Source organism: Silene latifolia, chromosome Y, assembly GCF_048544455.1.
Source record: "Silene latifolia isolate original U9 population chromosome Y, ASM4854445v1, whole genome shotgun sequence".
NCBI classification, from domain to species: domain Eukaryota; kingdom Viridiplantae; phylum Streptophyta; class Magnoliopsida; order Caryophyllales; family Caryophyllaceae; genus Silene; species Silene latifolia.
Window position 1 is genome coordinate 275,146,429 of NC_133538.1, and position 72,089 is coordinate 275,218,517.

At 38.3% G+C, this 72,089-nt stretch overlaps 2 protein-coding genes across 2 annotated transcripts; both read right to left on the reverse strand.

The window, feature by feature from the left end:
• Positions 1-38,360: 38,360 nt before the first annotated feature.
• On the reverse strand, positions 38,361-43,504 carry LOC141630713 (uncharacterized). Its single transcript, XM_074443481.1, has 4 exons — positions 43,395-43,504; positions 40,850-42,808; positions 40,592-40,778; positions 38,361-38,771 (listed from the first exon to the last, which is right to left on the reverse strand). Exons 2-4 carry the CDS (start codon positions 41,830-41,832, stop codon positions 38,361-38,363), a joined length of 1,581 nt encoding a protein of 526 aa, XP_074299582.1. The 5' UTR covers positions 41,833-42,808; positions 43,395-43,504.
• On the reverse strand, positions 41,847-42,806 carry LOC141630714 (uncharacterized). The gene has a single exon (XM_074443482.1). The coding sequence runs from the start codon at positions 42,804-42,806 to the stop codon at positions 41,847-41,849; it is 960 nt and encodes a 319-aa protein (XP_074299583.1).
• Positions 43,505-72,089: the final 28,585 nt, after the last annotated feature.

Sequence of the window (72,089 nt, forward strand, 5' to 3'; positions counted from 1 at the left end):
GGTATTTTGCGTATCCACCGCCACCGCTGCCCTACCAACGCCACAACACTAGCCTCCCTGGACAACTCAAATCCACCGCCACCACCACAACAACCACTACTACCACTACATAGAAACACCAATGCCGCCAACACCACCGCTGCAAATTCATAGATCTGCCATTTGAAAAACATTTCATTATAAATTTGCCCCAATAGGCAACTGAACCTACTGCCACCACTACCACCACCACCGCCTCATCCCCAACAGCAACACACATGCACCAACAGTCGCCACCCACCACCACACCTTCACCTCGACGGACACCATATCACGTCCTGCACATCACCACCACGCCCTATCACCACCGCAACCACCAGCACCCCAAGCTATCGCCGGCAATAATCCGACCGGAATTGATCTATATGACCAACACTTTAATGCCCAAGACAACCGGTAATTTCAAAAATCCAACTGAGCTAGCGACTTCATCGGGGATCTAAATGTTTTTTCCTCTCAGAGTTCGATCTAAATGTTAGATCTTCCTCTCTAACCCGTAATTCACATGATTAGCCAATAACCCGCCATGAACAAACACATTCTCCCCAACAACCACAACAGTCGCATTTTCCGCTAAAAATCGAGTACTAATCAACCCCACCATTAAGAACACCAGACCCACCACCGACCACGAACGACGCATTGATTAAGAAAAAAGTCGGAATTAATTAAGGCTTGGTTTTTTTCGTTTCAGAATTCGATCTAAATGTTAGATCTACCAAAAAGGAAGTAAAATTTCAAAAATATGAGAAAGATTTAGTATGTGTTGACTATGGTAGTTGTCGGAGCTCCGTTGCCGACATTAGTTCGTTGATGGTTGGAATCTGAGAAAGATAAATTAATAATATAAGGGAGGGGAGTTGCTGGGTGGAGTACGAAGTAGTTTAGTTGTCGGCGTCGGAGTTACAACGAAGTGGCCGACGTCAGAGGGTGGTGGTTGGGGATGGTGGAGGGAGGGTAGTGGGTGAAAAGGAATGAAAGAAAAGAAGGGGTTGTTACTGAATGTTAGATTGTTTTAGACGTCTGAGGTTTTATTTGTGTCTTTAATGTCGGCAGTTGATTATGTTAATCAAATGGTCTGTGTTTAGTTCGTAAGTTCGCACCGAACTATAGGTTAATGACAGATCCTATTTCTATTTCTATATATATATATATATATATATATATATATATATATATATATATATATATATATATATATATTAATAATAATTAATTAATCATAATTATAATCATCGTGTAATTCGCCCCTGATTGAGTTAAATATCGGAAGTTCAACATGGGGATTATTAGGAGGCACTTTCTCTGCCTCCCATGAACTAGACACGGTGTTAATATTGTACCGATATGTTCTTAATATATTAATGTCACGATCGATCGCAATCCATAGATATTGTGCTTGTAACCCATCATCTGTATAATAATTATGTTTTCCAGCATCATGATCCTCGTATCTTGCCTAGAGTTTTCTCGCTTGACGAAAAGAGTCCAGCTTCTTCCCAAAACCTTCAAATCGATCATTGCGTAACCAAAAAAACCACGAGCTTTAGCCCAAGCAGGGTGGACCTTTTTAACGTTCGTATAACCATCTTGACGAAGCATATCTCTCATCCACGTTAAACTTTTCATAGAACCCTTACCATATTCTTCAACTTTGATTGGAAGGTGGTGTATAATACACGTAATAGGATGGACATAGCGAGTGTTTGATTGTGATTCAGCGGTTGTAGAAGATGATGACATGATGATCAAGGTATAAAATTTTAAAATAAATTATATGTGATAATTAATTACTCGATGAATTGGTGCTTGTGGTTAATTAAACTATGAATTGATACATATTTATAGGAAAATATGTGTGCATGTGAATGGATAGTACTCAATAATGGTCAAACAAATTAAAACAATAATAATACATCGGAATTTAACATAATTTAATTATATAAAATGACAACGGTTTTACAAAAACAGTGATCAATTTATCCCATAACTACGGTTGTTCCATAACTGTTGTCAATTTTGAACCATTGAAACTATTCATATATTTAATTAAGCCGTTTCCAATACATGCATGACCTCTAAACCCCTATATATATATATTAGAACCCTTTAATTAAACTTTTAATATTCAAAACAAAATATAAACTCTTTTTTTAATATATCAATTTATATATTCAAAAGAGTATTCATTAATATGTCGTCTTTTAATTCATCGTCCGATGAAGGATCGTACGAATCTGATGTCGAATCATTTGACGATTTCGAAGATTTTGAACGCCTAACTAGAATTTTGTATGTTAAACCTTTGATGTGTATCATTGACAATCTCCCATACACAGACGACGTGAATGAGAAGAAAATATTGTCCTATGATCTTAACAGGTTAATAGGGGTGAGCCGGGCTGCCGGATTAGATTTGGTTCAGGCTATCCACCCGGCTCTTTCGCATGATGAGTCGTTCAAGGGTCACGCACTCATCGAGTTTGGTGGGGGTAAGGAACGGGAATGGTTCCGTCAAGCTCGCAAACTGGAGCGAGCTTTTTATAACAATGATTGTTCAAGGTTTTGGTTTGATACCGATAGATGAAGAACGGGAAGGACCATATTTATGGGTCGCGAATGGAAATGACCGTGGACGAGTGGCGTATTTGTACGTACACGGTCGCAATTTTGAGTTAGGGAGAGTGCCGTTGGAATGGGAAAACGACTCGATGGATTGGGTTCAAGGTGAAAGAGATGTTTTTAATGATATTGTCGATGGATTGCGTACCCTGTTCCCCTGATTATTAATTAGCTTGTTTTTTTTCTTTTTGTTTGATACAATTTTTAAGATCAAATTACCTCGTATGTTTTTTTTTAATTCTGTCTTGCTTCGTTCCTTTGTTTAATTTTTGAATACGCAAACAAATACTTAACAATTAAAAAACATAAATAATTAAGCTTCAATTCATTAGGAAAAGAACAACAACAAATTATACAATCAACTTAATTTCATTGCTAGAAATTATAATAAAAACATAATTATTAATCATTGAATCTGATGACAAAGGATAATCTTCATGAAGTTCGGTCCACATCAATTCGTAGAGCGGCCCTTCATTGTCTTCGGCCACCACATGTGGAATTACCTCTGTCTCCCATGACAGAGGCACGGTGACAAGATCGTGATGCATCCTGTAATGACTCAGCAGAAGATGATCAACATAGGTCGCAACCAATAGATAAGGGCCCTTTTGTCTAGCATCCGAATAGAAGTTCAGTTTTCCCGCATCTTCCCCCGCAAATCTAGCCTCTAATTTCCTTGCCTGACGAAAACTTTCATGGTGGTTGCTTCGTCATACTCGATAAAAGCGAATCCTTGAAAACCCTGCCTGTTAGTCGATACAGGGTGGAGTCTTTTAACCGCAGTGAAATCACAGTCATGAAGCATTAACCTCATCCCCCAAAATCCTTATTTACACTCTTTCCATTTTCATAACGAACAGGGAGATTATGAACAATGCAAGTAATAGGATAGACGTAACGACAATGTGATTGTGGTTCCGGTAAACCAGCCATATTATTAGGTACGGAGTATATTTTTTTTTTCTTTGAGGGAAAGTACGGAGTATATTTTGGAGAGAGATTGAAAGAGTAATGTTTGATATTCAACTATAAGATTATGACGACATATTTATAGTCCAAATTGAATAGTATAACGCATGCATAAAATTCTGAATAAAGTTACACCTTTTTCGCATACATTGGTTCAACTTAACTGATTTGAAAAATTGACTGTTGTCCAAATATACAACAACGAACATATAAAAACCGTTCTTTTTTTATATTTTATAACGGTTTTATGTAAACCGTTGACAAAAATATGATAACGGGTTTTACAGGACCGTTTACAAGATATATTTTATAACGGTTTTATGTAAACTGTTGACAAAATATAATAACGGTTTTGCAAAACCGTTTACAAGAAAATATTTTATAACGGTTTTGATTCTAACCATTGATAATTTAGAACACGGTCGTCGACAGAACCGTTGTTGAACTTTATTTAATAACGGTTTCACTGTAAACCGTTTCTCCGAATTACGCGCTTCAATATTTGGGAAACGGTGAACTATGTTCCGTTATTATATTTGGTAAACCGTTGTTATAAGGTCTTTGTTAAAGCGCATAATTGGCGTAGTGGGACCCCAAAATATATGAAAGGAAATTTCCTTTCCCTTATACCCACAGTTGCAAGGATAAGTGATTTAACACTAGTTGCCACTCCCCCCAAGTAAGCTTCAGTTTTGTCAAGGTTTGCCCTAAGGCCTAACCATTTGGAGAAAATGTCCAGAATGCCAACAACTTTCTTAAAAAAAGGCAAGTCACCCCTAGTGAAAATCATTAGGTCATCTACAAAGACCAGGTGAGTGAGGCCAAGTCTTGTGCATTTTGGATGATAAGAAACATCAGGCTCTTGGCACATGCGTCTTAGACTTCTAGAGAGCACCTCCATACTCAAAACAAACAAAAAAAACAGATAGAGGATCCCCCGCCTCACTCCACTTCTCCCCTTGAAAAACCCATGATATGATCCATTGATTTTAAGAGTAAACCAGGACCCAGTGATACACCTCATAATCCATTTGATGAACATTGGAGGAAATTTCAGACCAAGGAGCATGTTATGAATGAAGTTCCATTGTAAGATGTCAAAGGCCTTACTAATATCTATATTGAGCATGCATCTTGGAGAGATATTTTTCCTATTATACCCCTTAACTAAACTCTGAGTGAGCATTACATTCTCAAAGAAGCTTCTCCCACTCACAAAAGCTACTTGTTCTCCTCCAACTAAATGAGGCATAATGCTCTTAAGTCTATTAGTGAGGATCTTGCTAACAGTTTTATATATAGTGAAGCAGCAAGAGATAGGCCTAAAATCTTTGACAGATTGAGAGTTCTGTTTTTTTGGTATAATGGTGACAAGAGTAACATTTGCTTGTTTAGGCATGAAGCCTGTCTTAAAGAAATATTCTATTACAGTACAGAAATCATTCTCCACAATGCCCCAAGCTACTTTAAAGAACCCAGATGAGAAGCCATCTAAACCTGGACTCTTATTTGACTCAATATCAAACAGGGCTTGCTTTATTTCTATTCTGCTAATAGGCCTTATGAGAGCAGGATAGGTATCTTCCTCAACACAATTTCCATTTGAGATTATATCAGGTGGAATTAATATCAGTAGCCCCACCAAGCAATTATTGATAGTATTCCACAAAAGCCTCTCCCACATCATGGAGACCCTTATGGTTAGTGCCATCAAGCCCTTATATATATATATATATATATATATATATATCCCCTATCATTTGACTCTACTGCCTTTCTTTTATTTTAGCAAAAAAATATCTTGAACAAGTGTCATTATATTTATTATTTTGCGCCTTAGCTCTTTGAGAAAGGATTTTTAGTTCAATCTCTTTTAGCTTCCAGAATTGGGCAAATTGGGGGTAGGGGCCTCAGTTTGTACAGAATTAGGAACAAGAATTGCAGAGTTAGGTACTTGATTTGCAAATTTAGGGTTCTTTTGAGTCGATGAATTGACAACGTCAAAAATCATATCGTTAAGAAGAGTAGGTTGACGAATCGAAGATACTTGGGTTTCTTCAATCAGAGCAATGACTGGCGTAGTTTGGACAAGAATAGTACCAGGAGAATCAGAGGGAGATGGAAAATCCAGTGGTGGTCTCCCCTTGGGAGGGCGACCTCTACCTCGCGCCATGGAAGTTAGGGGAAGGTCCATATCAATGGAGATTACAGTGCTTTTAACCTAGAGAGAGAATCTTCTCTCTAAACGCGATTTTAAGCCTGAGTTAAAAATTATTATTATTATTATTATTATTATTATTATTATTGTTATTATTATTGTTATTATTATTATTGTTATTATTATTATTATTATTATTATTATTATTATTATTATTATTTTTTTTTTTTTTTTTTTAATTCATAATCTTTTTATTATCATTATTATTATAAAGGGATGCGCGCAGCTTTCATTAAAATAAGAATAAAGGTTTACATGAAATTGGTGGGGAGCCGAGAGACAATCTGGGCTCCCACACCCTTAGCAATAGTAATTCATAATCTTTTTATTATTATTATTATTATTATTATTATTAAAATAATCCGTAATTTAATAATAATTTATGAGAATAATTTATGTAAATTAAATAATTAATTAATGGCATTTCTAATAATAGTTGCAAATAAAAGGTTAATTATATAATAATAAAGTAAGTAAGCAAGTCGGGAATTGGGCTTAACTAGTAATAAGGCATTGGGCCATGCGATATATTAAGTGGGCCGATTATATTAGGCCTAGTATGAGTATTGGTCGGGATTTGAAGCGGGATTTAATAATAATAATAATAATAATAATAATAATAATAATAATAATAATAATAATAATAATAGTAATAATAGTAGTAATAATAATAATAATAAAAATAATAATTAATAATAATAATAATAATAATAATAATAATAATAATAATAATAATAATAATAATAATAATAGTAATAATCATAATAATAATCATAATAATAATCATAATAATAATAATAATAATGATAATAATAATAATGATAATAATAATAATGATAATAATAATAATGATAATAATAATAATAATAATAATAATAATAATAATAATAATTATAATTATAATAATAATTATAATAATTAATGGTAATTCCTATAATAATTAGAATAAGGTAATAGTTTCCTAATTGACATCATATACTCTCTAAACCTAGAATATATATACTAAGATATCTAAAAAATAATTCACAAAGAAAGAAGAAGGAGATTTAAGAGACAGAAAGAGCAATTAGCGATAAAAGGTAAAGATCGTCGTAATTTATGTTTATATCGTCTTAATGATTTAAGTTATCGCTTATACACCGTATTGACCACCGTGAACAGTGCTGTTAACCTTAAAAGTTGCCTTTGACCGTAGTGTTTCTAGTGGGACCAACCGTGACCGTCGTCGACCACCGTGGGTGGCAGAATTGGTGTCTAAAGGGGCGGTTGTCGAGGGATTTAAGACGGAACTTGTAGCTTGCGTGGTTGTCATATGGACATGGAACTTGGGTGATTTGTATTGTCGGCAGGGGGCGGTCCTAGTGGTGGTGTCTAGATGGTTGCAGGTGGTGGTTGGTGCGGTTGTGGTGGTTGTTGCGTGTGGTGTTGTTTATATGGGTTGTGTGACGTTTCTGGCTGGTCGTGGTGTGTCGTGAGAGGTCGTGGCTGGTAGTGGGACCACCATGAGTCAAGGGAGACCACGGTGGTGGCCACTGGTGGTCGTAGGGTGGTGTAAGGAGATGAGTGTGTGTTGTTTGGTTGTGTCGAGTTTTAAGGGGGTTGTTTAGGGCATTGGGTTGTGGGATGTTAGTGGCAGTGTGGCCGGTGGTTAGGGTGTACTTGGGGACGTCGGGTTACAGGCAGGAGGTAGCTGGGTTGGGTGGTGGCCGTGGTGGCTTGTGGTGATGGGATGAAGGGAGATTATAGGGGTGTTGGGCACGGTTTTGAAACCGTGTATATGGGGGGTGTTATTAAGTATTTTTGTGACGGGTTTTAAATTGAGTTGTTCGGGTTTATAATAATCAGGTTTTTGATACCGTAATCCTTTCTTAATAATAATAATAATAATAATAATAATAATAATAATAATAATAATAATTAATTTAAATAATAAATAATAATTAGAATGTAATAGATAAATAATTGAATTATAATATTTTGTTAGCTGACGATTTGTGAAGGAATTATAATCGGGTTCGGTTGCTTTAATTATTCGGATCGCTTGAGCTGCTTATTCGGAATTGCTTGTGTAACACCCCAACTATCCGGCCAAGATAATTGGAGCGTTACCATCTCGGTTTCTCGAGGTAGGGTTTCAAAACTCCAATCAAAGAACATTTTATTAATGTAATGTCTAATGAATTACATAAACGTAAACAAATGGATAAATAAAATACAACCCGTGAAATTTGTACTCTTCTAGCCAACTAGATTTGTCTCGTGTTATCATCAAGCTCGTCCTATCTCCCGCGTACTATCCAAACAACCTGATTATAACATGCTCCCCATATGACCAAAGGATATCATATGGATCGACGCAGGACATCCCAAAAGAGATAGGTGACAAGACACAAACAAACAAACGTCAGTTTCAACTGATAAATAAAGTGCGACAGGACTCGAGTGCGTGAGCATACAATACGACCATGATATGCATGAACCACCATCAATAACCACCACCACGGTACCGGGACACGCCCAAACATACCGACAATCACACTAGTACCGCGACACACCCAGACATACCGATAACCACAAACAGGTACCGGGACACGCCCAGACGTACGGGATCCGGAAGCCAACCAGATCCCCTGCCAGACGTCGTGTCTCAACTACATGCGTCTCTCCAAACTCAAGTCATTAGTGTGCACATCCCTCTTGGAATGGGAAAGCTCCAAGAGGTGACCCAAGCGGAAGATGGTCTCCCAACCGCCTTCCGTCTCCTTAACAACTACATCACCATCACAAACCACCATTATACAAGATAACCAAAAACAAATGCAATACCACACTAGTGTACCAAATATCGACTCCTCTTGACCAACATTGTCTTATAATACATCATAACCACCACAATCACCTCTTAATGACATAATTAGTGTCTAAACATGTTATAATGCACGTAATCTAATTACATGAGACTAATTACCACAGCCACCATAAAACATGTGACAACCACAATATTGAAACCGAGTAGGATTAACCTACCTTTTAGCATTCTTCACAAGAAAATCCGAAACCACCAAGCATCCATATCATAAGACTGTCTCATCCTACATAATACCATAACAACTATCACAAAATATCCTACAACAACTAATACTACTAATTAACCCTTCATTATTACCCACTAATTACTCCTAATACTAATTAAAACACTAATTAACAACACCCATTAACAACCCCCAAATTCTAGGGTTTAGTCTTAAAACAAGTTATCCAAATTAAAGGGAAAAAGGTAGTATAAGTGTGGACAAGGCCCTCGGGAACTGCGTCCGCGGGATCCACACTAGGCATAATCGACTCGAGGTTCTTTCGAATCGAATTAAGACAAACTAGAGTCGCCACCAAGTTTTATGGGAACTTGGAACCGTTCAAGTCAACTTTACACCTTTCATCGAAAAGCATAAAGCCAATCGACTACGAGTGATTAAAGATAAAGACTTGTACCCTATATCACTCGATTTGAATGACTCTCGTAATCCAATGGTATTTAGACGGATCCACAAACCATAGATCTTGAGTAAGGGGTGAGGGTACGTGTTAGGAAGCCCATAAGGACACCTAACCCCGCCCGTCGATAACGGCCTCTACTAAGTCAAGTGTCGGATTTCAAACAAGGTCATAGCTACTACGATATATGATATGCAAACATCGTTTTAAAACCCTAACATGTGAAGTTTCTATGTTGATTTAGATGCAACTAAACTAACTTTGTCAAAGTTGTAATTTAGCATGTGGGTTGATTGATCTAACAACATACAAAACAAAGCAAACAAGGCTTAGGGGGAATGGGGGAGCCGTTGGGATCTACCCTATTACAACCCAGGCATTTCATGCCGACACAACGAGAAATTAAAGATACAACTCGATCTAAATACAATTGCTATATACGACACCATACACGACACATGGCCATTCGGCCTAGGAAAACGTGCACAAAGGGGTGGCCCACGGTCTACATGACTCACGGCCTTGGGTCACTCCTCGTAATGTGTGCTTTCGCTTAATCTTATCGAATTAGACATTGGGTCACACACCAAAGCATGCATTAGCATAAATCGGGCCATGTCGCTTTAAACAACATGCGATTTACTACGCTCTTACACGAATTGGAGCACAACCATCTAACCAAATAAGACTAAGGTTTTTGAAGAAGCTTTTGACTCGATAAAAGTAAAACAAACTTGAAAGTTACAACTCGATGGACAAATTATAAATTACAAGCAACGAAACAACAAAGAACAATTGGTACAAAAAAACGAAGCAAGAAGGACAAAGAAATCGGCCAACCTCACGGCCAAACCATGGCCATCCTAGTTCCTAGGTCAAGTTCATTAGTTAGATCAAATAATTGCGAAACGAGATCGAAAACGGGCTAGAAAACAAGTTAGAAACGACGTTGATCGATTGAGAAGATGTCACGCGAATGTGTATTCTACACGGCCTAAAGGGGGTTGAATTAGGTCACGAAGTTACGATATTAACGCTACTCATAGAGTTTTAATAGGAAGGTGCTAATCACGCACTCCGATGCTAGCGAGAAATCAAGTGAAAAGGGAGATGCGTTCATTAAGTTATAGAATTGTTAGTTGATTTTTAAAGCTATGTCGATGCCACCTAATATGTCTAATTAGGTTATTAAATTGATCTAATGTCGTCTAAATAAGTCATATGTTAAAAATCAGAGGTCGAACTAACATGCGAAGGGTCCTAGGGTAGGTCGAATTGGTCGAAACAAACGAGGGATCATAAGCGAGGAACGAAGTTAGAAATTGTTTTATTAATGCCCTACCTTGAACACGAGGATATGTAAATGAGACAGGGTGTACGACCGACCGATGTGGCGGATTTCTTTCCCATCTCAAGTCAACGTGGGTGTTCGTGGTGGTACTTTAACTCATACTCGGACTAAACTAGTTTCATAGTTAATGATATCAAACGATAAAAAACGATAAACAAAATAAAACGAAACAATAAAAAACAAACATAAAAGAACGAAATAAAAGAGAGAAGAGGAGGATTTGATGCACCCTCAACCTACATGTATCGTTGACACCGTCTTGGGTCGTAATCGATCGTAGATTTTATCTCGAGAGGCCGTCGTCGACGAAGGAACAAAGCAACAACACGTTTTTTTGCAAATCTGGACAGCAACATTCAAACTGCAATTTCTTACTCGTTTCACGGTGAAAATTAGATTTAAAAGATGTTTTGAAAACTAGAAAGAGAGGATAACAGAGATCTTAAAACAATCCCTGCTCGTTTTGAATTATTGGGCATGAATAACGAGCACAAACAGAACTGGACAGACAGGAAAAGTCGCGAAAACAGAGTGTATGTCACTCTGTTTTTCGAGGGGATTCGTGTACTCTCAAGGGCAATTTGGCTCATGAATCTTTGTCTAAGATGTAGGTGGATGTTGTGTGGTTAATTAGGAACAAGAAACTCGAATTTTAATGGAGGTTTGAGGGTTGAACGAAGGGTTCCAAAGAGGACACACAAACTGATTCTCAGTTTTGTATGTCGGTTTTGTCGAGGGTTTTTGAGAGGCAATTAGGGTTTGTTTCTGGAGTTTAAAGCTTGTAAGTGACGGTAGTATGTATGGAGAACTTAGAGGAATGAAAGTATGGCAGAGGGGAGGTATTTATAGGGAGTTAAAGTAGGGTAAAAGAGAGCAACAAGCAGTCGGGCTGCTCTGTTTTGCTGCTGCTGTCCAGCAGCTATTGTGAGCTCGTGTAGGGTTTTGGAGGGCTGTTTCTTGGTGGTTAAGCTAGGGTAATATGGGTAGGATACTAGGGTATGGATGAGGGTTAATGGGCACGGGTTTAAGTGGTGTTTGGAGCGGGTTTGGGGCTGTTTAGTGGACTCGGGTTGAAGGGTGACGGACTGGTTTGTGCTGCTGTTTGGGGCTCGAAAATAAGGAGGTATGGACGTGGGTTTGCATGGTATTAGGTCCTGGTTATGAGGGTGAGTGATGGGTTGGGTTATGGGTCAGAAATTGGTTCGAGTTTGCTTCGAAAATCGTGCCCAAATCAAGTTGAAAACGAGCTCAAAATCGCGTATAAAATCGTCGTAAAAAACGAGTTCTTCAAATACGATTTATAAAACGATTTAAATTGATTTTTCAAATCAATTAACTAAAGAATGATTTTTCAAATCAAATATCTATTTTATTTTCAATAAAATAAATTTAATAAAATAAATTCAAGTTAAAACAATAAAATGAATTCACTTTAAAAAAAACATTTAATTTAAATATCATTTAAATTAATAAAATACTTCATCGACAACGCTCATTCTACATCGTAAAACGAGCCCACATAATGACAATGACAACTAAAGAATACATGTGTCCTATCATCATCGGATGTTTGTCGGGTTCTCTATAAATTCCAATATCGACGGATACGGGTATCTACAGAGCCCCCACTTTGACTGAGGCTTGGACGAGGCGAAAGTCAAAGTATACCCCAGGTCCCTCTCGACCTGAGGATTCTACGGGTCGTTTATAGTCCATTAGACTTGCCTATATAAGCTCGCCAGCCATAAGAAGAGATCATACCTGAAACTTCGTCGGGGATTAACTCTTGCTTCTGTTGCGTCGAATTATCATCGTTGGTCATCGACCCATAAATTGCATATATGGTGGGTTGAGCCTTATCCTCGGGCGCCTACGTATCCGTTTCTAACGGAATCAAACCCGCGTCGTAGTTTGGCAACTGCTGACACTTGCCCAAAGTTTATCATCTGCTGGCGTTTGTCCGAAATTCATCATCTGCTGACCTTTGCCCAAAATTTATCATCTGCTGGCGCTTGTCCGAAATTCATCATCTGTCGACACTTGCCTAAAGCTTATCATCCACTGGCAGGTGCCTAAATGGGACGAGACTTTCCGAGGAGGTTGCCGCCGCTTTCATCATTTGCTTTCAGCTACGGAATTCTTCCATTTCTTACTCTTGTAATTGAATTGAATTCTTGGTGGATATCATCCTTTACATCTTGATAATGGTCTCTGAAGCCAACGGCTTCAGAGCCCTCAGTTTGTGATGGCTCTAAAGTCGAAGACTTTAGAGCCCCCAGTTAAAGCATATCCTGCTATATTTGTAACATAGAAAATGTACTAGCAATAATCATCACATAAGCACATTTGGATCATCGATCCTAAAATTAGATCATTTAAAAGATTGGGTCATCGACCCGAAAATTGAATTTGAAAATTTTGAATGATTGGGTCATCGACCCGAATTTTGAATCACTTAGAATATTGGGCCATCGACCTGAGGTTTGAAGTTGAAGTGCTGGAATGTTGGATCGTCGACCTAAAAAAAAATTTGAAATGAATCATTTGGATGTTGGGTCGTCGACCCAAAATTTGATTTTGAACTCTGAGGTTTGAACCTTGACTTGGATCATCTATCGATAATTCGCAAAAAGTTTTTGAAATTTCGGAATTCTGAAATTTTTTGAAATCGAACCTTGATGGATGAGCATGAAATACGACTCAGACACTCTGTATGACTCGTAAACAACGTGGGTGTAGCCCGCTACCGTAAAACAAAAAAGAAAATAAAACCGTAAGTGTGCACGGGTTTTAATTCAATTATTGACTCGCTGGGGGTAGAAATGTAAATTGGCCATTCTGGCGCCAAAAGATGGCAAATGGGAATCACAAGGCCATCGGACTTGAGATGGAGATACCGTATGGCATGGGCGTGCTCCCAAGGGCACATGGGAATCAAGATCACTTGGCATTGACAAGGTGGATTAAACTCACGGAGCAACGACGTTAGCTTCACCTAGACACTAAACACGGACTGATTTTATTAGAACAGTTTGACATCACACATCACTCTTGTTGGGAACATTCTGCCACTCTTCTCCTCGCCTCCTTTCTTTTCAGCGAGTATTCATCATTTCTTGCCACCGCCTTCTTTCTTTTCAGCGGGCGTTTACTATTTTTCTTCCACGCCTTCTTTCTTTTCAGCGGGTTTTTCATATTTTCTGTTCCCAACACAAACCCACATCTATGTGACTCAGCATTATTGCCAAAACCATTAGATAAAGCTCATTCTGAGACTCGGTACTATTCATCCGAACCTATATCCTCATCCTAGCCTACATCGAGTGCTAAGACCGACTCAAACAAAGGTGGCTTCATTTGGACTTGGTTAAGACCCGTAAGAAACTGACAAGATGACAACTTGGTTGATGAGTGGATTGAATCCCTTGTTCAGAAGGACTGCCTACGTATTCGCGTGGAGCGAAATCAAATCCGACGTAGTTCGATCAAGGTGCATAAACATGGCATTTTGATTGTGTGTATACACTCAAAGGTTTCACCTAAGGTATCATGTCATATCCCATTCTAGCCTGTAAGGTACCGTTGTATCCCGTGTCTAGGGTTGGTACAAAAGGTTGTGATTCTTTGGGATGTGGAGCTTGGTAAAATAGGTTCGCAAGGTAAACCATCATTCTGAAGGTTCGTTTTGTGGTGCTAAGGCTAAGGGCTATGGCTTCTGATGTGGTTGGAAATGGTGTCTCAGGTTTGATGAACCTGGGTTCAAATGGGTCGGGAAACAATGTGGGTTCAAATTTCCATGTCTGGACCCTAAAGGCTAGGTATAACAACACAAGCGGAATGATTCTCAAAATTCCCGACAATCCCCTGGTAACTGTCTCAGGGAGGACTTAGGGGTAAAGAGGTTACTACTTAAGCTTTTGGGTTTCGCCCATTGAACTTCAACTATGGGTACTTGACTGGAGTTCTGGCTCCCGTAACTTCGACATTCAACCAAAAGCGTTCTGCAACAACTTCAACATCTTTTTTCCTTTTTCCTTTTTCTTTCATCACTTTTCTTTTTTTCATTTTTTCATTTTTTCATTTTTCCAATTTTTTTTCTTTTTCTCATTTTTCATTCTTTTTCATCTCTTTTTCTTCTTCTCTTCTTGAAAATGGTCTTCTATTCATTCCCTTAGTCACAAATGGACACACCTTAAAAACTGGGCTTCGCCAACTAATTTGGGTCAGAATTAACAAATCCTTGTTACAATGGGTTGGTCTCTTCTCTCTTCGAGAGGGGATGATTTTATGGGGAAAAGGCTCGCCTTCCATCATCGATAGGGGAAACAAGGAGCTAGTCCGGGTTCGTCATAGAATCATCTAAAAGCCTGTCATAAACCTTGGTTCTGATGGAGGTTTTCTACCCCCAGACATGGAATAGGTAAAGGAATCAAACACGGGATCCTATTGTACCTTACATTTTGAAACGGGACATATTTCTACCCCAGGGATGCCTTTGAGTGTGTTGTGCATTTTGTCATGCTTTCGGAATGATTGAGGATTGAAAACAAGACATATCTGGAAATGAACTGCAACTTTTTATTGGAAAGGCAATTGCTTAACAGACTTAAAGGAACGATTCCTAGGACACACCCTAGGTCATCGCAGAACAAACGACTCAACTTCAGGAAAAGAAAGTCCTAGACTCGACTCGACTAAAATAAGAAAATAGATCCCGACTCATAATTTTCAAATCTGGTCTTGAGCTTTCTCTTGTTCAGCTGTCAGCTTAGATGCTCGGCTCTGGTCCTTGATCCCTTTGATGGTCTGCCTCCATCCTGAGGTAGTCCTCTGAGGATCTACGCCAGTGATGAAGATTGGTGAATCGAATTGTCCTTTATTAACTTCGTTAACGAGAGTAGTACATTCTGGAGCAAGACTCCCGACTTGAATTTCATTCTTCGGGTTTGGAAAGAATTCACAGCAATCCACAAATATTTTCCCGATAAACACCCCTTTCAAGTGACATGGGCGGATAAGATGGGAATAATCGACATTGTGTTCGACAGAAACAAAGTTGGCGTGATCGCCAAATGGATTGGTGATGTTATTGGATTTTATGGCTGGGATTGGGAGCGTTCCGTTCTCAATCATGTCTTAAATTTCGTGCTTCAGTCTATAACATCTCTCAGTATCATGGCCTTTCCCTTGATGAAAGGCACAATAGGCATTTGGTTTATACCATTTACCTTGTTGCTCAGCGGGTGGGTCCGGAGTTGGACCAATAGGCTTCAGCTTTTCTTGGGCTATGAGCCTTTGGAGAGCGTATGTATAAGTGCATCCGATATCGGTGAATGCCCTAGGTGTTTGGCGCTGCGACTTCTTCGATTGCCCTTCTAAGAGATTGATGCCTTCATCTAAATGGGTCGTTGCTGAAGCTTTGGTCCTAGACGATGAGGCCCCTTGGTACCCTTTCGGCTTTTCAGCCTCAGCCTTTATGACATCATCTTCTACCTTTATCCCGATTCTTATCAATTCTTTGAAAGAACCAAAATTCTGGTATTTCAGAGCATTGCGGTAAATAGGTCGTAGATTCTTTACGAACTTATCTACCATTTCAACTTCATCAGGCTTCTTGGCTAATTTCACGCTTTCAGCGCGCCATCTTGCAAGGAACTCAGTAAAGCCTTCTTTTTCTTTCTGTGTCATAACCTCTAGCGTTCTTATATTGGTTCGTATCTCGACATTGTCAGCATAGTGCTTACAAAACTCTACCGTGATATCTTCGAAAGTAGGGAAGTTCTTAAGGTCCAGATTGTAGAACCACGCCTTCGGGTGTTCATCCAGGGATTGAGCGAAAATTTCAGAGAGCATGTCGCAGCACTCCCTTGATGCTAAGTACCCCTTATAGGCCTTAACATGGTGGACTGGATCTTCTGTGCCCTTAAACTTTGGGATATAAGTGAGTACCATGTTTGTGGGCAACTTATCCTGAACTGGGGCATAAGCCCTAGAATTTTCATAGTGGATGTTCTTCCCCTGGGAGAGCTTCAGACGGTCTTCAATGAATTTGAACCGTTTCTCCAGATCAGTCAGAGGTGGGGTGGATGAAGAGGAATCTTCACCCAGCTTAGATTCGATCGCATCAATTCTAGTCATCATGAGGTTCACGGCCTCAGTGAGTTTGTTAACAACATCTTCCATTGCTTGACGTCGGGTTTTTGGCGGCCTTTCTACAAGAAAACCCCGAACTGAGTCAATATTCAAATGCAAGAGCGCCTGCACACTTAAGGACACGACACCAACTTGACTCAAGCAAAGACTCGAGTTAAGACTGACTAACCAAAAGGTTCGACTCACGGTTGGATTCAGACCTCGATTCATTTTAGACTCGATAAAACGACATGACTCAAGCTGTCATAGCTCGATTCTAGATTGGACTCGGTGTGACTAAACCCGTGATTGGACTAACATAGCCCATAGGTTTAAGTGAAACGCCCTAAATGGCCTAGCTTGGACGTTTCTGTGGACTATCCTAGTCCAATTGGTCGACCCACATGACTCGAATCCCAAGAGGTGAGCTTGGGTGACCCAACAGGGTCGTGTTCTAGATTCTTGGGACAAAACACGCCTAGCCCAACACGGCCAGGACCCGGACATGACTTGACGCATTTCATGCTTGGTTAAGGTTCGAGAAATATTTTGGATTGAATTTGAAAAAAAATGAATAATCGATTTGAAAATGAGATTTAAAATGGGCAGCATGCCGGCTATAAAAGCTTATTTTGGGCCGAAAAATCTAGTCCTACTTGGGCAGCATTCCGCGTTTTTAAAACCATGCCATTTTGAAAGTAAGTTGTTCAAAATTTCGGTTTTGAAATCGATACGAAAAATTTGAAAAGACTCGGGTAATTCATTTCGCACATTGTCATTCTCATGTTAGAAGGATGTATGCTCCTAGACATCTCTAAGTCTCGGCAAGTCTTCTACAAGAAGGTCTATGCCCTCCATCCTTTTTGGGTCTTATAGAGCAAGGGCCTTTAGGTAGAGTACCTAGAAGAGCATCCCCACCATCAAGAACCACGACGAGGCGGAGTGGAAGCAAGCAATGTGCGAGTTCCTGGCATAGTGGGACGTCGCCCCCCACGCATCACAAAGAAACGCTGGGACGGCCCGGGAAAGTCCTTAAGGGTTTATGTATGAATCGTAGCACTATGAGTAATGTTTTACTTTCCAATACTTTCTTTTCAAGTTTCACCTCGGAGGAAAAGACCCTAGAAACAAAGTGTAACTAGTCCTCTTTTCCCCAGCGGAGTCGCCAAACTGTGGATAAGGCCCTCGGGAACTGCGTCCGCGGGATCCACACTAGGCATAATCGACTCGAGGTTCTTTCGAATCGAATTAAGACAAATTAGAGTCGCCACCAAGTTTTATGGGAACTTGGAACCGTTCAAGTCAACTTTACACCTTTCATCGAAAAGCATAAAGCCAATCGACTACGAGTGATTAAAGATAAAGACTTGTACCCTATATCACTCCATTTGAATGACTCTCGTAATCCAATGGTATTTAGACGGATCCACAAACCATAGATCTTCAGTAAGGGGTGAGGGTACGTGTTAGGAAGCCCATAAGGACACCTAACCCCGCCCGTTGATAACAGCCTCTACTAAGTCAAGTGTCGGATTTCAAACAAGGTCATAGCTACTACGATATATGATCTGAAAACATCGTTTTAAAACCCTAACATGTGAAGTTTCTATGTTGATTTAGATGCACTAAACTAACTTTGTCAAAGTTGTAATTTAGCATGTGGGTTGATTGATCTAACAACATACAAAACAAAGCAAACAAGGCTTAGGGGGAATGGGGGAGCCGTTGGGATCTACCCTATTACAATCCAGGCATTTCATGCCGACACAACGAGAAATTAAAGATACAACTCGATCTAAATACAATTGCTATATACGACACCATACACGACACATGGCCATTCGGCCTAGGAAAACGTGCACAAAGGGGTGGCCCACGGTCTACATGACTCACGGCCTTGGGTCACTCCTCGTAATGTGTGCTTTCGCTTAATCTTATCGAATTAGACATTGGGTCACACAGCAAAGCATGCATTAGCATAAATCGGGCCATGTCGCTTTAAACAACATGCGATTTACTACGCTCTTACACGAATTGGAGCACAACCATCTAACCAAATAAGACTAAGGTTTTTGAAGAAGCTTTTGACTCGATAAAAGTAAAACAAACTTGAAAGTTACAACTCGATGGACAAATTATAAATTACAAGCAACGAAACAACAAAGAAAAATTGGTACAAAAAACGAAGCAAGAAGGACAAAGAAATCGGCCAACCTCACGGCCTAACCATGGCCATCCTAGTTCCTAGGTCAAGTTCATTAGTTAGATCAAATAATTGCGAAACGAGTTCGAAAATGGGCTAGAAAACAAGTTAGAAACGACGTTGATCGATTGAGAAGATGTCACGTGAATGTGTATTCTACACGGCCTAAAGGGAGTTGAATTAGGTCACGAAGTTACGATATTAACGCTACTCATAGAGTGTTAATAGGAAGGTGCTAATCACGCACTCCGATGCTAGCGAGAAATCAAGTGAAAAGGGAGATGCGTTCATTAAGTTATAGAATTGTTAGTTGATTTTTAAAGCTATGTCGATGCCACCTAATATGTCAAATTAGGTTATTAAATTGATCTAATGTCGTCTAAATAAGTCATATGTTAACAATCAGAGGTCGAACTAACATGCGAAGGGTCCTAGGGTAGGTCGAATTGGTCGAAACAAACGAGGGATCATAAGCGAGGAACGAAGTTAGAAATTGTTTTATTAATGCCCTACCTTGAACACGAGGATATGTAAATGAGACGGGGTGTACGACCGACCGATGTGGCGGATTTCTTTCCCATCTCAAGTCAACGCGGGTGTTCGTGGTGGTACTTTAACTCATACTCGGACTAAACTAGTTTCATAGTTAATGATATCAAACGATAAAAAACGATAAACAAAATAAAACGAAACAATAAAAAACAAACATAAAAGAACGAAATAAAAGAGAGAAGAGGAGGATTTGATGCACCCTCAACCTACATGTATCGTTGACACCGTCTTGGGTCGTAATCGATCGTAGATTTTATCTCGAGAGGCCGTCGTCGACGAAGGAACAAAGCAACAACACGTTTTTTTGCAAATCTGGACAGCAACATTCAAACTGCAATTTCTCACTCGTTTCACGGTGAAAATTAGATTTAAAAGATGTTTTGAAAACTAGAAAGAGAGGATAACAGAGATCTTAAAACAATCCCTGCTCGTTTTGAATTATTGGGCATGAAAAACAAGCACAAACAGAACTGGACAGACAGGAAAAGTCGCGAAAACAGAGTGTATGTCACTCTGTTTTTCGAGGGGATTCGTGTACTCTCAAGGGCAATTTGGCTCGTGAATCTTTGTCTAAGATGTAGATGGATGTTTTCTGGTTAATTAGGAACAAGAAACTCGAATTTTAATGGAGGTTTGAGGGTTGAACGAAGGGTTCCAAAGAGGACACACAAACTGATTCTCAGTTTTGTATGTCGGTTTTGTCGAGGGTTTTTGAGAGGCAATTAGGGTTTGTTTCTGGAGTTTAAAGCTTGTAAGTGACGGTAGTATGTATGGAGAACTTAGAGGAATGAAAGTATGGCAGAGGGGAGGTATTTATAGGGAGTTAAAGTAGGGTAAAAGAGAGCAACAAGCAGTCGGGCTGCTCTGTTTCGCTGCTGCTGTCCAGCAGCTATTGTGAGCTCGTGTAGGGTTTTGGAGGGCTGTTTCTTGGTGGTTAAGCTAGGGTAATATGGGTAGGATACTAGGGTATGGATTAGGGTTAATGGGCACGGGTTTAAGTGGTGTTTGGAGCGGGTTTGGGGCTGTTTAGTGGACTCGGGTTGAAGGGTGACGGACTGGTTTGTGCTGCTGTTTGGGGCTCGAAAATAAGGAGGTATGGACGTGGGTTTGCATGGTATTAGGGCCTGGTTATGAGGGTGAGTGATGGGTTGGGTTATGGGTCAGGAATTGGTTCGAGTTTGCTTCGAAAATCGTGCCCAAATCAAGTTGAAAACGAGCTCAAAATCGCGTATAAAATCGTCGTAAAAAACGAGTTCTTCAAATACGATTTATAAAACGATTTAAATTGATTTTTCAAATCAAATATCTATTTTATTTTCAATAAAATAAATTTAATAAAATAAATTCAAGTTAAAACAATAAAATGAATTCACTTTAAAAAAAACATTTAATTTAAATATCATTTAAATTAATAAAATACTTCGTCGACAACGCTCATTCTATATCGTAAAACGAGCCCACATAATGACAATGACAACTAAAGAATACATGTGTCCTATCATCATCGGGTGTTTGTCGGGTTCTCTATAAATTCCAATATCGACGGATACAGGTATCTACAATAAGACTCACCAAGTGACAAGGAACAAGAATATGTGAATGAATCTTCCAAAATTTTCACCCATAGTTGTAGATCTAGGATATTGAGAAGTAGGGATTGTAGAGAGAGGTAGGAGGGTTTTAGAGAGAAGGAAATAGGGTTTGGAAATGGGAGAAATCTGAAAAATAGGGTATATATATATGTCAAGGTCCACTAAAAGAAAAGCCCACGCGTGAAAACTCAGCGGTTCCCGCAGCACTCGGTCGAGTGGCGGCTCCACTCGGTCGAGTGAACCTCCACTCATCGAGTGGCCTACGAATCAGGGGTTATTAACAACTTTGGAGGCTCACTTGGTCCCTTACTCAGTCGAGTGAGTTCAACTCGGTCGAGTACTCGGTTTACTCGACCGAGTACGGGTCTTATAACTATGAGGTATTACAATCTTCCCCCCTTAAAAGAACTTCGTCCCCGAAGTTCACCCCACTCTCTCTTTTCCTCAAATCTCACACTGATTCTCATGCACTCTCTCTCGTCTCACATGCTCGTTTACCGTATACGTTCCTTTATAAATGTCACACTCATCCCAAAGTTCTTTATTAACCTCGCATACCCACATTACGTACTTTCTTTTTCCTTAATTTCCAAATTGTTACATTCACTCCTCCTAAAAGAGAACTTCGTCCCGAAGTTCAACTATCAAACCTCACGGTGTGCTCTCACACGATTCTTACTAAATTCCACAAATGACCAACTCTCTCTTGCCTATTGTAAATCCATTATCAAATCTCATATCTCATATAGTTCTAATTTCATTGATATAATCCCCCATCAACAAGCCTCCCAAAGGTCAAGTGTAAGGTCAAACCACCGGTTACCAATCTATAATCCCATACTTAACTCCCATTTCATGTTGGCTATATGTATATGCATCTATCACGTGTATAACTCGATTATTATTACGTATCTATATCACGTCACATCTCAAACTTTCACATATGTGCACAACAATCACGATTATGTGGACTCAATGAAATAATTAAACAATGCAAAATTACTCGTAATGTGACTCAACCATGATCAATGTTCCCATCTCCGAACATCATGCCACGCATATACCGAGTCAAATCCTCCACATGATCACACATGTGTTTCTATATCCGTTTCCATCCATTATCAACACTTCCGCTTATACGGAAGACCATAATCACAAACATGCAAACGACTATTATGCAACACAAATTTTGCATATTTTCTCTTACTTTTACACAACTAAATAAAATCACGCCGATTAACATATATCAAACAAGGTTATCACATCATTTCCGTCATCAATCCATTCATGTCGAATCAACGATTTCCATTTACTTGTAAAATGCCACGCCATGTGATCAAACGTAAACAATTCACACATATCACCCATGTAAGGTCAATCATGGTCATCCAACACAAGTCAACTAATATAAACCGCTAAATAAGGGGACATGTTTAATATTTGGTTAAATATCAACAAAACAAGGGTCAAAGCAATCCATTCGGTCGAGTGTAGGAAGCCACTCGGCCGAATAGGCAACCACTCGGTCGAGTGCATGGTGCACTTGGTCGAGTGTCACCTGGGGCAGAATGTTTTCATTCTCAAATCGATTCCAAACTTCCTTATTTCATCACATAAATGCTAATAGGCTCCGACGGTGCCTAACACACCATTAAATAACCGAATTTTAAGCATAACCCTTGGCCCTATGACCATCATCATTACACAATTAAGATAAAACATCCGAGACATGCTACCGACACAAAATGCTCTATTATAGTTCTTTTCGCACCCGTTCTGTTTTCTCCCTAAACCCGGCGACGATATCACCATACTGTCATCAACAACCACAATAGTCACGTCGGTAGCCACAACACTTATACTATCTCATGGACACGGCTCTAACCACTCATTATTCTCAAGGAATAACATCATAACCCAAATGGACACTACAAAACGATCACGATGTATACCATAGACTCTACCTGACCATTGGGAGGCAACTATACAACATCTACACTACCACTCATAGGGTCAGATTCCCACGTAACCACCTTCACACTTCATGTGTACCCACTCAAATTAAACGAGTATACTCTATAACACCAATGATCGAATACCTCAACAATATGATCGAATTCTCAAGTATTACACGCCACACTCTTACTCTCATAACCGCGAAAATCAAATTTGTAATATTAATTTTACCATCATGTATCTCAATCGTCTATCAAAGAAAGTTACCAAGTTTTGCTTAACAATAATATTCCTTAATATGCAACTCAACTCCATTCACTATCCATGATTTCAAACGCTCAACAGATATTCAATTTAGATCGCACATCACTCATTATCCACAAATTATGTCATATAATCATCTTACTCAATTCATGACACCTTACGAAATCTAAAGCCACTCTCTTCTACTCTTAATTTCCAAACAAGAACCATATACCAAAATCACAACTCAGCTAATCTGTTAACCATACCCATAAATTTGTATCGCTACTCCGCATAAAAGAGTCCTTTTTCCAAAGTCAATTTCCCTCATTCGGAATACCTACATCACCACTTATCGAATCCAATTTATCGAATCAAAATTTAGACCAAGAGCACCCTCATTCATCAAATGACTTTCTCTCTTTCACGACATCTTACACTTATCTACTTACACGGTTCAAATCCAACTCAGACGAAACTTACATTAATCCCAATAAAACACATGTTTCACACTCATAACTCTCAAATACCACACGACTCATCACAAATTATTAGCATTTGGTCAACTACCCTCATCAAAACTACCACTCAATACATTATCTACTTGTCTTTACTCATCAAAACTATACGACCCAAAAGGTAGACAAAAGAATTGAGACTCATATCTAAGTAAAATAACACATTTATTAACAAATGTCGTAAGCTTTGCGGCAAAACAAAACCAACTATTAAGCACAAAATCCAAAATTGCGCATGAAAATCAAAATTAGGTCACTTTCGATATAACTAACATACATGTCAAAACTTGAGGCGATTTGTAAGGCAAAATGGCTAGCTTAATACAACACAATGCAACATTAATGAGCATTAAATATCGAGAACAATTTGATCATGTTTTGAGCGCAAAGATCAAAATCATTCATTATAAGATGAAATTTCACAAGATTTCGGATAACAATTTAAGGTTAAATTCCGATTTGAAATAATACATGTCGATATTGACAAAGGAAAGTCAAAACTTAAGCATTGCAATATTTTTAGGCCTCATTAGTCAACTAAACTAAGTTTTAAGCATTAGAATAAATCAAAACTTAAACATGAACATCCAAGCTTCAAAATTTCGTGACAAAATTTTCAAAAATAAAATTTTAAATGTATGATAAGAGTTAGCGATAACAACCCAACTTTAGCCCTTGTCAAACGATTGATCATGCAACAAACACCAAGTTAAATTATTTGCTCAAGAAAACACATTTTTTTGAGTTCATAAGAAAAATTTTGGGCAAAATTCAACATGAAAATTTTGCACTTGACATCATAAGTGGTATAAAAGGTGATTAATATAATGAATCAAGCAAGGCATGCACTTACTTTGCGAAATTTGGAGAAATCGCGTGGATTTAAATGAACCCAAATTGGAACAAATTAAGAGTGATGGGAAAACCATTCACATTGTTTAATTAGGAAGAATTAAGAGGATATAATGGAGTAGAAAACTTAATTACAAGCAACAAACATCCACAATGGAGTTTTAGAAAATATTTAAAGAGATTTTGGTGTTTTTGCCATGAGAATTGATGAAGAAATGTAAGAAACAAGGTAATAATACAAATTTTGTGAATTTCACAACCCAGAAAATGGCACTCGGTTGAGTGATAGTCCAATCGGTCGAGTGCCTTCTCCACTCGGTTGAGTGACTCGCTTTCCAGAAACTTTTAAGTCTCTGGAAATTGGTCCACTCGGTCGAGTGGTAGGTTCACTCAGTCGAGTGACTGGTACTCGGTCGAGTACTAGCTCGCACTCGGCTGGGTGCTTCTCTACGGTTTGCAATTTCCGAGTAAGGATTACTTTTCTTATACTAGCAATTATTTTACTAACAACCATTACTAATCACCCTCTAACTATAGCATTAATGAAATTCAAACATATATATACGGTATTCAAATGCTAAAGGACGGGGCTAAGGCTCTTCACACACTAACACGTAACAAGCTTTCCCAAAACATGTCACAAGTATCATTACTTTCATCCAACTCTTAAACGTTATCACATACCATATGAACAATTATATCATGCAAGGATCCTATCAACTATGCCAATTACGGCTTCAAAACTCATCATATCCAAACATGCAACACTCATACAAGTAAATGCATTTCATATGAAACAATTCTCTACTCATATCACATATACCCTATTCAAGTAGACATTTCCATTTCATCCTTTCAACTATCATATGTTATCATTCACCACACAACAACTATATCATGCAAGATGCTCAACAAAACTATACACACGTATATCATGCAACATTTTACTTCACGTTTCCCGACTTATAACCACCCACGTAGTGACCAACCGAAACAATAGGATCTAGTTTTGAAATGAGGGATCCTGTTGCACTCAAGTCGGGTTCATTTTATTAAACACTCCTAGATTCATTTTGGTTCATTTGTTTAGGTTCCAAAATCGTCGCTCTGATACCACTTTGTAACACGCCAACTATCCGGCCAAGATAATTGGAGCGTTACCATCTCGGTTTCCCGAGGTAGGGTTTCAAAACTCCAATCAAGAACATTCTATTAATGTAATGTATAATGAATTACATAAACGTAAACAAATGGATAAATAAAATACAACTCGTGACATCTATACTCTTCTAGCCAACTAGACTAGTCTCGTGATATCATCAAGCTTGTCCTGTCTCTCGCGTGCTATCCAAAAAACCTGAGCATAACCTGCTCTCCATATGACCAAAGGATATCATATGGATCGACACAGGCCACCCCAAAAGAGATAGGTGATAAGACACATATAAACAAACGTCAGTTTCAACAGATAAATAAAGTGCGACACGACTCGAGTGCGTGAGCATACAATACGACCATGATATGCATGAACCACCATCAACAATCACCACCACGGTACCGGGACACGCCTAGTTATACCGATAATCACACTAGTACCACGACACGCCCAGACATACCGATAACCACAAACAGGTACCGGGACATGCCCAGAAGTACCGGGTCCGGAAGCCAACCGGATCCCCTGCTAGACGTCGTGTCTCAACCACACGCGTCCCTCCAAACTCAAGTCATTTATGTGCACATCCCTCTTGGAGTGGGAAAGCTACAAGAGGCGACCCAAGCGGAAGACGGTCTCCCAACCGCCTTCCGTCTCCTCCACAACCACAACACCATCACAAACCACAGTTATATAAGATAACCAACAACAAATGCAATACCACACTAGTGTACCAAATACCGACTCATCTTGACCAACATTGTCTTATAATACATAAAAACCACCACAATCACCTCTTAATGAAATAATTAGTGACTAATTACCACATCCACCATAAAACATGTGACAACCACAATATTGAAACCGAGTAGGATTAACCTACCTTTTAGCATTCTTCACAAGCAAATCCGAAACTACCAAGCATCCATATCATAAGACCGTCTCATCCTACATAATACCATAACAACTATCACAAAATATCCTACAACAACTAATACTACTAATTAACCATTCATTATTACCCACTAATTACTCCTAATACTAATTAAAATACTAATTAACAACACCCATTAAAAAACCCCCAAATTCTAGGGTTTAGTCTTAAAATGAGTTATCCAAATTAAAGGGAAAAATGTAGTATAAGAGTTACCAAGTGACAAGGAACAAGAATATGTGAATGAATCTTCCAAAATCTTCACCCATAGTTGTAGATCTAGGATATTGAGAAGTAAGGATTGTAGAGAGAGGTAGGAGGGTTTTAGCGAGAAGGAAATAGGGTTTGGAAATGGGAGAAATTTGAAAAATAGGGTATATATATATATGTCAAGGTCCATTAAAAGAAAAACCCACGCGTGAAAACTCAGCGGTTCCCGCAGGACTCAGTCGAGTGCTCGGTTCACTCGGTCGAGTGGCGGCTCCACTCGGTCGTGTGAACCTCTACTCGATCGAGTGGCCTACAAATCAGGGGTTATTAACAATTTTGTAGGCTCACTCAGTCCCTTACTCGGTCGAGTGGGTTCAACTCGGTCGAGTACTCAGTTTACTCGACTGAGTACATGTCGTATAACTATGGGGTATTACAGCTTACCAGGTAGGGATAAATCCTACTCAACTCTTGTTTGTTAATGTTCGGTATGGTGGACGATTTATGTTGATAAGTGAATTGTTCATATGATGATAAGTGAAATTGATCATATGTTGATAAGTGAATTGTTCATATGTTGGTATTGTTATATTGTTGGAAGGGAGAATTATATTACATTGTGTTGGTTGTTATTAATAATTACGATGAGATGGGTATAATTGCTATCGTTGATTGTGAATGTGGAAATTGTGATAAGCTGTGCTACAGTCAGATATACGTTGTTGAGGAAGTTTGTACTCTGGGGTGATGGTAATATGAATGTTGTGAGAGAGGGGTACTATTACATAATGGCGGTACATTGTTAAGGGAGGGGTACCAAAGTAATGTAGGCACGTTGTTAAGGGAGGTGTGCTAAGTCATGGAAAGGAGCACGCTGTTAAGGAAGGTGTGATAAGTCATGAGTAGGAACACATTGTTAAGGGAGTAGTGCTACGTGAATGGAAATTGGATTGCCTATTGTATGTTCTTGTTGTTAGTATTTATTCCTACTCAGCCTCGTGGTTGACTGTGTATTCGTGAACATCTGTGATGAACCATAATGGGGAGTAGATTTGACAGGTACTAAAGATTAGCTGACTTGGGAGCTTATGGAAATGCGTGAGGACTTGGCCAGTCTACCTAGAAGTCTAGACCACATAGATTATCTAATCACTTTATTTATTTCCGCTGCAAGTTGTACGTTAATTTATATTAAGTTTTAGTTGGTTAATTTGTAATAAACATGTAATCGCTAAAGTTTTATTTAAAGTACTTTGGTGAGTTGGACTTTGTAACTCACTACCTCGGGAAACTGAGATGGTAACGCTCTCATTTACTTGGGATGTCTAGCTAAAGGCTCCTGAATAAATGAGAGTGTTAAAATTATTATTATTATTATTATTATTTTTTTTTTTTTGCAGAAAATGCAAGGGATCTTCTCATTGATAAATAGCAAGTACAAAGGAAGACCCACTAGACCACAAGCATCCTACAAAGGTAGGCCATAGTAGTCACCTTGAGCTAAATAAAGACCAAAATTTGACCAACTAAAATCCAACCTTATAGTGATACATTCTAGTAGTAATTGTATAACAAATACGGGAGCTAAGTGTAAGAACAGAGGTACTCTGTCCCCTAAAGATGCGTGATGTATCACTTTCATATATACTTTTATAGCTCCCTTTATACCATTTTACATACCGTTTCGTGCCTATTATACCTTTTATATGCTTTATTTCAATGAATTGTCGATACTGCCGCTATTTTGTGTTTTGATGCAGAAATGACTCGTTATGAGTATGATCAAGCTAAGATTAGCATGGCGGAGACGGCATAGTAGAATACACGAAGCATGGCACGGGAAACGAGGAAGCACGAAGACTAGAAGTGAAAGAAGAGAAGAAACCGTCTGTGAAGCAAGTTCCTCGATCGAGTCACCGCTGGCTCGATCGAGCAGCTGTCCTCGATCGAGTCACCTTTGGCTCGATCGAAGATCCTCTCTGGCAGACTTATTTCCGGAATTTCCTAAAACGATTATCTTTTGTTATAAATTAGAAACTCGTGTTTTATTGTGAGACTACGTTATATTTTACTAGGACACTGCTGTAAAACTCTCTTAGAACCCTAATCTTTCCCTTGTATGGTACTAATCTTTCCTCATTAATTAATCGTTCATCGTTTTATGTTCATTGATTATTATTCTATGCTTTTAATCATGTTTTCATTCTTAATCATTGTTGTTGTTGTTATCATTATGAGTAACTAATTCCCTCATCAAGGATGAAGGGGATCTAGGTTAATCAAAAGGGAAAATCGATTAATTTCTATTGATATCGTTTAAGTTGTTGTTTGATTATTGTAATTCTTCTAGTTAATCAACTTGAGGCCTGAGTTATTAATTAGTGTAGCGAATTAATCCTATCGCCGATCGGGTTAGAATTAATATAGGCTGCGATAATCAAATATATTGTATCTAATTATAGCGACCGCATGTTAGAATCGATCTAAAGGGCATAATTGAGTCGACCGATCTTATGATCTTAAAGAACTTGATAGATTTAGCAATTGATTGATAATCCCCGACTAATTGACCTAGTGAACCGTAAATCCTAGACTTTTAATATTATCGTTAAAACCTTCATTTAATTACTTGTAATTAGTTTTTTAGAATCAAAACAAAACAAACCCCCAGAAATCGGTTACTTTTAGACAGCTTAAATACTTATAGACTAGCTTTTACCGCCTCCCTGTGGATTCGATACCTGTCTTACTACTAGCTATTCTTGTTAGTCCTGAGATAGATTTACTTTGGTTTGGTAATACGACTTTAGCCACATCAAATTTGGCGCCGTTGCCGGGGAGGCAACAATTGTTTAGTTTGTTTGTGTTTATTTTGTCTTTTTCTCTCAGGGAACCCAGTTCCTTGAGACCGTTGTCACACTTTTCTTGTTAGTTCCGTTTATGCCCAGGTCTAATAGGTCCGAGATTATTCCTTTTGATCCTGAACCTGAGAAGGCTTTTCGCTACAGACGAAAATTTAATCAAGAAGTGAGTCAAGTAGAAGACTTGAGTATACTTGACGTCGAAACGGCGAGCTCAACAGAGACAGCCGGTCGGTCCTACGAAGAGGAAGAGGACGGAATTCCTATTCCTGAAATTCCAGTCACGACTGATATTCCCGAAACTATCATCATGCCTACTCTAGTCAGTTACTCTGAGCCGACCTTAGCTTCTATCCCACAAGGATTTAAGCTGCCCACTACTACCAATGGAACTTTTGAGATTCGGCCATCGTATATCAATTTGGTGGAACGAAATATGTTTAGAGGGACAACTGCTGAGGATCCTGCGACGCACATGGAGAAATTTGTCACTTACCGCTGTTCTATTCCATTAACAGGTGGAGTGACACAAGATCAAGTTAAGCAGGTGCTCTTTCCTTTCTCCCTGAAAGATGGAGCTGCTGAGTGGTTGAGAGATATGGATATGGATACTGAAGGAGTTACAGACTGGAATTCCTTGGCTCTTGCTTTCTACAAGAGGTACTTCCCACCTCAAAAGACTAATGCTTTGAGGAATCAAATTACTAGTAGGAGCTACTGAAGATTTCATGTTGGTGAGAAAGTTCTCTTATTTAACTCTCGTTTGCGCTTGTTTCCAGGTAAATTGAAGAGTAGATGGTCTGGACCGTTCATTATTACTGATGTGAACAAATTTGGGTCAGTTACACTGCATTCTGACACAGGAAAGACCTTCAAAGTGAATGGGCAACGCTTGAAAACATACTATGAAGGTGCTTATGTGGGGGTAATAGAGGCTCTTGACCTCTTCCCCATTGATTCTTCTTGCTGATGAAGAATTACGGTCGTGCGGGACCGCAAAAACCAGCGCTACCGAGAGGCAGCTCGGATTTTGTAAATTATTAGTTTGTAATTAGGATTTTAAATTTAAGTTTTTGTTATTGCTTTTATGTTTCCTTGAACTTTGAGAGATGAGGAGAGGGTACTTGATGTGCTTTCAAGTATTATTTGCAGGGATTTTGACGGAATTTGAAGCTATGAGTAACAAATGGCGAAAGAAGAAGCCAACCTCAACTTCCTCGATCGAGCCACATGCGACTCGATCGAGGATCCAGCCAGCTTGATCGAGCCAGGAGCGACTCGATCGAGGGACCTACGCAGAAATTAAAAAAGCTTAAAACGAAAGTTGGGTAGTCAGGAATTTGGTTCCTCGATCGAGCCAGGCGCGACTCGATCGAGGATCCAAAATAAACCCAGTTCCGCGTTTTCTTTATACCGGTTTTGTGTTTAATTGCTCTTACTTCTTTCAATTTCCTTCTTCTTATTTCGACACTTTTGATCGGAGTCCGTTTCGTGTTCACAATTAAAGATGTGGTCGTTGGGTCACGGTCGAATCAAAACACAATTTATAACTTCACAAACAACTCTACAATTAGTAAAGAGGCAAGTAAAGGTCGGATCCCAAGGGACGGGAGTTGAAATGATATTTCTATTGCAACTAGTGGTGTCTAAGGGGTGTCCCAAATTGGGTTGATGTAGAAGGTCACTAAACTAAAATAGCAATGAAAATAAACAAACAAGATGAATTAAAGGGGTGTAAACAATTGATTAAAAGCACTAGGGTGTCATGGGATCATAGGGGAATCATGGGATATGATCATACAAACATGTTCTCAAATTATAAGCAAGCAATTATTATTGTGATGGATTGAGTTGGGTTATATCTTACAATCCTAGGAAAGTTTGGGTCCCGGAGCCGAATCGATTAGATTGTACAACACCTACAAGTCGACTTAATCTTCCCTACTCAACAACATGCATGGTCTAATGAGACTCGAGTTGGGTTATGTCTTACAAGTCTCATTGAAAAGATAGGTGATGGTGGTAAATGCAAGGATTCATAGGCTTAGCATTTCATCAAACATAACATGTGCATGAGTTGAGATCAAAACAAGCAAGTAAATAAAATATGAAAGCATATTAATTTAAGCATGAATCATTCCCCATGTTGGTTTCCCCTAATCACCCATTTAACCCTAGCTAAGAGACTACTCACTCATTATCATGTTGATCATGCTAGCAAGGTTGTCAATCATACCAACAATATGAAACATGATGAATAAATGAAAGTAATTAACAATAATTTAAAAGGGATTAAGAGATTATACCTACTAATGATTCCAATAATAAAGCAAAGATAAAAGAAGTACTTGAATGCTTGATTGAGAGGTTGTCAATCTCCCAATAATAACCCAAATAATCTTCAATTACCCAAAATAAAGGATGAATAAAAGAGAGATTAAGGAAATAAAACTTTTATTAGAACTTGATTAATTGTTGATTACAATACTAAAGAGAGATTTGATTGATATTAACTACTCTAATTATTGATAAGAAGAACATGCTCCTCTAATTAGACTAATGGGGTATTTATAGTGGAAATTAGGGAGGATGCATTAGGGTTAACTAAGGGCTAAATTAGTAATTACACTTTTTAGATTGAGCAAGGAGGAGCCGGTATTTTTCGAAGGAAGGGCTTCTTTCTTCGTAGCTTGGAGAAGAGGAAATCACGCTGTGCTGGAATCCGGGCGGAATAAGGTCGGGACGGGCGGATTCTGGTGATGGGGTCCGAGCGGATTCAGGGGAATCCGGGCGGATTGTGGAGGTGGAATCCGAGCGGATTCGAGCAAAGCCGCACGGATTGTGCAGCTGGGGGACGGCCGGATTGGTGACAATCCGCACGGATTGTCACTCAGCAAGACATCTTCTTCTTTTCTTCCCTTTTCTTCATAAATTCCTTGGGGATTTCCTTGGGAACTCAAGGATTCTTTCTCAGCATTGCTCTTCTACTATAATATGTACATAGGCCTTCTAATCTTCTCTCTCCTTGATGCTTGGTCATTGAATTCGATCAATTTAGTCTCGTTTTGCCATGAAAATGCAAGATTCTTACTCTTTCCTACCAAGGGATCAAAATCTCAAAGAATATGCAAAACAAAGAACTAAAGATAAGAAATGACCCAAATATGCACTAAAAAGCATGGGAACAAGGCTAATTCGGGGGCTAAATATGCGCTAATTATGGTCACATCAACTTTGCTGCAATTTTTTCCTCCTCTATTGCTCTTTCTCTCTTCAATCATCATCATTCATCATCAAATCTCTCTTACTACTTGTGTTTAATTGCTTATTACTTGTTTGCATCATTCTCTTGTGCTTATTTTTTCAATTCCATTGCTAATTTTGCTAAGGTATGTCACGAATTGCTATTTTTGTCCCGAAAAATTCTGAAATTTCTTGCCTATAACTTGAGTTTATTGTATTGAATCTTTCCTTGCTAGTATACAATTGCTATTTCCTTACTTTGTAGCCCCTTAATTGTTGAAATTCATGCCTAATTTGCTAATTTGGGAATTAGGGTTCTTCAAAATCCGGGTAGAAATTATGCATTAAATCGGTTAGAATTGTGTTCTTATGCTTGGAATCTTCATTATTTGATACATACTCATGTTCCCCTACGTTTTTGGATGCTTTCATTGTGATGTTGAGTCTTAAAAATTGATTTTTTGACCCATTTATGCCAAAAACCGGGATTGCCATATGCTATGGTTGAAGTTTAATTGTCTACTTGCTTTTATGTAGATAATGTCGACTTCTAGGCAAGGAAATAAGAGGACTCGAGAAAGGAGAGCCCCGGTTCAGCAACCCGAGGTGATTCCCGAAGAAGTTGTGTCTTCGGAGGACGACTTATCTCCTTTGGACGATTATCCATTCATCGAATTCCGTCACAAAGCACAAAAGTACAGGTTCGAGTATCTGTTAACTAAATCTATGAGTGCCACTAGATGCGTGGATAGGAAAATTTTGCGAACATTGAAGATAGATGACATTATGTTTGGCATGTTCAATGAGATAGGGTTACAGGGTCTTTTCATACTCCATGAATTATCTTACCATGCTTTAACTCTCGAGTTTCTGAGCTCATTTACTTACTTTCCCAGTGATCATCTTAACAAGTTTTGACTGCTTAATGTAGAACGGTCCTTAACCTTTGACCGTCTGTTTGAAATTCTGGGAATAGATAAGCATACTGACGGAGACTTGTATGGTGTTGGTGGGCTGTCCGCTATTCGTTATTTTCCATTGTTTACCGGTTATGCGGATGCGGACGTCAGTGCTATGGCTTTGTTTCCAACACGTTTGTCTTCGTATGTTCTTAAGGTATTTGAGCTATTTGTTGTATGACCGGCACGACAAGAGCAAGACCTCCACTATTGAGGTCTTAATCCTTGCTAGTTACTTGAATCCTTATCGGGAGGAGACATTCCAAATCTCCCCTCCTGCTCTTGTGTGCTCGGCTTTTGATAGGATGATTTTGAGGTACGGGAACCTTGACTGTGGTGCTCTTGTCACCAAGATAGCTAGGGCTGTTTGCGATTTTGAGGGTGATGACCCCTACGAGCCCATGGATGACCATGAGCCACTTGTTGATGATGACCACCTCCGTTATGAAATTTCTTATATTGACATCAAGAATGGGAAGGACCATTACTGGAGGGTCCGGGGCGAGTCTTACATGCTTCTACCTTACGCCCGTTTACCTGCTGTTGACCCCCTTGAGGAGAGTACGGCTGTGGAGCGACCCCCACCCGTTACTTATCTGATTCCTGAGGACCTTCTTGTCACTTTTCCTGGGTCTAGTACTACTACCACTACCGGCGGGCGCCGGAGACGTCGTCCACCCACTACCCATCTGCCTGGCTCATTCCAGCCTGCTCCTCCTCTACCTCCTTCAGCCTATCCTACTTCAGGATACCATTTTGATCCGGTTATTGCGCGAGAGGCAAGGATGCATGAGGGCATCAACACTGCTTTGACAGAGAGACGGATGTGGGAACAGATGGAGGCCATGTCTCTTGCTTCGGGGGGACAGTATCGGGGTGTGTCACCTAGCTATTACACTACTCTTAGTGACGACAGCCGTGTGTTCCATCTCTATGGAGTGACTCCTACGGAGTTCGGACAGTTTAGTACTGCCTACGGTGCCTTGGGCCATCCCTTTTACACTCCAGTCCGCCCCCTTCGGCCTACTTCTGTTTTTACGGAGGACGCCGGTATTCCTTGCTCCCAGAGAGGCCCGTTTGGTCAGTTTAGTGCTTCTACTTCCGCTGCTGCTGTTCCAGGAGGAGGCAGCCGTGGTAGAGGCCGTGTTAGAAGACCCACCCATGGTAGAGGTCATGGTACCCCGGTCCCTGATCCTGAGCTGATGTCTCTTTATGCCGAGATCGATGATTTTGATGATGGAGCCCAGTAGTGACCAGCTGATCACTACATCCCTCTCTTTCATTTGGTTTGGGGAGGCTCTTGTATTACTTTGGTATTATCTTTCTTGTTTTGTTTTATTGCATTTCTTTTTACCCTCTTCCCTTTGTTAGTGGTGTCCTATAGGTTGCTGGATTTCTGTGTGACTGCTATGCTGTAGGCGTCACAATGTGGACACTGTGACATTTAGGTTTAGGGGAGTGTGTTTATTTCTGTTGTGTGCTTTTATTTATTGTTGTGTGAAAAAATTCCAAAATTCAAAAAAAATGAAAAATTATAAAATACAAAAACATGTTTTTATTTACTTTTATTTATTTTGAGTCGAGTCTTGGTGAATTGTATAGCGATGATGATAATTTGCTTTGTCTTTGCATTTGAGTCTCATTTAGTTGTCCATGTACATTGTTTTGACCTGTTAGCTAAGATGAACAAAGCTCTTTACTCAAGTCTTGACCGTCACAATATGCCTTATGCCGAGTAGACTTGACTTTATTTTGTTGGTAAACCACTTAAATTTCTGAGGTCTTTGGAGCTTCCTAGGCCGGGAACATTAATAAACCGGTCTCATTGTTATTTAGGCTGATTAGTGTGGTCTCCTTGTGGAATATGTAATATCAAACTGCATAAGTGTGACATTAGTTTCTTAGCTTTTGCGCGTTCATTTGATTAAGTACATGAGGATAGGCGGTTCTTTTTGTTCAAATAAGCGTTACATTACCCAGTTTTGTTAGCCCGTTTGAACCGTGTAGCCATTTTATATCCTATTTCTTAGCTACATTCTAGAATTTGCCTATCTTTTTCGGGACAATCACAGTTATTTGAGCCTTATTGTTATAGCTACTTTGGTTGGGTTGGGACTTTTATTGTCATGTGGGCAGTAGCTATCTTTTTGTAGCAATTGTGTGACCTCCTATGTTGAAAAAGAGAAGTATTATGAAGCAAAAGAAAAAAAAAAAAAAAAAGTTTCGAAAAAAAAGAATTCAGAAAAGAAAAAAAAGAGAAAAGAAAGAAAAGAAGAAAAATGTTTGCTTCATTGAGTTATGTTAGGAGGTCGTGTGTGATAATTACTGGAGTTTAATGCACATTTGGAGAGCTTTTTCATTTCTCTCATATGTTGTCAAAGTTGAGATTATTTCTCCAGCTGGATGATTGTTTTATTTCTTATTTGATTTGGCTATTGGTCTAGCGTTGTGACTACCGTCTGAGCCTCACTTACCCATACGTGCTTTTGCACAAGCCACTTCTATACCTATGCCACTTTACCACCATTCTGTCCTTGATACATGTATTTGGTCTGTTTCGTGAATGCGTATTAATTGGAGAATCTCTTATCACATTAGATTGCATGCATATTTCATAAGTTGAGTGAGAGTCTTATTTCTTTCTATCTTACATATATCTCACCCATTATGAGTGCATGAGTGAAACCGCGAGAATCCAACAAAATTGTCTTTCAAGGTTGAAAAGTATTTGGCTGAGTCTCGGTATCATGTCACATCTTGAGTAAGAGCTGCGTTAGTCTATTACCCGTGCTTTTGAATTTTTTTTATTAGCACAACTTTGGTCATTACTTTGTTATAGATATGGACAGCTGAGACTTGTATGTGCCTAGACATTTGCTCCGAGTTATTCATTCACCATATGTTTGCTGTTCTTTGTTTGGCCTGATTGCTTTGCTTGAGGACAAGCAAAGGTTTGGTTTGGGGGAGTTTGATGTATCACTTTCATATATACTTTTATAGCTCCCTTTATACCATTTTACATACCGTTTCGTGCCTATTATACCTTTTATATGCTTTATTTCAATGAATTGTCGAAATCTTAGCTATTTTGTGTTTTGATGCAGAAATGACTCGTTATGAGTATGATCAAGCTAAGATTAGCATGGCGGAGACGGCATAGTAGAATACACGAAGCATGGCATGGGAAACGAGGAAGCACGAAGACTAGAAGTGAAAGAAGAGAAGAAACCGTCTGTGAAGCAAGTTCCTCGATAGAGTCACCGCTGGCTCGATCGAGCAGCTGTCTTCGATCGAGTCACCTCTAGCTCGATCGAGGATCCTCTCTGGCAGACTTATTTCCGGAATTTCCTAAAACGATTATCTTTTGTTATAAATTAGAAACTCGTGTTTTATTGTGAGACTACGTTATATTTTACTGGGACACTGCTGGAAAACTCTCTTAGAACCCTAATGTTTCCCTTGTATGGTACTAATCTTTCCTCATTAATTAATCGTTCATCGTTTTATGTTCATTGATTATTATTCCATGCTTTTAATCATGTTTTCATTCTTAATCATTGTTGTTGTTGTTGTTATCATTATGAGTAGCTAATTCCCTCATCTAGGATGAAGGGGATCTAGGTTAATTAAAAGGAAAAATCGATTAATTGCTATTGATATCGTTTAAGTTGTTGTTTGATTATTGTAATTCTTCTAGTTAATCAACTCGAGGCCTGAGTTATTAATTAGTGTAGCGAATTAATCCTATCGCCGACCGGGTTAGAATTAATATAGGCTGCGATAATCAAATAGATTGTATCTAATTATAGCGACCGCATGTTAGAATCGATCTAAAGGGCATAATTGAGTCGACCGATCTTATGACCTTAAAAAACTTGATAGATTTAGCAATTGATTGATAATCCCCGACTGATTGACCTAGTGAACCGTAAATCCTAGACTTTTAATATTATCGTTAAAACCTTCATTTAATTATTTGTCATTAGTTTGTTAGAATCAAAACAAAACAAACCCCCAGAAATCGGTTACTTTTAGACAGCTTAAATACTTATAGACTAGCTTTTACCGCCTCCCTGTGGATTCGATACCTGTCTTACTACTAGCTATTCTTGTTAGTCCTGAGATAGATTTACTTTGGTTTGGTAATACCACTTTAGCCACATCAATGCGTTTGTTCCGTTCCCTCCAGATAGTGTAGAGAGCACACACAAAAGCCACTCGTCTTTTCACTTTGTCTGTAGCACACCCTTTGTTTCTATCCGTCACCCATCTCACCAGGTGACCCAATTAGAAGGCAATTCCAACTACCCATCCTGCTAGTAACCACATCCCAAACCTGCTTGGAGTAATAGCAGTAAAAAAAGAGGTGTTTAACATCTTCCTCAGCAGCCTCACATAGTACACAACGATTAGCCATGCTCATACCACGTTTTTTCCGGTTGTCCACTGTGGGAAGCTTGTTTAGACAAGCCATGGCCCCAAAAACAGTCTGCTTGGGAATAACTGCTGGGTCATGGATTGTTCTACCCCAAGCCACCACAGCAGCTTTGGTCCTCATCAATTCATATAGGCACCCAACTTCCAGTTTCCCAGAAGAAGAGCAGCTTGCCAGCAATTCCTCAGCCCTATTAGCAGATCCAACAAAATGAACCAAGTAGTCCTTCACCTGAATTAAAGACTTCCAGAACCAGGAGTGAGATATAGTACAGGTAGCTTGCCATATGTTTCCCCCCTTCAGCACATAGTGTCTAAACCAAGAAGTCCATAAGCAGCCTGGTTTGTACTGTAATTTCCACACCCATCTCAACAGTTGACACTTATTCCAGCTCAATACCTCCTTAATGTCTAAACCACCTTGCCTCTTGGGTTTTCAAAGACCCTGCCACCCTTGGAACACCATTCTTCTCTTGCCCTCAGCAATCTCCCAATAAAAATCCCTGCAAATTTTATTATTATTACTATTACTATTACTATTACTATTACTACTACTACTACTACTACTACTACTACTACTACTACTACTACTACTACTACTACTACTACTACTACTACTACTACTACTACTACTACTATTACTATTATTACCAGAAAATACTTCCCTTTGCCAATACCAGTTACATGCCTATCATAACTATCCCGACTCATTTTATATTTTATTATTTATTCCCATCTCATAACATAATCTCATAATTTAATAGATATAATTTATAAAACACATTTCACATTTTACCGTTGACTAACCTTTGACCAAATCTTATAAAATACGGGGTATTACAGATACGCACGAAAAGACTGTTGTTGGGCATAGGATTATAGGAGTAGTTACTCCATATAATCGATATTCATGTTAACATATTTAGTTGACTAGATGGAACCATATTTGTTGTAATGGAGGCGTCCTGTTACCCTATAGTTAGTTGATTAGAGTGATAAGAACAAAATAATAGCGAATAACAAATAAAGTGACACACAAATATACGTGGTTCACCAGTAAAATAACTGGCTACGTCCACCCTGAAGGAGAGCAAAATTCACTATTGTGGAGATAATAGTACAACAGCAGACCGGTATACACGCGCTCGATATGAGCCAAAAGTATACCATATTCTACCAACAAAATAGTAATCTCAAAAGGACAAAAGAGACTACCCAAATGAGATGAAGGACAAACGATCTTGTGGCCACCAAGATCCGAACGGACTCCTTCAATATCCATATTCAGACGAACGCCAATCTACTTGAGCCCGGAATAAACTGAAGCTTCCTCCCGGAGGGAACCTCACAAATCGACTCTCATAAGATTGTGCTCTCAAATACTATCTCCACCTCCTTAATTAACCTAGACTAATACAAGGGTCTTTATATAGATTTATTCCACCCTAAATAAGAGATCTAGACTAATTAGAAAATAAAGACTATTAGAAAATATAATAATAATTTCCTAAAACTAGTTAACAAGGGTAAACCCACGTAATAAGCTAGGAATCTAAAACTAAAGTCCTAATAAAGTCAACGCCATGACAAAACCATAAAGCTAAGACAATCAACAGTAATTAACGTCTGACATAGAGACAAGGCACATCCACGCAAATGATCAGACATACACGCGACCCGCACAAGCAGGGGCGGAGCCAGGATTTCAAATATGGGGTAGCGAAAAATATGCATTAGCAAATATATGACAAAAAATATATTTCATCCGACAATAATTTTAGCCATAAGATTACAAAATACAAATTTGATGCGAAAAAGCTACTCTAATCTTAGCCGACGAGTTCTCATATTTTGATAATGATTTATAATTTCATCGTCGGTAAGTTTACAAAATATATCCTTTTCTATAAAAGTAACTAAATAATCATTCAACAATTCATCTCCCATACTATTGCGAAGTTTATTCTTTATGTATGTCATCGCCGAAAAAGCTCTTTCAACACTTGCAGTCGCCACGGGAAGAACTAATACAAGTTTAAGAAGCAAGTAGACCTTCGAATGTATCAAATGTTTCTTGGTCTCAACAAGCTTGATAGAAAGCTCGTTTAGATTCTTCAAATTCCAAAATCTTTCATCATGACGGATATCTTCAAAGTAATTTTTAAGTTGATATTCAAAGTGTAACAAATCAGCTTTTGAAAATTCACTTGGATAATAGTGAGCAAGACGGAGCAACTTGCTAACATCAAATGAAGAAAATTGATCATTAGGACTGAAACAAGACATACAAACAAGTAATGTCTTACTTACCTCATCAAAAATTTGTTAATTTCGTGCAAAATTTGATCTATCACGCAGAGAAAAATATCAATCCGAAAGTGCTCATCATTATCCACTTCTTTTCTACCACGCTTGTACCTTCCCGGAGCCACGTAAATATCACTCATGATAGGAACAAAAATATCATACTTATCACAAAATGATTTCACCTTTTCCATATGAGTATCCCAACCATCATCTCTTATCTTTTGCAAATTCTTTTTGGTGACATCAACAAGTGCCATAGCATTTACAATATCTTGATTTTTCTTTTGTAAAGCTAAGTTCAACTCATTAGTAATACCCAAAATAGTAATCATCAATTGTCCAATGAAAACAAAATCAAATGTTCGCATAGTATGTGCCAGTTTCTCTACCTTTACTAGCTCAGTACCATCACAAAAATCACCAATGGCTTCAAGAACATCCAGAACGATGGAAAATGAAGAAAACACACTCAAAATGGTTTTAAAGTGAGATCCCCAACGAGTATCACCCGGTCTATTTAAACCCTTTTCTTGATTTAAGCCACTCCCTGATGCAACTTCACCCATTTGTAATGCTTTCTCAAGATGTTCTGCTTGTTTATCTCTAAATATTTCTTTACGTTTAGGTGAAGATGCAATCACATTTAGTAAAATAGCAAGTGAATCAAAAAGTTCACTACAATCAACATTTTTCTTAGCCACCGCAATAAGAGTTAGCTGAAGTTGGTGAGCAAAACAATGAACATAATAAGCACATGGAGACTCATTCATGATTAAACTTTTAAGACCGTTAATAGAACCCCGCATATTGCTAGCACCATCATAACCTTGACCTCTAACACTCGACAAAGTAAGAGAATTCTCAAGAAGCAGTTGTTGTATTGCAGCTTTAAGTGTTAAAGAAGTAGTGTTACCCACATGCACAATACCCAAGAACCTCTCTACAACCGCTCCTCTTTTATCAACATATCGCAAGCAAAGAGCCATTTGCTCTTTATATGCTATATCAGTGACTCATCTGCAAGAATACCAAAAAAGCCACCATCTAACTCTTCAATAATTTTTTTGGTTGTCTCTTTTGCAAAAACACTTATGATATCCCTTTGAATATCAGGGGAGGTAAGTGTACAATTTCCAGGTACTTTTAATACGGGAGCTCTAGGCGTATTTTCGTCACGCTTGGTAAATATTTTCACAAGTTCAAGATAATTTCCTTGGTTCAATGATTTTCCACTTTCATCATGACCACGAGATGCCAATCCTTGTAAACAAATAAATCTCAATGCTTCAATTGAATTTTCTAACCGAATGCGATAGTCACTTTTAGCTTCATTTGTAAACTTTTCAAAGCAACAAGCTATAGAGGACTTTTGTTTGTTGAATATATCAAAATTCTTCATAGCATTGTTATGAGCGCTCATATGATTACCAACATGCTTATCAAAGGCACTACTTTTACTCCATGTTCTAAACCCCCCATTAACAAAAGCATCACCTCCACAAGCGCTATCATTCTTAAATAAATAACAAACAAAGCAATACGCTGCATCCTTTTCTATACTATACTCAAGCCAAGGCTTATACTTTTCAAACCATTTACGAACAAAGTTACGCTTAGTTTTAGGAAATGTGTAGTTACTAGGCTGACAAGGACCCCTCCGAATATATTCTCGTCTTATCATATCACGATCATTTATGTGAAAATCAGTTAATTTTCTTCTTAATCCGGGATCTTTGGGAAGAGATATCACATCAAAATCACTCAACCTATCTAAAATTGGACTAGTAAAAGGATTTGAACTACCTCCCAATTCGGTTTCTCCATCTATTAACTCGTCAATATTAGTTTCAGGATCATCACCCGAGAGAGTTGAATCAGTTGGATTTGGTGTATGTGTATCATCATTGCATTGTCTTTTTGCAAAAAAACTCGTAATAGTCGGCGTACTAATTCTCTTCATCCCTGAAATTCAACAAGATTTAATATTAAAATACAATTTTAATCATTCACTACAGTACGATAATGCGTTGCACACGGTACACCGTGCCTATAAATTTTCATAAACTAAAACTAAGAAATTGCAACAAGACAAGTTAGACAACCACCAAAATTCAGTCTTTCCTAACAGAAACTGAAGACAACCCAGATCATCAAATACCAAAACAAGCAAATTCATCTCATAAAGACACGAAAACGCTCTAGTTGCAACAAATTTCCATTAAAGATAACTACAAAACCCGCGAAATTCGATAAGTCCCCAACAAACATACCCAAATCGTTTTACTGTTTTACAATTTACTTAGTTTATACAACTTTCTTTTGATATCCAAACTGTGATTATAATTAAGTTTTAGTACAAATATTAAAATTAGTTCTAACTTCTAAGATGATGAACATATAAATTAATAGATCTCTATTCTCTAAGTAGACAAGTCTCATTTATAATCTCAAATTATGAAAAACAATTATTCAATATAAATATAATCTATAACAAAATTAACAAAGTTGTAAAATATAAACTAAATAAAAAAAGATGATTTATACATACCTCAAATGAAAGAAAAGAAAGATGGATGGATGAATTGGGGGTTGTGCTTGTGCATAAGATTGGTGGAAGAGTAGAGAAAAATCAATGCTTTTTTTTTATTATGTGTTTACACGTAAATTAGTATAATATTAGGAAAGATAAAATATTTGAGAGAATAAAGGAAGATTGAAAGTCAGTTGGCTTTTTTCTAGGGAAATACTATTTGCCTTATTTGTGTTATATTCTTTCCTTTTATTTATCTATATATTTTAAATGGGGTAGCATAAAAAAAATATTCTCTTTTTTTTTTTTTTGAAAGTGGGGTAGCATGTGCTACCCCATGCTACTATACTACCTACGCCACTGCGCACAAGTCACGGGCAGCCCCATTTGTCTATGCTTCTAATTACTTTGTTACTTGACTTAGCTTAATCCGTCTTCGACACAAATTCAAGGCATAAATCCTAACAATATTGTCCTTACAATTGGTTTTTACGAGAAAGATTTCAATTTGGGTTTTACTTTTTATTTAGGCTTTTAATAATTACTTATAAGTAGTTGATCAATACGGTCTGAACTTAAAACATCTCACATTGCTACTAATATTTTTGTTTATTTACATCTCATATTAATGTAAGACCATCTTAAAGAACAATTTTTGTTTAATAAATTACTTCCTCCATCCTAATTTTGACTGGGCGGATATCTTCGACGAGTAGGGTAGTTTTTCAATGTAGGTGTGAACAAGGGTTCCGTGCAATGTTTCGACAGGCATAGGTGAAATTAATAACTTTTTTTAACAACCAAAATTTAAAAATATTCAATAAAGTAACAGATTCCTAAATTTTAATAACTTTGCAAAGCAGACGTAATATTAATTTATTAATCAATTTCTATAAGATATGAAAACAGGTTGATGAAAAATGTGGAACATGAAAATGAAGAATAACAAAAATACTTGGATCTCTCGAAAAAAATACACGTATGTAAAATTTGAATAAAGGGTGTGGATTGGAATTGCAAATTGCAAATTTGCAATACTCATAGAATATACAGTTAATATATTATACAACTGGTTGTATATACAACTTATTCAATGTAGTTGAGCTTTGTTATAAAGTTATCGAGCTCTACTAACAAACTTATCGAGCTATGATACAAAGTTATTGAGCTTAACAGAATAATTATTAAGCTTAATAACTTTGTAAAATAGCTCAATAACTTGTAAAATAGCTCAACAACTTTGTGTAAGAGCTCGAGAACTTTGAGGCGGTTGTACAATGCTACTATAGAACTGGTTGTAGGATAATATTTGTGTAGAATATACCACCAGACACCAACTATAAATTACAACCAACCTACTTAAAATCTACTCCCTCCGTTAGTCCGTTCCGACTTCCGATCATTTATTTATCTTTATTTTTTACACAAAAAAAACAAAGGAGATAGGGGGGAACATTTATGGTGGCTGTTGTTGGATGAAAAATGGACAATAATGGATGTGTAAGATCAAATTATTCATTAAAAACATTAATAATATAGAAAGATAAACAAATGAAAGAGACAAGAAAAGTAAGACTTATCATCCATCATTTTAAGTTAAGGAGTTATAAAGCTTAAATAGATTAATGAGTTTAGCTGTTAAACATGTTAATTGAGTTAAAAATGAATTAATTAAAAATAAATGAGTTAAACAGGTCGAATTGAGTTATAAAAAAAGTGTATAGCTTGGGTCTGCGTTGAGGTAGACGACATGGAGCAGAGAGTGATGACCGTCTAAACTTCACACAAACACAAACACGACACAACCCAATCCATTTGTTAGATCTAAATGATCACGGGCAACCCAACCAATACCAACCAAAAGAGAAGTATTGCAAAAAGAGGCGATTACATTGATTTTGTGTCAAGTGGAATTAGGAGTGGTCCAATAGATTGGGTTGACTGGTGTTTGAGGGTGGGCTTCAATAGTGTTGGCACGAGATCGGGAAGAGCAATGAAAATATGTAGGAAGATATCCATTGTGGGGCCAAGAGGTCTAACATTGAGTTGACAAAGCCACCAAATGATCAAGGTGAAAAGATCAGAGTAAATCAGGACAATTTTGAGTGATTGTGGTTTTGTGAGAGTCTAGACTGCAGGTCAAATTAATGGAGTACATAAAAGGTAAGCGGAAGCTGACAAGAACTCTACGCATTGTGAAGCGAGAGATAGTCCCACAAAATGTGGGTAGTGCTGTGACACCCCGCGATAATGCGAAAAATATAACTAATAAATTTCAGCGAAAATTATAAAATTTTAAAAACACTTTTTATTACTAGTTAAAGTTTAACACACGGGATTCACTAAAACTCGACGAAAAGAAAGTATGCGGAAATAAAGTAAAGGTTCATACAAACACGATAGTCAAAACTGGGGAAAATATATCCCACGAATGACAAGACGAAAATAGGTGAGTTTAGCAAAAAGATAAATAAAGTCCAACGGTCAAGGTACTCGCTAGCTCACACATGTCTTCACCCCATAAATGCACCAACTAATACCTGTCATTCATGTAAACATGAACGTCACAACCAGTGGGGAGTAACTCAAGGTTCTCCCAGCCACATTATATCAAAATGAACATAGCAAAGATCTCAAATAAGGCAAGGCATAATAAATACGGGATACAATTCACTTGAACAAATAAGCATGGCATCATTCATGTTAGAATAATAAAAGAAAGTAAGATAAAATAGCAAATGAGCATGTCATAGGCATATTTAAATAAGTGAAGTAAGGGAAAGAACATAGATACGGTTAGTTAATCACAAGCACGAATTCCAATGAAATGTGACATATGCAACTATCCAAATTATAAAAGACAACTACTTAAATCATGTGAGATAGATAAACGAGTAGTCAATCATCGCAATACATATAGTTGAAAACCATAACCATTACTTTGAAAATCTTCTAACAAACATTGCACGGGACGTGTCTATTAACGTCACATGTGCACTCATGGCTTACATATCACCATAAGAACGGATGGGGGCATCAGTCCCTGGCGATCATATCGCAACTAGGAGGCTTGCATCTCACCTCTAGTGTCCGATAGGACCAAGACTCTTACATTCAACCACATAAGACGTAAACTCTCGTACAGAAAGACATTATGCCAATGACCATAATCAAGCAAGACATTTACTTCTCTAAGACTCAATTCCTCCTAATAGGACGACGATAATATATACGGTCCTAGTATAAATCTGGCCAGACTCTCGGGAGGTACTTTACCCGATTCGACAAGCGATAAACGTTTTGCATCCAAGACTCGATCGACAGAACGGAAGTCGATTACCCCGAATTCGGCAGAACGGCACGAAAGAGGCAGAAAGAGCATGAGTTAACCAACACTTGGAAGAACGCCACAAGTAAGGCGTAAAAATAAGTCAAGCAAGAAGTATGGCATTTTCACAAGAATACGACTCATTACAAGTAAATGTTCAAGATAAGCATTTCATACTTGAAACTTGATATAGATTCGACCATGAACAAGTAAGAACTCATATGTGGCGTATATAATACCATTTAAATCTTATATAACTTGAATAATCTTTTATTTCATATTTATATGTCACTTGAGCTTAAAATGGAACAAGTGATAACAAATGAGTTAAGTGATACGAAACATATGTCAAAATGTAAACAAATGAATATGAACTCAAATATGAAGTATATAGCATCATTTCATACTTTCTAACATGAAGAAACATTATACTTCATATTTACATGTTAATTAAACATAGTGTAAACAAACGATAAGAAATGAATTAAGTAATGCGAAACACTAGGTAAAAAGTAAAAAACCCAAACCGAATCGCATTTAAGCTTAACAACCAAAACCGATGTTTAACATGTGAATGAGACATAAGCAAGGGGCTCCAATGATAAAAAAAAAGTGTCAACACACCATACACAAGCATTAGAACTAAGGTTAAGATGCATACCCAACAAGAAACATAAAACCCAATTTATAACAACAAGTTTAGTACTCGACTACAACAAGGGTCAATTTTAAATAGTCATAACTTGAGTTCTAGACCTTATAATGATGTGAAACTAAATGGAAGTAATAGATTATCCTCTTACGGTTCTAACGGTAGGTTATAATCCCAAAATGATCAAGAAACGAGGAAGTTATGACTATTTTACGAAAACTGGTCAGGCTGAAACCGCACTGCGAGCTGCTTCCCACGACATAAACAAGGCATGAACTTCATTCCCAATTCAATTTTATGGTAGATTCACAACCCTAAATTAATCATATAACCAAAGGCCGTTGCAACTATGACATACCCATCATATCTCAACAATAAACACCCACAACATGAAGCAAAGATCGTCGCAAACTACAAGATACATACAATAGCTAAACAACACCTCATTCCTCACAAACCAACTTTACCCAGTTTATATTATTTGTAATAAGCCATCTAAATAACATAAAAATACAATTAAAATATCATCTAATATTAATAATCCAACAAAATTCATCAATAACATTAAAGGTAGTAACTTTACTAGCTAAAGACTAAAATTTAACAATTAAAGCACATAATTTGATATAATGGTGAGTAACCTATCACTGTTACCTTTTAGCACTTCAAATAACACGATTATGACTCAATACTACTCCGGAATACTAAAGATTTCACCTAGAAATAAGTTTAAGACAAAAGAGGTTAGAAAACTCATTTTACAAAAAGATGGATTTTCTAAAAGGTTCAAAAGGTAAGATTTTTATTACATAGAAAGAAGGAGGAGAATGAGAGGAGAAGATTGGTACAAAAATAATAGGATTTCGTTGAGAAACGAAGAAATGACATCCGTCTTAAGCTTTGAGTTTTTGAAGGTTTAATGGTGGAAATCTCATTTTTCCTAAGGAAGAAGATGAAGAAAAGTTGCTGAAAAATTAGAAGGGAAACCCTAAAAGAAGGAGTTTTTGTTGTTTTAAAGATTGTCCATAGGTTTGTTTTGGCCCAATAACAAAGGCACTTGGTTTGTGACTCAGTTTTGCACTAAAAAGACTCACACTACGACTTTTAAGGCATTCCGCGTCCAAATAAAACCAAATTAATTTTTATGAAACGAAAACACGATTTTGAAATTATAAAACCAATTAAATAATATACCAATTAAAATCGAGTATTATTAAATTAGCAATTTTAATAAATTACCCATTAAGTTAAACTCGTGGGTGTTACAAGTGCTCTTAAAATAATGGTAATACATGTCACAAGAAGGTGAAATAGGCAAACTCGAAGAGGATAATATGGAAACATTATGTGGGAGTAAACCCCACTAAGCAAGCCACAAGAAAAGTGAAATACGGTATTTGGTATGAGTAGACCATAATCATTTAAGGTTGGGCGATAAAAGAACGGTAAGGTGATTTTGTTAGGTTTTAAAGGAGTATCGAGAGCTTATATAACAGTCCAAACGGAGTAAAAGGAAGATGAATATAAAAAATAATTTTATGATGAAAAAAGAGGACAAATTAAACTCATTGTCAGAAGCGTTCCAATGGTTGAGGTGGGGACGAGAGGTCTAAAAAGAAGGGATCTAAGAAGCCTAAGCGTGTATCGCATCTATATTAATCATTTATAATATACTTTTGATACAAAAATAAAAGAGATATGACATGTACTTATTGTATGTAATGCAATGTCATAACCCACGGGATTACACCATAAAATGGCAATTAGTTCGCTCCATAAGGGTAAAGTGGTACACTTGAAAGTCCAACATTGTAACCACTACCCTAAATGACCACGGGCAACCCAATGGTGTTTGAGGACGGGGGTTAAAGATTGTTGGCAAGAGACTAAGAAGAACAATGAAAATTAGTAGAAGAAAGTCATTGCGGGTCTAAGGGGTCTAACACCGAGTTGACCAAAGCCACCAAATAATTAAGAAGAAAAGATCAGAGTAAACCAAGACGGGTTGGAGTGCTTGAGGTTTCGAAAGAGTCTAGGTTGGAGGCAAAATTAAAGGAGTTAAAGATAAGCATGAGACGGCAATAACCCTTTACATTAAGAAGCAAGAGACAATCACACATAATATAGATGATGTAATACCCGTCCTTTTAGGGTCTCGTTGACCAACCTTGATCGACCTTGGGATCAGGTGATATCACTTAGTGATGCGTGCTAGAGTTACCGTTTGCCTTGTTTGCCTTTCTATGTGGGTGGTACTCGATAGAGTAGAGGCTACTCGATCGAGTAGCTTGGGCACTCGATCGAGTAGGGTCACTCGATCGAGTACGTTAGTTACTCGATCGAGTAGCGTTTTTTTCAGCGAGGGTTTATAATCGTGTTTTGTCAAAACCGCAAATCATTTCCGACTCTTTCCTCTAAACCTAGATGTCGTCCCTTCCTTTCCCTTCACCTTAATTCTTTCCATGGGAGCCTTTGAGCATGCTTGTACCTTGTGAATGGGTTGCTTGAGTTGGGTAGCGGTCTTAACGCCGAGCTCGGATGCGTAGGTATGTAATCATCATCATCATTGTCCTTGTTGTTCCTTGTAGGGTTGTGTTGGTAGTAATAGGCTTGTATATTGTTTGTATAGGGATTTCTTGCTTGGTTGATGTCGTATGGTTGATCAAGGAATCACTGCTTTTGGTTAAAAGTAGGTTCGCCTACTCAGTTTCTGTTGGTTGTTTAGAGTGTCGGTTGTTGTTAATGATTGATGTTGTCGTTGTTGTGGTTATTTTTGTTGTCGTTTATGTGGTTGTTGTTGTTGTCGTTGTGGTCGTCGTTGTTGTGATACAGCTGTTTGTGACTGTTTGTCTGTGGTTCTCGAGGTGCGTCCTCGGCTAAGTGGAGTCACTTGTGGGAGTTGCTTCACGCCCTAGTTTCGCCTTCCGTGGAACCCGCCACGAGAGGGGATGTGCACATTAATGGGGCAGGGTTATCGCTCAGTATGATGAGCGGGGATTTGGTGGGTACGGCTGCGGTCCCCCACTGGCAGGGCTGGTCCAGTGGACAGTCGGTGACGGAGATTGATTGGAGTGGGTGTGATTGTGTGTGTGTTTGGTTGTGTTTGTTTTATGTGACAGTTGATTATTGTGTTTCACCTCAGTACTGACCTTTTGTGGTTGTCTTGTTTGTCTTTTGTGTCTGTCGTGATCCCTTATGGTGAGCAGTCCGTCTTAGCAAGTGTTGTCTTGGATGCTAGCTGGAGTCCGGGTTGGGATGAGTCCTCACCATAATGTCAGAAGTAGTTCTCTAGCTTTGACGAGTTGTACCTTTGTTTAGTAGTTTGGCTGTAACACTTGTAAAATAACTGTAATTGTTCTACTATCGACTTTTGATGATTACTTACCTCGGGTAACCGAGATGGTGATGCCCTTATATGCTATGGAAGGGCTGGTTAAGGCTCCTCGGTATATGGGGGTGTCACAAAGTGGTATCAGAGCGACAATTTTGGAACCTGAACAAATGAACCCAATGAACGTAGTGAGTCTAATAAAATGAACCTGGTGTATGTATAATGGGAGCCCCAGCTGTTGCTAGATTTTGGGTGAGTAGGCGCCCTCATTTCAAAATCTTGGCCCCATTGTGCTTAAGCCAGTCACTGGGTATGGAAGGTAGAGTCGGTAATCATGTGTTTAATGTGTACGACGATTATGTTGAAATTGATTGTGGTCGAGTCTATATGGTGAGGTGTACCTGTTGAAGTTAGCATATGCGTAATAGTTAAGTTAGAAGTCTATATGGTAAAATTTAGTTGGAACTTATATGTGAGTGGGATGATAATGAGAATCGTAAAAAGGTCTAATACGATAGAAGTACGCGAAAGAGTAGAAATGTGTGATGTGACCCGGGATGTGGTAACGGCTATATTTGCTTCAGCTTGTTGGGAATGGTAGTTTTATGCGATTTTATAAGTTCTATAATAGTGCTAATGTAAGTAATTGAGATAGTTATAGAATTGTAATGAGAATTATAAAACGTTAATGGATGAATGTGATACATGTATGGCTGAAAGTTTCCGCGTATGATGTGATTAATTTGAGTAGATTAGTTGTTTAGGTTGAAGCATAATCACGTTGGTAGTACATTTGAATGATACCAGTAAATTCAATGTTAAAGGAGCGATTAGAGTAATGTGTTTATAAGTTCGTTGGCGGTATGGTAGGCAAAAGTTTAATTATAAGGTAATGCGTTAAATGTATACAGGAACGATTTAATAATGTGGTAAATAATGTCGTGTGAAGTTCGTTGTAGAATAATATGATATGAATCCGAGTGATGAAACCATTGCGAGACATTTGGGTAGTAACGGTATAATGTGTATGAATATGATAACAAGTGACGACTTCCGAACTTGGTTTGGAATCGGCACGTGATATTGTTTTGCAGGAATCTTTAGTTAACCTTGTAATTCCGACCGTGTACCCAACCTTACTTGACCGAGTGTGAGTGCTTACTAGACCGAGTAGACCTCACTCGATCTAGTTAGGAAGCTATGACGTCGAGAATGTAGGAATTTCTTACGAATACTCGATCAAATAGCGCCTACTCGATCGAGTAGAGGGCACTCGATCGAGTACCCTAGACACTTGATCGAGTAAGCTAAAGTACGGGAAATTATACGGGTTCATAAACCCCTTTTCTTCCTCATTCTTCTTATTTCTTTTTCACATCTCGCAAACCCTAGCTCCTAAACCCCTCTCAAACTCCTGAATCCTTGTGTTTTTGGTGATTTATTTGGGTGATTTTCATTGCTTTTGTTTGCTTTTCACTTCTTATTTGATTAAGGTATGATTTCTTTCCTATTTTAATGTTTTTCATCAATTAAAAGACAATTAGAATGATAGAAAATCCAAAATTTCGATTTATATGAAAGGAAAGTTGCTTGTAGTTGTTGTAATATGATCCACATGCTTCCCTTTTATGACTGTTGTTGTTTATTATGCTAAAAATTGAATAGAAATTGCATAAATTGGGGCCGAATTTTCTAGGGTTTGAGAAATTAAGTTGATTTTTGGTTGTCTTTTACATGTTATAGGATGGAATTTGAGTAATGTATGTTGTATATATGATGTGGGAGTTGATTTTTGTGATTTTCACCTCAAAATTTGCCTTAAAACTCCGTCTTAAAAGTGCCTCAAATTGATATTCGTTTCATATGATTGGGATTTTGTGTTGTACATGGATGTAATTTGAATGTAGGAGTCCTAGGAATTGTAATAGATGAATTAATTCATGTTGATTTTGACAAAATTTTCGCAGCTGTAAAGACCGTCTAAACTTTGAAAATTTGAATTTTACTTGTAATTTGGGAAATTGTTGGTGATAGTGTGTACTTAGATGATTCTTTCATGGTATAATTGGTGTAATTAGCATATTTTGGTGCATCCACGTTGGTGTATTTAAATTATGTGTTGAACAGATGCCGAGACTAAACTTGGGAACCCGACAAAGTAAGAGGGGAAGGGCTTCTCAACTCGAAGTTGGGGAGGGTAGCGGACCAGTAGTACCGGCGGTACCAGAGTACCCTTCGGTAGTTTTCGTAGACTTTAACCAACGGAAGAGGTTTATAGCTTTACAGTCTCGCAAGATGAGACCAACCCGTTGTGTTGACACGACTATCTTAGAGGACCTGGGTATTGAGACGGATGTCCGTCACATTTTCGAGACTTTGGGGTTCACTGGGCTATATCGTCTACGGAAGCATTCTTATGCTTTTCTGACCCTTGAGTTCATGAGCTCGTTTAAATACGAGCCGGTTGAGCAGACTGTACAATTCCGTCTTACGAACACCAGTTTCCTTTTAACCATGGACCTGTTTGCCTCCCACCTTGGTTTGGCTAAGCCTCCCAAGGGATCTCTCCGTGACATTCCAGCTGAGTGCGGGGTTTGTCGCCTTATGCCCTGCATTACCGGGAAATCAGCTCCCACCACTAGTAACATGTTGATTAATGATGTGCAACATGTTACCTTGAGGATCTTCCTACGTGCTGTGTCAAGCCTTCTTTACGAGAGGTCGGATATGAGTAAGTTGAACCCTCACGAGTTGTTGCTTCTGATGGCCTATCTTAACCCGGAGCGGACCGAGAAGGTGGTCTTCAATGCTCCCGCTATGGTTTGTGCCAGCCTTGCCTTGATGGCCTCTTCTAGTACCAGGTACCTGAGTGGCGGTGCTATTGCCACCCGGTTAGCTGAAAAGCTAGCTTCTTTTGAGGCTTCCTCCGAGCACGTTACCTTAGCCACCCCGGTGCCTACCATGGATAGAGAATATTTCCTCGACCTGAAATGGTTGAGAACTTTGGCGGATGGTAGCCTAGGTTGGAGGGTGTGGGGTATGAGCTGGATAAGGATACCGGCTCCTGAGCACCTCCCACCGACTGAGCCTTTAGATGCGGTTGATTCTGATGAGGAGGAGGATGAGGATGTACCTCGGCCGAGACAGACGTACCTCATTGATGATGCGATCCTTCAGGTTATGCCCGAGCCGAAAAAAGGGGAAAATGTGAGAGCGGCGGAGGATAGACCCAGGTTAGGGAGAGGACCACGTCGTGTGAGGGAGAGGACGACTGAGACACAGCCACAGCCAGCAACACCACCACATCACCCATTCCCTTCCTATCCCTACCTTAATACCCCAGAGACACGTGCTAGCTACTTGGCAGAGAGAGTGTCCTCTACCTTGACGCTCCGGAACATGCACGAGATGGCTTATACTCAGGGTATTGGGACCGAGGGACCACATCCAGTGTGGTGGAGCGGAGTTGGAGACTACGGCGGGGTTTTCCACTCCTACGGGGTGGACATGTCCGCGTGGGGAGCACCACAGTCTTTTGCTTTTGGCGGTTTGACCCCATGGTATGTGAGTCCAGAGGTTGGAGCAGGGGTTGATGCGGGTCTTGGGACTTCAAGAGCAGGCACCTCAGGAGGTGACGGAGCTGGGGATGAGGTGATGGAGGAGCAGCAGCAGCAGGAGTGATACTTCTTTTCTTTCTCTATTGATTATGGTTGTTGGTTATGTTGGATGTTGGTTTATTTTATTTCGCACTTATTACTTTGGTGTATGGGTGGCCATAAGGCCGTATTTGCTTAGCTTAGACTTGTTTACAGGATTTTGGGTCGGGTTATCATCCCGACTCGTGATTATGCGATATTATACATATATCTTGTGTGATGTTAGGAAGTTTTCGAGAAGTTTTGACCTGTGGCCACTCGTCCGAGTGCCCCTCACTCGATCGAGTAGCTGCAGGTGTGACAGGTAAGGAGCATTATGATCTCGGGCTACTCGATCGAGTAGCTAAGACACTCGATCGAGTAGAGGGCACTCGATCGAGTACCCTATACACTCGATCAAGTAGCACTGTTTTAGGGACATTTCGATAATTAAAATTGTTTTAATGCTTATATTCTTGCATGATTCGATGTTTAACGTGGTTGCTAACAATTAGTAACATGTCTGGACCGTTAATTTGATATATTGGAGGACGTGCTTGGATTATGAATGCAGATTTGTGACGAATAGTGACCTAACTTATTTATTTTACATCTTCAACGTCTACTAGCTTCGTAACCTAACTTATTTATTATTGAAAAGACCTGTTATTTATTTCACAGAATTCGCATTTTTTCTTTATATACAAATTGATACATACCTGTACTCATGTTTGTTGCTAAACATTTGAGTAATGTCGACAGGGAATTATAGGTGTTGCGTAAATGACAAGAAATAAGTATTAGAAATGTGTGTAGTAGCTCGGTGGTGAACTTCGGGGACGAAGTTCCTTTTTAGAGGGGAAGAGTAATGTCGCAAAAAAAAATGGCCGATATTATAATAATCTTGTTACTTGTTTATAATGTTTTCTATTGTTCCTGTTGTATTTCCAGCATGAAATTATAGTTATTTTCATTGTGTCATGAGTAAATTTTATGTTTAAGTAAAAAGTTGAGTAATTTACTATGAAAGGACGGTCATAGAGAGATAAATATGTCAGGAACGGTAACGAAGTAGTACAACTTTGAGTCATGCATTGTAATAGGATCGTTTGGTAACATGTTTGTGTTGTGTGACATATTTCGTGTCGGTAATCATGGGCTAGTGAGAGTATAGTTCCATAGCTGCGTGGCTAAAAGTTCGGAGTAGCAGTATGGTCGTTAGTTGTGTTAGTACATGTGGTGAATTTGGTAATTAACGTTGTGATTCGTAGAAGTTGGTGTATATGGTATTAGACACTTGGTGATGATGACATGGAGGGTTAGTACTTCTAGAGAGTAGCGACCTGTGTCGGAAGAATGGTGGTGTCGACCTTGTTTCCGTGTCTTGTGCTTTGGGGAAGGGTGAGTTGAACTTCGAGGACGAAGTTCTTTTTAAGGGGGGAAGACTTTAATACCCATCCTTTTAGGGACTCGTTGACCACCTTGACCGACCTTGGGATCAGGTGGTATCACTTAGTGATGCGTGCTAGAGTTACCGTTTGCCTTGTTTGCCTTTATTTGTGGGTGGTACTCGATAGAGTAGAGGCTACTCGATCGAGTAGTTTTGGCACTCGATCGAGTAGGAGCCACTCGATCGAGTACGTTAGATACTCGAACGAGTAGCATTTTTTTCAGCGAGTGTTTATAATCGTGTTTTGTCCAAACCGCAAATCATTTCCGCCTCTTTCCTCTAAACCTAGATGTCGTCCCTTCCTTTCCCTTCACCTTATTCTTTCCATGGGAGCCTTTGAGGATGCTAGTGCCTTGTGGATGGGTTGCTTGAGTCGGGTAGCGGTCTTAACGCCGAGCTAGGATGCGTAGGTATGTCATGATCATATTTGTCTTTGTTGTTCCTTGTAGGGTTTTGTTGGTAGTAATAGGCTTGTATACTGTTTGTATAGGGATTGCTTGATTGGTTGATGTCGTATGGTTGATCGAGGTATCGCTGCTTTTGGTTATAGGTAGGTTCGCCTACTCAGTCTCTGTTGGTTGTTTAGAGTGTCGGTTGTTGTTAAGATTGATGTTGTCGTTGCTGTGGTTGTTGTTGTTGTCGTTGTGGTTGTTGTTGTTGTGATACAACTGTTTGTGATTGTTTGTCTGTGGTTCTCGAGGTGCGTCCTCGACTGAGTGGAGTCACTTGCGGCAGTGGCTTCACGCCCTAGTTTCGCCCTCCGTGGAACCCACCACGGGAGGAGATGTGCACATTAATGTGACAGGGTTATCGCTCAGTATGGTGAGCGTGGATTTGGTGGGTACGGCTGCGGTCCCCCGCTGGCAGGGCTGGTTCAGTGGACAGTCGGTGACGGAGATTGATTGGAGTGGGTGTGATTGTGTGTGTGTTTGCTTGTGTTTGTTTTATGTGACAGTTGATTGTTGTGTTTCACCTTAGTATTGACCTTGTGTGGTTATCTTGTTTGTCTTGTGTGTCTCCCGTGATCCCTTATGGTGAGCAGTCCGTCTTAGCAGGTGCTGTCTTGGATGCTAGTTGGAGTCCAGGTTGGGATGAGTCCTCACGATAATGTCAGAAGTAGTTTTCTAGCTTTGATGAGTTGTACCTTTGTTTAGTAGTTTGGCTGTAACACTTGTAAAATAACTGTAATTGTTCTTCTATCGACTTTTGATGATTACTTACCTCGGGTAACCGAGATGGTGATGCCCTTATATGCTAAGGAAGGTCTGGTTAAGGCTCCTCGGTATATGGGGGTGTCACAGATGATGCTCTTAGAATGACGGTGGCATCTGCCAATATGCCATAAGAAGGCGAAATAAACAAAATTTGAGAGGAGGAGGTAACATTGTATAAGAGTTTACTCTACCAAGCAAGTCAAACGAATAGTGAAATACTGTGCTGGGTACGAACCATAACCTTTCAAGGTTGGGCCGAAAAAAATTGGTAAGGTGAGGGTAAAAACACTCTTAGAATAGGAGAGGCCTAAAGAGAAACTTTTAACGGAGTACTGAAAGCTGATATAATAATCACAACATGATTAAAAGAAAAATGAGTAACAAGAATATTTTGATGATTAAAAAAGAGCATAAATTTAACTTATTGTCAGAAATATGCCAAGAGTCATTGCCAATAACATAAGACATCAAACGTGTGACTGAGATTTGGAGGAGAGGACCAAAAAGAAGGAACAAAGAGGCCTAAGGGTGTACCACATCTAAATTTTCATTTATCATATTTTATATACAAATATCAAAATAGTAAAGACGTGTACATATTGTATGTAAAGCAATGTTAAGTGAATTAAAATAAAAATGGATTGTCAATTTGATTTTGTTTTATCAATTAAACCTCTCAAAACAACTATCTACAGAAAATAAAATGCATCATCCAAGTGTCAATTAGTTTAGTTAATAAAATCACAAGTTGAAGCTATGATGATTGTTAATTTAATCAAGTTACGCTGGCATTAAAATTGTCCTACAATTCTCTTTATACAATAAAGGCTAAAATGTCTTTACACATTATACATTTAGCCGATTATTTTATAACTCGTGCAACGCACGGGCACCATATTAATCAACTAATAAAGCATGATTGGGTGAAAAGAAAAAATAATTCGGAGTTTGAGGGTGAGAGAAAGTGTATGAGTTTCTTATACAAAAATTGACGAGCTATTTGGGGGTATTATTTGTGACATTTATGAAGAATGTTTTCCCAATTTATTGTGCTAGGACCTAAAAATTTCAATTTCATACAATAAGGTTTGTCCTTATCTGCATCTTGAAATGGTTCGTCTACGGTTTGACGTTACAAATTGGTTCATCTTCGACAGTATTATCACTTGTAGATTATTTACTTCTATGATCTATTTGTCGATTGCTTGTTTTCAATGTCGGAGCCAGGATTTGAGGTTAAGGGGGCGGAAAATCCCAGCGGGGGCAACCAAGTAATGTCATAAGATAAATTCGAAAAAAGAATCAAAACTTTTAACAAAAACTTGCGAGTTTTTCATTTTCCAATGGGCGAGTGTCCCTGCTAGTCCTCCCTTAAATCTGCCACTGCTTGCTTCAATTGTACTTGTACGTGGAATACGCTAATTTTCCGACAAATAATAGAACTCCAAAACAATCCGCAGCTAAAATGTGAGGACTGCTACAATGATTTAATTTCTTACTAGACAATAAATATCATGGGCTACATCACAATTTTGCAAAAATCATTAAAACCCAAAATGCGACAGATATGAAACAGGGTCACCTCCTGAAAACATCAAATTTGGGTCCTTGCGCTTAAAAAGACAACGACTTGCTCCGATCATTTAAGAGCGTAGTTGCCATTTAAGTTTGTAATGTCATGAGTTCACTATCTACTACGGAGTATGAATGAATACATATACAGATATACTCCGTACTCCGTAGTCCGTATGGGTCAAGGAGACTAAGGGATCCTACATGTTAGGGTGCAAACCATTGTCCCATATCGGTAGAATAAACATGGAAAATCATCTTTATAAGTGTCCAGAAAATATAATAGTACGAGGCCTTTTGGGAAGGAGCCCAAGAGTAAATCCGTGAGGGCTTGGCCCAAAGCGGACAATATCGTACTAGTATGGGGTGTGGACACAGATGCAGCAGAGGCCCAACACGAGATATTTCACGCTTCCGCACAACAAGTGGTATCAGAGCCCAAGGTTCGACTTGGGCTAGACACGATGATTCATCAGCAGGCCCAAGACTTGAAGTTGTACACTGTAAGGCATGGAACTCCTAGCTCGGGGTGAGTCCTTGAGCAAGCCCGGTCCAGGGGTAAATGGATGAAAGGCATCATAGGTCTTGTGGGACAGAGACCATTTGTGTACTAGAATTGTTGATCAGGTGGACCCTTATCAGATTGGGTACCATAAGTCTGGTGGGTCCTTTTCAGGTTGGATGCCAGAGACTGTTTGTGTTCTAAGACTTCTAAAGTGACGGACCCGGTCCAGGGTATATTGGATGCAGAGGATGTTCGATATGCATGTATAGCAAATTCCCAAGAAGAGCACATGGACATGCTTGTTCAGGAGCATGTGAGGGCACGCACTTGACCCGGCGGTGACATGTGGTGCAAGACATGGCTCGTGGTAACATGGTGTGTCGGCTAAGGGGAGGTTATCAAGACTTGTGATGTTTCGTGTGTCTAGAGTTGGGGCTGTAGAGTGTGGGAGTCCTCCGTGGAGGTCAAGGTCCGAGTTAAGATGATGGTCCTTGGTTTGAGGGGAGGATTGTTAGGGTGCAAACCCTTGTCCCACATCGATAGAATAAAGATGGAAGATCATCTTTATAAGTGTCCAGAAAATATAATAGTACGAGGCCTTTTGGGAAGGAGCCCAAGAGTAAATCCGTGAGGGCTTGGCCCAAAGCGGACAATATCGTACTATTATGGGGTGTGGACACAGATGCAGCAGAGGCCCAACACGAGATATTTCACGCTTCCACACAACACTACATCTTATTGTTACGCATATATTATCGGCTATGTAAGATTATGAGTAAGATTCTTCAAAGTCTTAAAACTCCGCCACATTAGTTTTCAACTAACTTTTATTATTTTTTTTATTGTGCAGACTCATTCTAGACTTATCTCAGATTCTATAGATTATCAGTCACACCCAGGTCAGACTCTACTTTTTCACTCTTTACTTGAGAAAATATGGGGTTTAAGAAAAAAAGAACAAAAATAATATAACACATAGCTTTCTTTCATTGGATGTCTTATTTTAAAAGTGGATCAAGACTCATGTAGAGTCTTAAGTTGAGTCTTGGATTTCCAAGACTTCATTTAAGACTTTGTCAAGACTTTATCAAGACTATGATAGATTATTAGTAGTTTTAAGTGAATATTGTCTCAAGACTTGTCAAAGTCATGTCTCAAGACTACCAATAATTTTACCCTAACTAGTGGTGAAAGGAGAGGAGACAAATCTATAATACAAAAGGTGATTGTCAACTCTCTTCTAAGACGACAATAGTCTTAAATATGAAAAAGGTTAAAGTGTATGTCCATTTGTATATACGGAGTATAAGATAAAGTTTTTTTTAGTTTTTAGACTTATTAATTTTGTCTTATCTATTGTACTTAATCTGTTTTAAGTTTAAGATAAATATTATCAATCTACTATCTCAATCAGGAATTTGTGCAAGGTATAGCGTAGTTAGTAGTTAGAGTACCATATTATATAGATGTGGCTATATGTGGCAAACTGGCAATCTGGCTGTCATATCAGGTGTGGGTCATGTCGGGTCATGACTACAACCAAGTTTGTTTAGTACCCTTACGGGTCGGGTTAATCCTTAACTCGAGTTCGAGTCAAGTCGGGTTGGGTTTGGGTCATTGTTGGCTCGGGTCATTGTCGAGTCATGCCATTATCGGGGCTCATTTCTGGGTCAGGTAATTATGATAATTTGTCGGTTTTGCGTCAGATTTTGCTTATCTTAGCCATAAATTTTGTATCCGCATGGTTTATCCGACTATTTTACTAGTTTGAGTTGAGTTGAGTTATGATCATGATTGTAATACCCGGATATTTTGGGACCCGATTAAGGAACCTTGGCATACGTGAGATAACCCTTAGTCTTGAGTGGAGACTACGTGCGAGTAAGGCATAGCTGTACAATGGAGCAGGTACAACCTATACTAGACCTAGTGGAGAGTTCAGTGGACCGAGTAAGAGGAACTCGGCTAATTACGGGCAATGCCGAGTGCGAGCAGTACTCGACCGAGTAAAGATCGTCAGTGGGCGATAAAATCTATTTCGGGATCTCATTTCACCTAACCCTAAAACATTTCCCATTCTCTCTCTTCAACTCCAAATCCCTTCCCCTCTCTCTAAAACTCTCCCTAGACCTCTCCCATGGTGTTGAACTTGATTTTGAAGATGGTGCTTCCCTCCCTCCACCTTATTCCCGATCTACCCTTGTAAGGCCCTGTTCATTCTGGCTTTTTAGAACTGAGCTGAGCTGAACTAAATTGAACTGAACTGAATGGAGCTGAGCTGAATCGAATCGAATGGAGTGAGCTAAATCGAATCGAATGGAGCCGAATCGAATGAATGAAGTTGAATCGAATCGAATCGAATGAATGAAGTGAATCGATCTCGAAATAATAATAATAAATATAATAATTATTAAAAAATAATAAAAATTGTAATATAGTAATGGTAATTATATTAATGTAGTAATATTAATATTAATAACTATAATAATTATAACTATAATGATAATAATAATAATAATAGTGATGATGATGATGATGATGATGATGATGATGAGGAGGATGATGATGATGATGATGATGGTGATGATGATGATGATGATGATGATGATGATGATGATGATGATGATGATGATGATGATGATGATGATGATGATGATGATGATGATGATGATGATGATGATAATAATAATAATAATAAAATAATAATAATAATAATAATAATAATAATAATAATAATAATAATAATAATAATAATAATAATAATTATTATTATTATTATCACTATTATTATTATTATTATTATAAGAAGAACATTACTAATAATAATGTTAATACTAATAATTATACTAATTTGAATAATTAGTTTGCCACTACGAACCACCATCAATCATAATTAGGTGCAAGAACGGAGCATCAATTTGCTAGATTGTTGTTCAAAGGCTTACCCATGTAAGTATCATCCTAATTTGATTGATTAGGTAGCCACCACAAACCACCATCAATCCTAATTTAACTAATTAAATAAATAAAACTCAACAAACCCTACTTTCATCTTTAACAAACAAATAAAATTTAATTGATTAATTAAAACTCATTAAATAATATTAATAATTGATAAACAAGTAAATTACTTTATTAATTGGTAAATTAGAACCATCTTTTAAGTCTTTTGAGAAATTAGATTAAGTTTTAGGAAAACTGTTGATTAAAAATTCATTTGGTTCGATTTTAGGTGAAAAGAGTACTAAATGGAAAGTTCATAAAAAAGTGTGTGAAAAAGTAAAGTTCGTATATGAAAAAATAATTATTTATTAATAATAAATTAATAATATTAACAATATTAACAATATGAATAATATGAATATTAAAATATTAAAATTAATAGTAACAATGTTATTAATAATAATATTACTAATTACTATAAATATTCATATTAATAATAATATTAGCAATAGTAGTATTTATATTAACATCAATATTATTCATTTTATTAATCATAATATTCATTGTAATAATAATAATGATGATGATTAATTAATAATAATATCAATATTAATAGAAATGAAGATGAATTAATTTAGGATGAGAGAGAAAGTTACAGAGATAAAATTCTCTGATTTTTAGGGTTCTAAGTTTTCAGTGCAATGGCGCGGAAAAAAACCGCCTCTCCTCCTCGTTCCTCAATCTCTATTACTAAATCTACTGATAATAATAATAATTCATCAATTAATAACAACAATATTAGTACTAATAATTCTAATAATCAACAAAAAATCGTTTCTAGTAACAATAACTCTGAGAATTCTGATACTAATGAAGTTGATGTCATTGACCTAGAAATTGAATCTGCGAAGCAAGGCGTAGATGATATACTTCAACCTCCGCGTACTCTGAAGGATGGTTTGGTATTATCGGATGATCCTAAGGATTGGACTGATGTGACTAAGCAACCTGTTTCATCTCCGCCTATGGTGAACCGTCTCGAACCTATTGCTGAAAGTGAGCTGGAGGTTACTGCTGGTAAGCCGCTTCTTAAGCTCTCAATTGATGATGTGAAGGATGAAATAGCTTATTGGAAGTTAGCAGTTTATGGATATGTGATGGGGGCTAATCCTCCAAGGGATGTTATGGAAACATTCCTCAGGAAAATCTGGGCTTCGTATGAGATTTCTAAAATTGCTTTCCTTCCAAACGGCTTATTTGTGGTACGATTTAACAAAGCTGAGCATCATAAACTTGTTCTGCAAAATGGGATGTTTATTTTTGATGGAAAGCCGCTTGTGATTAAACCATGGGATCCTGCTGTTAGAATTTCTAAAATCTCTGTTAAGAAGGTTCCCATTTGGATTAAGCTTGTGGGCTTAGATCTTAAATTCTGGGGAGCAGGATGTTTAGAGAAACTTGCTGGTCTTGTTGGTCGTTTCATTCGTATTGATGAGGCTACTCTTGATAAATCCTTGCTTGGTTTTGCACGTATAATGGTTGAGGTAGAAATTGATCAACATTTCCCCAAGCAGATTATGTTTGAAGATGAACTTGGATGTGAGACTAGAGTGGCAATTGAGTATGATTGGCTGCCCATTACCTGTCAGCAGTGTAAGGGAATTGGTCATCTCACTAATGCTTGTCGTAATAAGGTTATTGGTGCTAATAGGCCATATAAACAGCAGCCTCAGAGGCAAGTTTGGAGGCCTAAACAGCCTGTAGGAGGGGTGACTGTTGATCCAAAGGAGTTTCCTCCTTTACCTGGGGTCCCTAATGCTGGGAGTATGGCTGGGATAGTTGTCACTCCTACGGTGACTCCTGCACAGCAATGCCCTGGGTCTATATTTACTCCTGCTAGGGTTATTACACGTATGACTAGGCATGAATCCAGAGTGACTGGTGATCAAACATCTGGTTTTACAGTGAATTATAATGCTGAAATGGCCAAGGCTAGTGGTCAAGGAGGACCTATGGTTACTGAATTGGTTGATAAAGGAGGAGGGGGAGGGGATCCCTGCTCTTCCAATGATTAATTTTGGAATGTGGAATGTTAGGGGCCTAAATAGTGTGACCAAACAAAAAGATATAAAATGGTTTCTGCATCAATCTGGTGTGGAACTGTTTGGGCTCCTTGAGACTAAGGTTAAACCTGAGTCTCTAAATAGAGTTGCTGGTAACGTTTGTCAGAATTGGAGTTACATCACCAATACTGTTTGTCATTCAGGTGGTAGGGTTTGGATTCTTTGGAAACATAATACGTTGGATGTTATGCTCATTGATATGGATGCTCAATACATTCATGTCTCTGTTACTAATAAGCTGGATGGTTCTCATTTTTTTGCTACTTTTGTTTATGCTTTCAATAAACTAGAGGATAGGGTGCCACTCTGGAATGCTCTCATCAGGTTTTCTGGTTGTGGACCTTGGGTGGTGCTAGAAGATTTTAATAATGTTATGTTTGCTAATGAGAGAATTGGGAAAATTGTGAAGGATGAGGAGATGTTACCTTTTCAGAGTACTGTGGCTCTTTGTGACCTTCAGGATATTAAGAGTACTGGGGCATTCTTTACTTGGAACAACAAGCAGCCTAGTGAGACCAGGATTTTTAGTAGGATTGACAGGGTCTTGGTAAATGTTGATTGGATAAATAGGTGGCCTGACTGGTTTGCTCATTGTCAGCCTGAGGGCTCCTTTGATCATTGCCCCTGCCTTGTTTCTAGTGGGGGTGTATGTCAAGGGAGCAGGAAACCTTTCAAGTTTTTTAACATGTGGACTAAGGTGCCAGATTTTCAGAGTATTGTTTTGAATGGATGGAATACTGCTTTCAATGGTACTGCTATGTTCAGAATTGTGAAAAAATTGAAGCTGCTGAAATCTGAGCTCAAAAGTCTGAATAGAGGGTTGTTCTCTGACATTGAAAGAAATGCTGATGTTGCTTACAAACTCCTTGTGGACTGTCAGTTATCTCTGCATCAAGATCAATCTAACAATGTACTTATGGATAAGGAAAGGGAGCTGAGGCAATCTTACTACATGTTGGCTGCTACTAGAGAGGACTTCTTGAGGCAAAAGGCTAAGAGTGACTGGGTTAAGGATGGTGATACTAACTCAGCTATGTTCCATCAAGTTATTAGGCAAAGACATGTTCATAATAAGGTCTTGCAAATTGAGGATAAAAATGGTAAACTTTGTAAGGCTCCTGATGAAGTGTTGAATTCCTTTGTTGAGTATTATGAGGAGCTTATGGGTACTAAAGGAAATACTGTCCCTGTCCTTGAGCATGTTATCAGACAAGGACCACTTGTGTATGAGTCTGAATGGGAAGATTTATGTAGGATACCTACTGAACAAGAGATTAGGGATACCTTATTCTCTATCCCTGAGGACAAAAGTCCAGGCCCGGATGGATATACTAGTGGTTTTTTTAAGGCCAGCTGGGATATTGCTAAAGGGGACCTCTGTGAAGCAGTTAAGAATTTTTTTGCGAATGGTGCTCTTCTTAAGCAAGTTAATTGTACTACTCTGGTTCTACTCCCTAAGGTGGACAATCCTGTGAGTGTTAGAGAGTTCAGGCCTATTGCATGCTGTAATACTGTGTATAAACTGATCTCTAAGCTCCTTTGTGCTAGATTGGGTGACCTTCTTCCTAGACTGATTAACCCTGCCCAGTGTGCTTTTGTCAAGGGCAGGAGTATACTTGGTAACATTTTGATCAGTCAGGATTTGGTTAGGTTATACACTAGGAGGAGCATTTCTCCTAGATGCCTTATGAAGATTGACCTTAGGAAAGCGTATGATTCTATTGAATGGGCTTTCATTGAACAACTGCTGACTTTCTTAAATTTTCCTCCTCATTTTATCAAGCTTATTATGGCCTGTGTCAGCACTACTTCTTTTTCTATTGCCCTTAATGGCTTCCTGCATGGTTTCTTCCCTGGCAAGAGGGGATTGAGGCAAGGGGATCCCATCTCCCCTTTACTCTTCACCCTTTGTATGGAGTACCTTAGCAGACTCTTGAATGTTGTTACTTCCTTGCCTGGTTTCCACTTCCACCCTCTTTGCAAACAAATGAAGTTGTCTCATCTGATGTTTGCAGATGACCTATTGCTCTTTTGCAAGGGTGATATCCAATCCATATTCATCATTATGGAAACTTTCAAAAGATTTTCTGCTTCTTCTGGTTTGTCTATTAATTCTGAGAAGTCTGATTTCTATTGCAATGGTATCAACAAGACTGTGATCCATAGGGTACTCCAGGGCACAGGTTTTAAGAATGGGCAGCTTCCTTTCAAGTATCTTGGGGTTAAGATCTCACATAAGAGGCTTACTAAGATTGATTGTAACATTTTAGTGGATAGAATGATTGCCAGAATTCGAGGTTGGAATAGCAGGAAAATCTCTTATTCTGGTAGGTTGATCTTGGTCAAGTCTGTGCTCTCTACTATTCACAACTATTGGTCCCAAATTTTTGTACTTCCTGCTGGCATTATGGATAGAATTCAAGCCCTTTGTAGGACTTTTCTTTGGGAAGGTATTGATACTTATTCTAAATCTCCTTTGGTTTCCTGGAATGTGTTATGTATGGACAAAAAGCAAGGAGGATTGGGATTGACTGATAGCAAACTCTGGAATTATGCAGCCATTGGTAAATTAGTGTGGTGGATTGCAAGTAAGCAGGACCATCTTTGGATTAAATGGGTGGATCACATTTATCTAAAAGGTACCCCTTGGTTTCAATATGAACCTACCAACTACAGCTCTTGGGCTTGGAGGAAGGTTTGTCAAATTAAATCTATGTTTCAGAATGGGTATATTAATGGGTTATGGCAAGGTGATGCTAAGGATTATACTATAGCTGAGGGTTACAAATGGTTACAAAGCAATGCAGGAACTAAATTTCCCTGGTTTACTGTTGTTTGGAATCGTTATAATGTTCCCAAATGGAATTTCACAATGTGGTTAGTGCAGCATGAACGGTTGCTCACTTTGGACAGGTTAAGGAAATGGGGAATGGCTGTACCTTCTGATTGTTTCATCTGTGGACAAGCTGCTGAGGATCACCAGCACTTGTTTCAGTTTTGTCCTTTTACTCAACAATGTTTTCATCTCCTCTCTTGTTGGTTGGGTTTGGCTCCAAGTCTCCTGATTAATCCTGAAAGCTTGCTGAGGCACAGATCTTTATCATTGTATGTTAGGAAAGTGAGCTGTGCTGCTGTTGTTGGAATTTTTTATGGAATTTGGCGGTGTAGAAATGTTTGCAGATTGGAGAATGTTTTTCCTACTCCTGCTATGCTGATTATACAAATTCGAGAGGATGTTAAACGCAGAATTCAGAGTTGCTTCCAAGGTTCATTGACGCAAGGTGATAAGGACTGGAATAGAATGCGTAATATAAGTTTATAGCTCTTACTTGTGCATAAATGTATAGGCTTTATTTTTGGAAAGTTCGTATGATTCTAGCTTGGTGTAAATGGTATGATTGACTATTTTTGAGATTAATGAAATTCACATTTCACCAAAAAATATTAATAGAAATGATATAATAATTATTAATATAATAATAATAATAATAATAATAATAATAATAATAATAATAATTATTATTATTATTATTATTATTATTATTATTATTATTATTATTATTATATTATTATTATTATTATTATTATTATTATTATTATTATTATTATTATTATTATTATTATTATTATTATTATTATTATTATTATTATTATTATTATTATTATTATTATTATTATTATTATTATTATTATTATTATTATTATTATTATTATTATTATTATTATTATTATTATTAACTACTCCCTCCCATCCAGTAAATTCTTCTATCTTTCCTAAAACGGATTATTCAGGTTTTCTTCCATCTTTCCTTATTTGGAAAGTTTTTATTAATATTATACTCTTACCTCTCACCAATCACCAAACCCCACCATATCCTTTATTAATATTTAATCCTAATTATTTCTCCCTCTCTCCAATAACCAAATCTGACCCATATCTTTTATTATTATTTAATCCTAACTATTTCTACCTCTCTCCAAACACAAAACCCCAACCACATTCTCACCCTTAATTCTTGTGCCCTTAAGAAAGGGGAAGAATATAGTGGATGAGAGGGAGTATTAAGTTTAAGATGAGTAGAAACTGAAATTGGCTGAACTTAGTAGAACTGAACTGAACTGAATGAAACTAAGCTGAACTGAACTGAATTGAACTAAATGGAGCTGAACTGAATTGAACTGAACTGAATTGAGTTGAACACAACTAAACTGAACTGAACTGAATATAGCTGAACTAAACTGAAGTGAGCTCAAAATAAGTCAGAAAGAATAGGGCCTAAGTCGGAATCTCACCTTTTCTATTTTCAAACGCTAACTTTTGGGTGTTTTGTTATGGGTAATTAATTAGTAATTAGTATGTATAATGTGGTTAATTAAAGGGTTACAATGAGGGGTTTTGTATTGTATAATAGTATAGGAGATGTGATAGTTATTATGTAATTTATGTAGGGTGAGAAGGTTTGATGAGACGTATCCTTGGTGGTTTTGAGTAACTTATGGAGTATGCTAAAAGGTAGGTTTATCCTACTCGGTTTTATTAATATGAATGCTTGTTCGTGTGCTTATTATTCGTGTCCTCATGGTATAAGTCGGTTTGCATCATATTATGATATTGGAGTTGTTTTAAGTCGTATGTGTTGTCGAAAATGTAGTATAGCACGGTATTGGATTATGGCGACTGAAAGAGTCGGGATAATTGAGGAATTGGTATTCATGGTATAATGGGAATGTGTCTCATGGTGAGTCGTATATTGGCATATTAGGTTGCATATTGCATTAATGGTGATTACCGTACATGTTGGAGGATATAGTGGAGATGTGGTTGTCATTGAGGAGACGTAAGGCGGTTGGGAGACCATCTTACACTTGAGTCGCCTCTTGGAGCTTCTTACTCCAAGAGGGACGTGCACGTTAATGGCTTGAGTTATGTAGGGGCTCGTGTGGTGTCATGACGCCTTGCAGGGGTCCAGTTAGCGCCCGGTACCATGGGTGTGTCCTGAGTACCTGTTTTACGGACTGCGGTACGGCTGTTTGGTGGGCGGTGTTGTGGTGCCGTCACGGGTTGTGGTACCATGGGTGTGTCCCTGGTATCTTTGACGTAATTGCGTAGTTGGTATGGATGTAGAATCGTGTCTTATGCATTCTATATCGTGTTGCATATTTATACGTTTTTGTTATGTTTAAGTGTTTATATTGTTGAAATTGACGTGTATTGGTTGTTTGTAATTGTCATTCATTTTCGAGGTGTCCTGTGTTGATCCATTTGATATTTTCGATCATATGAAGAGCAGTTTGAGTACAAGTTGCATTTGGTAGAGTGCTGGAATCACGGGTCGTGACACAGTGTTTGAGTTGAGATACTTAGTCGTATGGTAGTTAGTGTAGAGGTAATATTAGTTATGTATAGAGATCACTTTCTTTTATTCATTTGTAATTCATTAAACATGTTATTTTATATAAATGTTACTTAATTGTAGTTCTGATTCACTATCTCGGGAAACCGAGATGGTGATATCTCCCGATTACCTTGGCTGGTTAAGAAGGGGGTGTTATAAAGTGGTATCAGAGCGACGATTTTGGAACCTAAACCAAAGAACCAAAATGAACCTAGGTGCGTCTAATAAAATGAACCAGACATAAGTACAATAGGAAGTCGGCTTTGGATGAGTAGGCGCCCTCATTTCAAATCTAGATCATATTGTCTTGGTCGGTTACTATGAGGGTGGTTATAAGCATGGGAAAACGCTATGTGGGATGTGTTGTGATTACGTGTATGCTATAACAAGCTGATAAGTTTCTTGCATTGTGTGGTCATCTATGACATGGTGTATGAAAAAATATGAAAGTGGAATGAAAGGATGGATGTGTGTGACATGTTTTGGAAGTGGTTATTACGTGTTTGGATGTGAAGGACATTAATCCCGGTCTTTGACATTCTAATATCCTATGTGTGCTTTAGACTTGCTAGTATTATTGTTCGAATACGAGTTAGTAGTGGTTGCTAGTGGAGTAGTCACTAGTATGAAAGTAGTGTATCGGAGACGGTAAGTTTAATGATGCGTGAGTTAACTCGGGATGAGTCACCGATAGTCGGTGGACTCTCGAACATTCTCTTTTATTGCAGGAACAATGCTCTTTTATCTTAGTCAGAAATTTCTAGCCATAGTGAAACACTCAACCGATTGCGAGCCAACACTAGGCCGAGTACTGGACACTCGACCAATGGTCCATTTTACTCGACCGAGTGGACTATTTTTCCAAAACCTGGAATTTTGTGACAAATGAGTCACTCGACCTAGTGGATGTGGAGACTCAACCGAGTAAACTCGGCACTCGACCGAGTGAAAATTATGGGCTGTAAAATTTTACCTAAATCGTGTTATTACCTTATTCTTATCTCCTTTATTCATCTTCATTTTTCATATCATCCAACACCACAAACTCTCTAAAAATCACTCAAAAACTTCATTGTTGCTCATTCTTGAAAGCATTCAAGTTTCCCACTCCATTAGTCTTTCTTAATCTTCACTAATTAAGCAAAGTAAGTGATTTTCTCTTTCCTCTTATTTTTTTCCAAATTGAATTTGTTTACATCTACTCTAATTTCTTTATGTTTTACCACTTATTTGCATGTTTATGTTTAATTTATAGTAGTAAACAACTTTCCACACCATTGTTATCAAATATGAAATCTTCTTACGCTTCATGACCCATTTACTCTTTGGTAGAGCAATGTGAGTAAACTTAATTCCACCGAAGTCTTACTTTTAAGCTCTTACTTGAATCCGTATAGAGAGAAACCCTTCTTCTTTAGTGCCATCTCCATAGTGTGCCTTGCCTTGGAAAGGATGACCAAGTCGGAAAATTGCTCCTTAAACTGTAGGGCTCTCGTCACCCGACTCGCGGCAAGGCCCAAAGAGTTCGCACCGGAATCGGAAGATAAACCTAAGGTGGAAGGAGTAGTGTACTTTAGTAACAAGTTCATGGACAAGTTGAAGTGGTTTAAGGAATTGAGAGTGGGTAAGTATACGTGGAAGGTTAAAGGAAAAGTTTGAAAGCCACGTTTGGGGATATAGAAATGCTTTCGACCTAATCACTTTAGATCGGTCGGTTTCGTCTCGATAAAGATCTCAAAAACGATGCAGAGATGTTCGGGGTCGCCACAAGGCAATTATGGGATGCCTGGAAACCATTTGAAATCCACTTTATCTTTCGGTCAAACGAAGCACAAAGCAGTGCTTGACATAGTTACTAAATATAAGGACTCGTCCCTCTTTTAGCATCCTATCGCTAGAATGACTCTCGTACGCCCTGGATAAGGCCATCTACTATCCAAAGGTTCTAGGTAAGAGGTGAGGGTACGTAATGGGAAGCTCTTTAATCGCACACCCAATCCCGCCCGCTGAAGCGTCCTCTACTGATTGATCTTGGCTAGTTAAGTGAAAAAGTTGATAAAACGGGTTAATCTATGAATGCGCATCCACGAGTTTATACCTAATATGTCAAAATTTTCTATGTCGCTTGTTTATCCAAGTATCATGTAATTGATTTCGAGTTGGATTTAAAAGTTGATTTGCATGCAAGAACGGAAATAAACATCCATTTACGAAGTTAGGTTTACGGTGCTTAACACGATCTATTTGTCTAAAAAATGCGTATTTAAGATGTGAAATGTAAAATAAACTTGTCAATCTAATCCGTCATCTATTCGGATTAATCAAAATCAAGATCGTCCTAGACAAGTGCTGGAAATGAAACAAGAACAGTGCCATGCAGCCTTTGAGGCGCGAACGTATGGCCGGTGTAAGGGGGCTCCCCCTGGTTTTGTAAAAGATGAAAAACATAAGAGTATTGGGGCGCGGGTCAGACGGCAGCCCAAATGAGCCTTCTGCTCTTGCAAAAGGTAGTTAAAACCGTTTAAAAGGTTGTTGAAACCGCCTTTGTGGAAAGGGTCATTAAG

What these genes read in the sequence shown, in the direction of transcription:
- LOC141630714 (XM_074443482.1), bottom strand. Translation starts at nt 42,806, where the DNA reads ATGAAGAGAATTAGTACGCCGACTATTACGAGTTTTTTTGCAAAAAGA.
- LOC141630713 (XM_074443481.1), bottom strand. Translation starts at nt 41,832, where the DNA reads ATGGCTCTTTGCTTGCGATATGTTGATAAAAGAGGAGCGGTTGTAGAG. An exon ending in ATTAACAAATTTTTGATGAG is followed by an intron (nt 40,779 to 40,849) that starts GTAAGTAAGACA and finishes ATTTGATGTTAG; the next exon opens with CAAGTTGCTCCGTCTTGCTC. An exon ending in AACATTTGATACATTCGAAG is followed by an intron (nt 38,772 to 40,591) that starts GTCTACTTGCTT and finishes TCTTTAATTCAG; the next exon opens with GTGAAGGACTACTTGGTTCA.